Source organism: Pistacia vera, unplaced genomic scaffold, assembly GCF_008641045.1.
Source record: "Pistacia vera cultivar Batoury unplaced genomic scaffold, PisVer_v2 Contig206, whole genome shotgun sequence".
NCBI classification, from domain to species: domain Eukaryota; kingdom Viridiplantae; phylum Streptophyta; class Magnoliopsida; order Sapindales; family Anacardiaceae; genus Pistacia; species Pistacia vera.
Genome location: NW_022196009.1, coordinates 386463 through 458551, shown reverse-complemented (window position 1 = coordinate 458551; position 72089 = coordinate 386463). Strand labels below are relative to the sequence as shown.

The following is a 72089-nucleotide window of genomic DNA, read 5'->3' as shown; positions in this document are numbered from 1 at the left end:
CCTTGGCCAGAGCCTTCGGCATACTTTGACACATGTTGGCTGGAGCCATGTGAAGGCATTGAATGGCTTGGGGAGTTCTCTCGACCTCCGCGGTGGTCAAAATTGATCCGCAAATGGTGGGTATTTCCCTCGCGATGATGGCCAAAACCATCATTCCGGCGATAGTGGGAATCTCCTTTCCGAGCACTTTTGTGGGGGTGCCCTTCCGATATGGCTTCAGACGGCTTACGATATGACATACTACCAAGTCGCAAAGATACATATATTCTCCCTGTTTCACGACCAGTGTTCATTGGCCCTTTAGAACCCTGTTTCACGACTAGTGTTCACTGGCCCTTTAGAACCTTTTGGCCCATTATCAACCACTTGATTTCCCTTGTTCTTACGTGTTGTAGTACCCATGGTATGAGCTTTTACCAATTTCCATGCTTTAGTGTGACTTACAGACATTTTTGGAGGTAGCACTGCCTTATCAGAATTGGGTGTCATGACATGATCCAAACGATCTAACCTTTGGTTAACTGTTTGGAAGGTGTTGTTGAATCTTTCCAGGTAATCCATTATAGCCAGATCTACTAAGAGGTCAAGGGGATGCCCACTGTAGTATTTTGGGGAATTGGAGATACTTTGGGAGGAGTCACTTCTTGTACTTGGGGGGTATCCTTGTTGTTGGTACTAGCACGCTTGGTTTCAAGACCTCGAGCCATGAGTTCGTAGATAGGACTAATTGATTAGAAATACTGGCTGAAGAGCTGATGTGAAATCCTACACTCCTTCTAGCGCCAAACTGTTGATACGTGATTTTGACACCAAAGATCTTGCACGTGCAAAGTGCTAAGCTGGCCTTAGAAATTACACGTGATTAATTGATTTTGGAGTTGGAATAAGGTTGTAAACACAAATGAGTACAAAGACTGAATAATAAATGAGACATAGAATTTTTATAGTGATTCAGATGCTTAAAGCGATTCTTACATCTACCGTTTCTTTTATATAAGTGAGTGTTACAAGAGGTCATGTATAGCAAATAGCAAGCAAAGGTACAATAATCTAAGTATTCAGAGACAATATCAAGTCAGTCTCTTTCTTGCAGGTTGTCTTTGCTATTGAATATTGTGAAAATCAGAGAATGATTGACCCCGAATTTGAGAGGGGGAGTCCTCTATTTATAGCTGTTGGATCTAAGGTAATGATTACGAATCTGCAAGTGGGTAGGCGTTGTGCAAGTCATTTCTTGCCTCCCATTGGTTGATAACTTAGTAAATATCCTTAAATTATCTAGGGCTTGGACAGGTGTGTGGTCCCCATTCACTTATAGATAAAACCTGAATCTGTTGGGTTGGTGACAACTGTATTCTCTCTGTCTTGTGGCGACGTGGTAGCTCTTGAATGGCACAAAGCCTTCCTGAACTTTGATTGGTGTTGTTAATGTAGCTTACGTCAACCCTGATTTTTTAGGCATAACAACTTGAGACTTTGCTGCAGGTAGGGGTGTTCAAAAAAATGCAAAAACTGAACCGAACCGCTAACCGAACCGAAAAACCGGTTAACCAAAAAAACGATTCGGTTACGGTTCGAAAAATTCAAAAAATCGAATTTTTGGTTCGGTTACCAGTTCGGGAGAAATTAGAAACGGTTAACCGAAAACCGGTTTTCTAAACCGGTTTTCAAATATATATATATTGTATATTAAATAAATAAATAATAACCTAAACTAAAATAAATCCCTAATTCACTCAATCTAAAATCCCAACCCAAATTTTTTTTCTTGGTTCCCAATGTATTGTCTATATTTACAATTTAATTTAGGACAAAATTAAAAAAAAAAGTTTTATTAAAAAAAAAAAGGGAAAACCAGTTAACCGCTTTTTTTAAAATGGTTAACCTATTTTTCGGTTAACCAAAAAACTGGTTTTTCCTAAAACCGGTTCGGTTTCGGTTCGGAAAAATTCCCAAACCGAAAATCCGGTTCGGTTTAGAAAAGCGTTGAACACCCCTAGCTGCAGGATCGATTTGTAAATCTTTATGGACTTAGCTTTTCTATTTGTGATTGAAGATAAATTAGAGTGTGAATAGAAATAAAGAAAAAGGATTGTTGAAAGATCTCAACTTTGTTTACTGAGTTTGATTCTATAAAGAAATTTCACCTTTTTTTTTTCTTCTTACATTTCTGGTTCTTTCTGATACGAAGTGAAGGAGAAGACTCTCTTTGTATCCTAAGCACAAAGATTAATAAGAAACTGACAGCTGGAACCAATGACATGCATGCACTACCCATTAACTTAATTCATGTTGTATAATTCAAGTTTACAACAGGGAACATGAGAGAATACCAAATATAACATTTTTATTTTCAATACATATAATATTTTTATATAACATTTATTATATAAAAACATTTTTATTTTCAATTAGAATAATACTATACATATAATATTTTTATATAATATTTATTATATAACATGATATGATAAAAGATGATTAACTAATTTTAAATTAAAAAAAACTTCCATCTAATCATTTTTTATCATTATAAATATTATATAAAATGTTCGATGTATAGTTTTATACTTTCAATTAATCTAACCACATTTCTGATAATTTTTTTTTTGTTTGTTTTTCCAGAAACTCTCTAATATCTTTTATAAACAAAGGGTATCCAGGAAACTCCTTAAAAATATAAGATCCATGAAATGCTTTCGGATACTCCACCAAATTCACTTTTTTTCCTGCTTTCTTCAACCCCTCATAGTACCTTCTTTGCCAATTTTTCAACATATCAAACCCTCCTGTCAAAAGCAAAGTTTCCGGAAACTCAACCTGAGAAATATCAGTAGATGATTTGTATCCAAACACATTAGCTGCCGGGTGGTCTCGATCTGACCCATCTGGAAAAAACATCTTCCAATACCAATCCGTGAAGTGCAATGTCATAATCGGAGCCTTACTATGGAGAAAATCCGCTTCTGTCCTCTCTTCTCCTCCAAAAAACGGTTGTATTGCTATGAGTCCAATGATTTTCAACTTAGAAAATGTAAGCTCTCCAGCTTTTACAGAAACGTGATGCGCTAAGTTCCCACCTGCGCTATCTCCAGCAAGAAAACACAATCCTGAATTAGCATTTATCGAAAGTCTATCAAAATTTTCATCCAAGAACTTCAAAGCTTCGAATCCGTCCTCGTATTGGCTTGGAAACTTATGCTCAGGCGCGAGACAATAGTTCACTGAGAAAATCACAGCCTGTAGTTCATTGGAAAGCCGTCGGCACCAGATGTCGTAGACAATGGAACTGGCGGAAAAGAACGCGAAGCCACCTCCATGGAAGTAAATGATTATTGGCAAGTTTCTTTTTTCTTCGTTATTAGTGGAGTGAGGTGTGTAGAGGCGGAACCAGAGATTGGTGGAGGAGTTGATGATGGTGTCGGAGGTTGAGACCCCTTTTCGTGGGGTTTTGGAGGGAGAGGTTTTGAGGTCGAAGAGGTTATGGAGACGGCGGTTCACGGTGCCATTTGAGCGGCGACAGGCCTTTGTGAGGAAGTAGTCAAGTGAAAAGAGCAAATGGAGCTTCAATGGGAGTTTAACTGATGACATTTTACTTCGTAGCTTCAATTCTAATTGTGTTTGGTTGTGTGCTTTTATATAAGTTGAAGGTTTTGCAAAATTTTGTCCATTTCTAACTATAATTCTAACGATGATTAGAATAATAACAGTAAAGAAGAAGCTAATTAACGTATGCATAAAATGTTTTAACTTCGTTTATTTCAAGGTTATCTTTCTCCTCAATATAATAAAGTCTCTAATGGAATGGAAGATCTTGATGTATACACTGAGCCATTTATATGTGTAATGAAATTTCTGTGATACATATATTTTCTAAAAATTATCAATTGTACCGATAATTATATAATAAATAAAACAAAATTTTTAAATTAAATATACATCGACAATATTTTATTTTATGAAACCAATACATAATGTGCAAGATTGGTGGCACCGTCCAACATTTGTGTCCAACGAAGCATTTTCTTTAATTTTTATTGCCATCTTTATAGGCCTGATGGTATGCACTATGCTTCTCTCTTGTCATTACAATTAAAGACAAAGTTATTAATTAGTTTCATGGTTACAGTTATTCTTTAATAGCTACCGTGCTTATGAAATGATGGTTGGAAAAGCTTTTATTTAGGCGATGAGTGTAGAAATTGAGTAATCTTTAAGCAGCTAATCTCCAAATTAACAAGAGTCAATGGAACCGAAGAGCCTTTGAATAATTTTGGGGTGAGAGTCCCATGCCAGTAGACATCATAATATGAAAAGCCACAACGTAAAAGCATGCACCTAAAAACGGGTATGCTTATTAATTTTGCACCTTCATACATGCCACAACAATTAAAAAGCTTCTCTACATGTATGAGTCATGCATGTGTATATGTTGAAAATTAACTAATTAGTCTCCAAGAGTGTCTTCTTTCATAAATTTAAAATATGGAAAATATAAAAAATGATTGATTTAAATTATATGTATTCAAAAAATAAAACCATGTCCAACATATTTATCTAAAAACAGTATTTTGAAAATAAGAAAATGTAAAAGTGTTAGACATGTTTGTCTTAAATTAATATATTTTTAACATAAACTATCACCTAAAAACAACCCTATGAAATGGAGCTTGATTTAATTAATTTTAAAGAATTGAAAGAAGATATGATATATATTATATGAGAAAATCACATTTGAGAGAGAAATTTAATCTTGCAGTCTCAAAGAGATAAAATGTGCTGGATTTTATTTGTTTTTATCCCGTGAAAACAAGAGAATAAAGAAAATTTGGATTTCAAAGGAGGTAGAATGTTTAATAATATATATTATTTAAAGAGAAAATTGCTTAGCGATCCATTTTAAATGGTCAAATTATAAAATAGCTCACTTACAAATTGAAAAGCAGGTAAGTCCTCTCCATAAATTTTCTACAATTTTGTCCCTAATTGACAAACTGCTAACACTTACCTAGTTTTTTTTTTTTTTTTTTGGGTAAACGTGATAATTTTATAGAAGATTCAAAGAATACAACCTAGGGAAAGGGGATCCCCTGCCACCAAAACCTTGGACAGGCCCAAGATTTGTAAACCATACAAAAACCCAAAAGATTCACAAGGATGTATAATCCCCTACGAACAAACCCCGAACAAAAAGATCAGGCATTTCAGGCCTAGGCAAAAATAAACACTGGACAAAGGCAACTACACTAGTAAAAGACGCCAAGCCAGGGAGAAACCACTACCACCGGCAATAAAAATGGGGCAGCCCACACCCTTTGTAGCCCACCAAATATAAATCCAGCTGCAGCGAGCTAAGACCCTCATTACCACTGTCCAAATCTCCAGGGGCAGCATCTCCACAACAGCTCCAAATTGGGAAGTCATTTCCAGACTGCAAATTAAAAGCCAACCGGCAGCAAAAAATCTCAGAAAGTCTGCACTCACTGTGGGACCACCTTCTTCTTCTCTTATCCGTTTCCCTTCATAAAATCCCGGTTTATGATTACATTTTTTTCTCACATTTCAGCCATTACAACAATCCGTTTGTGTTTTCAAACAACACAATTTATATCAAAGTACGTCATTTTCACCATCCCAATCACAAGAACTTAGAAAGGCAAGAGATGCAATTAAGTTGCTAGTGAATGCAATCAAGTTGCTAGAGAATGCCAGAGAAGAAGAGAGAAGAGAGAAGAGGAGAATAATTCTTTTCTGTATATTTTATTATAGCTTTGCAATCATTTATTTATACAGTAATCTATGAGTAAATAAAAGGAATGTAATCAAATATAGTAACTACACAATAATGAGTGGAAATAATCAATAACAGAAAATCAGCAATTAGCCTTGTTTACATTTAAGCATGTGCATGATATCTTTGATTGAGAGTAAATTCGGCATTCCATATCACATCACTTAAATCTAAAATGCCTCAAATCCAAAAATACAATTATATATGTAAGTTCAAACCGTAAAAATCAAATCAGAATCAAGCTTTCTTCTTCTTCCACTCGCGGATTCGAACCCCCGAAAACAGCGAATCCGCCATGTGTAGTATGATTAACAATACCATATTTTATAAATAAACTTTGAATGTCTTGACCCTTTAAACAATTATCCGTTTACACTACATTCTACGCACACATACCCGTAAAACAAATTTGAAAAAAAAAAAAAAAAAAAACTGTTGTAAATCAGACCCAAAAACATAAAGAATCATGCAGTAGTCCAGATTGTGCATTCAACTATAACAAGCATAAAAGAGAAAAACAAATACAGTAAAGAAAGATAAGAAGAGAGACACCAAATTTATAGTGGTTCGGTAATCTGAAAGATTACCTACATCCACTCTTCAAAGGCAACCAGAAAAGAACTTTACTATGAGTTTGAGAAACCTTACATAAGGATCGGCTCACCCCTTTTACACCAAGGCATCAACCCGATACAAACCCTCTGATTACACACCCGTATACCCAGATGCTCTCACCACTCATACATACCAAAGAGGCAGAAAATCAGTACAAATTTATACACAAGAAAAAGCTATAACAGAAAGGACAGCTCACACCTACCATCACCGTTGATTCCATGGACGGATCTTGGATTTCCAGCACAGCATCTCTAACTGTTTCTCTCTCTGTTAACCAATAGAGAAAAGGGAGAAATGAGCTGCGCACAAAACCTAATTCGATTTAGGTTTCTGGAACAAAGGGAAAAGACAGAACTGCCCCTCTTGTCTTAACAAATTACTTTGACCAGCCAACTCCAGTTTTGACTCCTACGTGTCATTTAAAAATGCCACATCACTACAAATCTCCACCTTGGCATTTGATCTTCTCCCTTTCTAGTTGCCCCTGAAAATTCTTCTTAATTCTCTTCGATATGCAGAAGGCTCTTGAAGAGCCTTAACTTGTCTAAGGTTACTGTCTTGGTGAACATGTCTGCTACATCACCTTTTGCTGCTGAAATTGAGTGTAGTAATCATCGAGCAAATCATCTGCATCATAAAATGCGTCTTTGAGCCTCTGAAGCCAAACTGTCACCTCATTATTCTTGTTGTTGTGCTGCTCCTCAGCATCGAGAAGTATCCCCTTGATAGTGCTCACAATGTCCTTGAGTTGGGTAATATCATCTTCAACACTCAATGCCAATCCGATTTCATGGACAGCCGATGATCCCAACTGCTCTATGATTTTCCCTGCAACGTTAAACAAAATTCCTTCTGCCATTTGTTCTTGGTTGCTATAATGCAAATTGATTTTAAGAGGTAGAATTAATTAATAAGAAGATAGCTGTAGAATTGAATATGAAAGTAAGTTAGTAAGACCAGTCTTATTTGATGATCATCTCTTAAATTATGTAAGAGATTGTTCAATTTAATTGAAGAAAATGGTATTAAGATGCTAATAAACATAAATCAACTTACCTTAGCACTGACAAATTAAGAATGAAGAGTTTGAGAGATCGTGTAAGAGCGTGATTGAATTGAGAGTTTGAGAAAGTTGGAGTGTAAGAGAATTTGAGAAAACAAGAAAGAGAAGGATGAAATTAAAGGAAAGTTGGCTCACACATAGACCTAGACGTAGACGTCTTTTTTCTTCAATTATTTTTATTTATTTTACAATTTTGTTTCAAGTAAAATCAACAACGAAAGATTATGATGAAGCCGTGTGGACTCCACTCCACCCCACCGTTTACGTTTACCATTTGAATGTTAAATAATAGTAGGGGACATTTCACATACAAAACAATTTGAAAACCATGAATAAAGAAGTGACGGTGGAGACATAGAGTGACAACAATGAATTTCTTTTTGACATAAGAAGAAGAAGAATGGTTTTCCCATGAGCGGACAAAAGTTACAAATTGTTCAATTAAGAGACATCTAATGGTTATTTGCCATTAACTTTAATAAAAAATGATAAAATGACTTAATGCTTATGTATTTATTTATTTATTTTTTGAAGTTAATTTAGTTCTCAAAATCTAAATTTAAAAAATATTAGAAACTGAAGAAAGATTAGAGCCATGCTTTAAGGAACATTAACAAACTAAAAAATTAAAAACTAAAGAAAAAATAAATTAAAAATTAAAGGAAAATAATTTTGGCTGTTAAATGACCATAATTTCCCTTGTCTATTTGATCAGCAATTACCACACGATGTTTCCGAATAATTTTGACAACTTCCCCTACTTGGGCCATAACATCTGCACATAGTACGTGTATAGCTCATCGTGAGTCATTTCTTTCACATTTTCATTTATTGTTTCCTAAATAGTAAATACCTTGTACGTGAAATGACCACAATGTCTCTTGACAATTTGATTGACTTTGAAATGGCAATGGTGCTACACATAAATCCTCAATCCACAACTTTCAAAATAAAATTTATTTGATTGAAAAAAAAAAAAAAGCATAAAATTTCACCAGAAATTAGAATAATACTGCAAGTACAAACTTTTTATACAAAATCATTTATACAAACATATGTGTTTTAATATGATTGGATAATTTTAAATTATAGATAAATTAAACAAATTAGAATAGATGATATGTCAAAAATGCACCTACTAGTTTGTAGGAAGTAGTTTGTATATGTACCTAGCATTACACCATAAATTATTTTTCTTCTTCCTTTTACCTTTTCTGTTCAGATTGTGAAACCCAATTCAAGCCAAATTAGTATTGTGTTGGGATATATGTTTTGAGATGTTTGTTAATAGTGATGAAAATGATTGAAACTCTCTCTATTAATTTCTCTCCAAGTTCTACCTACTTGGAATTATGCTTTGCTGGTATAAGTTAAGTGTGGTCCTAATTAATAATAATTATCATTAAACTCAACATGGTAAAGATCAAAATTAATGAATAATTTTAATATTTCAACTTCCATGTTTGAGTTGTAAAGCTATATATTTTATGTTGAAGATAAAGAATTGTGGTCAAACTGGGCTCTGAAGATTTTAACGTGTTGAAGGATCTGATCCCAAATTATTAAATGACCGTGTCATTGTGCCTTGAGATGATGCAGAGATCATACTCACCTAACACTATCTGTTTTAATGATCTTTCAGTAAGTGGACCTTTCTGACTTGGATCCTAGCATCATCCCGAAAAAATTAGGATTCTCGTTTGAAATGAGAAAATTTGATTGAATTTTTATCGTTTTGTATTAGATGACCTTCTATCAACATCATCTAAGAAGGTTTTGATCTTAATAAAATGTGAGCATGAACATTTGTGAGAGAGACGATACTTTTATCTCAAGGTTTGGATTGCACTAAATCTGATAGAAAAGATGACAGCAGAAGTGAAACTTACCAAAGTTCTGAGGAGCAAGTGATTAATGGAACATATAATAATAACATTAAATTTCATGATGTGAACTTTCCATTGAAACATGACAGGTGACAACAGCCAACATGGAGGAGGCAAGCTGCCTGCTTTGATTGCTTGAAATGCAATGAGGAAATCTGTATCTCTTTAGGAAAGTAAATTTAATTAAAGAGAGATACAATTATGAAGACAAATATAAATTGTATTAGGAATTAAAATAAAAATTGTATTAGGAATAATATTTCAAGCAGTACCTATAAAAGGAAATTAAAATCTAGAGAACCTAATAGTCAAAATTACAATTAGAAAGCGAGAAGCACCGAAGAAAGGATAGAGTGTGTTTGAAATTGTTGTAGTTTTAACTTTTAAGTTTAATCAACTTAAGAAATTATTAGCTTTGAAAATAATTTGGAATGTGGTTAGCAAAGACGTGAGAGACTGTCGGTTTGCAAATTGTAAGATTTTACTTTTATACGAGTTTTACTAAAAAATTTGAAGGTGGGCGGTGGACCAAGATTTTCATTATTAAAATGGTGAGTGAGACAAGACTTTTTAGTACTAAAATTTAGAATGGACCATATTTTTTAATATTTAAAAAAAAAAATTGGAAGTCAATGTTACTAAATCGATTTGGATCCCAATGTTTAGGTCACTCTGTAATCAAAGGAAAAGCTTAAATAATTCAGGTGGGGACCACCACTCCACATAACTTTGAGAGGTGTAAGACTTTACTCATGACTGAGTTTTAGAATGGGAAAGCAAATATGAAAAGGTGCATTAACGTCATTTTCACAACCAATTAAAAATCGATTTTCCTGGAAGTTTGTTGGCGTTTTCTGTGCAGTTTTCTGCGAGGATTTCATTCAAGAAGAGAGAAAAATCGGAGGATTTCCTTCTTTAAATCAGCAACACTTTGGGACTTTCGCACTTGAAAAACGATTAATTATACACAAAAATTAATAAAAATAATGAACAAAATAAACTACAATTATATTAAAAAAAAGTAATTAAATTACTTAAGGGAGGACAATTTCTCGTATGACTCTTTCAGTCATTCAATAGGATTGCACTGTTTCATTTTGAGAACTAGAATTCATAAAAAATAAATACATAAATAATTAATACTTAGACAGCAACCACAAACAATCAAACACCCAAATCCAAAATCAAACAACTGAGTCATTTCTAACTAAATAATAATTGATTCTCAACTCCAAAATCATTATTCATTTATTGATGAAGTAACACAAAAAACTTGTAGTTCTCATCTTTTTAGTAAAACCAAAAAACAAGAAATTTGATTTCTGCATATTCCCATGGAAAAAAAAAAAAAGTCAAAATCATGTATAGAAACCACAATAATTTCTTTAAAAAAGAAAAAGAACATTATTCATAAAACCATCTCAATTTGCTTTCAAATCATCTGAATCCTCACCCTTCTTGACGGCAAAGTACTAGTTACTACAACTTGTCCAGAACATCTTCCTACTTTTTTTCATAATCTTCAATGCAATTTTCCCACTATGTATAAAACTTTCTTTGCACTCACCACCCTTTATAAACAAGCAAAACCCACACGGCCACACCCTCCCACCTTCACCTTCAATTTCTTTTCCATTACAGATCATTCATTCTAAGTTTTAACTAACAAATACACATAACATTGTAAATTTGTAACAAGAAGAATAATTAAAAAAAAAAATTATAGGCAATCAAATATCTGAGCCATGGGCCAGGTCACCAACAAATACAAAGAAAAAAAGCCAAAGAGATGAGGTCACCCACCGGAAACAGACGACGACGTGGAGACTTGGTGAAGGAAGAAGAATGGTGACCGTGACTGGTGATTGTCGACGGTTAAGCAACAGATCTGAGAACTGAGAGTGAGAGACTCCGGCGTGACCACGTCACCGCGTGACTCCGACGTGAGAACTGACAAGTGAGACAGAGACTCTGAGAGTGATAAAGTGTGAGAGATGGACAGTTACTGAGGTTTGATGTGAGTGTTTGAGTACTGCCGCAAGTGCGAGTGTGCCTGAGATCTGAGTACTGCCGTACTGGAGCAGTGGAGCTGCCGTCTACCGAGCTGGAGAGTGGAGACTGGAGTAGACTGAGTAGTGAAGACTGAAGATTGAAGTAGTGAAGTGAGTGTCTGAAAAACTGAGACTGTGAGAGTGAAGTGAGTGTCTAAGAGATTGAGACTGAGTGACGAGTGAGACCGTGAGACTGTGAGTGTGAGAGTGTTAGATGGTGTTAGGGTTTGGGATTGCAAATGCAAAATAAAAACGTAAAAATTAAAATGCAATAATTTTTTTAAATTTTCGGTTCATAAAATTGGTTCCGGGTAACCAGTTTTCTGTTTTTCAAAAACTGAAACCGAACCGGATATCCGGTTTTTTTTATTATCCGAACCAAAACAAAAAAAAAAAAATCGAATTTTCGGTCTGGTTTTAGTCCGATTTCTCGGTCTGGTTCGGTTTCCGGGTTTTTTTTTCCACCCCTAGGAAAAACAATGCACAAGAAGTCATCACTAGATAAATTAATTCACTGCAAGACCAAAAGCAAAAATGAAACTTTATATATTAAGAAAATGGTATTGGAAACTGAAAATAATTCAAAATTAAGTATAAAAATTAAAAAGAGAAAGTGAAAATAATTAAAGATTAAAAGCTTTATGAAGTTGTCGGTTTATTTAATATAATAAGTATGTTTCATCTTTCAAATATTTTTATTTGAAAATAAAATATCTAAGATTATAAAACTAATAATTTTTTTTTTTGAAAATAGAGAAAACACCATGACTAGGGATATTTGATGACGCATTTTTATGTATGTCTCAAATTGATTGAGAATTCATTCCAGATTTAGTTTAATTATGACTTGCAAAGCAATAATACAATTATTAAATTCTAACATCCAACGATCAGCAAGACTTATTAATCGTGGGCCGTGAATGCATAATGATTACTCATTAATTAGTAGCCTTTTTATATAATATTATCTCTAGATATGAGATAAGTTAACTTATTTTTAATTTTTGATTAAATATTTGTTTGTATTGGAATTGGTACATGTACATTGATATATAGTGATGGTAGATAAACTCCATGCATATGGTCCATAACCACATCAATACTTCCTGATTGGACAAAACCTGTAAAGGTCAATGTTATTACATTAATTTGGGTCCCAGTGTACCATATGTTAAGATCACTTTCTTTCTTACGTGTCACCCTGTAATCAAAGGAAAAACTTAAATAAATATGGTGGGAACCACCACTGCACACAGCTTTGACAGATGTAAGACTTTAATCATGGCTTGCTTTTTTGTTTTAGAATGGGAAAGTAATCATGAAAAGGATCAAAATTAAAGAGAACTTTTCCCCCTTCACGCAATTGTAAAGAAATTTCCATCGATTTTCCTGGAAGTTTGCTTGCGTTTCCTCTGCAAGTTTCTACGCAGATTTCATTCAAGAAGCGTGAAAAATTGGAGAAATCATTCATAATAAGTAAGAAAGTTCAATGGTTTTTCATCGCTTCAACACCCTCAAAGCTGTAAGTTTAATTTCTTTTGAAATATATTCATCAATATTTTCCTTCATTGATCTTTTATCTACTAATTCTCTTATTTCTTAGTTAATATTTAGTTTCACATACTCTCGGGACCAATTGCATCTCATTATAAAACATTCAGATCTTGATCTATTTGTTTATTGGGTATTATTTTTCTTCTATTTTATGAAAGTACTGATGCATGTATGTTTTAAACAAACTGAACAAGTAGTCAAAATATTTGGTTGAAGATTCTTGATATTTATATTCTCGCAAGGTTTCTGAGGTTCGAGTATCAGATCTAAACTTCCAAGGCTGATTAATTGTAAGTGCCTCTGTTGTTTCATCGATTTGTTTTTTTTTTTCTTTTTGTTCTGAGTACTTGTTCATATATCTTTTAATTTTTAAATAGTTAAAATATGATATCATTTATTTTATAATTAGAAAATAATAATACAATAAACATTTTTTTTAATTGTTGCCTCTAAAAGATAGAAACATAGTGATCTAAGTATGATTTCTCTGATCACAAACTTTAAAAAAAAAAAAAAAAAAAACCGAAAATACAAATTGGTGGCTTTTATATAAAAAAAAAAAAAATTCATATAAAATATAAGATTGATTTTTTTTCTTTTTTCTTTTCTTTTCTAGAAATTGAAAATACATATAGATGGTCTGCCAAAAGTTGATTACATTTCCAATTAAATTTCCAGGTTGACGAAATTGCTTGCACATACATATCAACAAAACTTGTAGACTCATCATGCAAACAACCTCTTCATCAACATCTTCTTCCTATCGTTGGAAATATGATGTCTTTCTAAGCTTTAGAGGTGAAGACACGCGGAAGAGCTTCGTAGATCATTTGTATGCTACTTTCAATCAGAAAGGATTGCGTGTTTTTAAGGATGACAAAGAAGCTAAGAAAGGAAAACTCATATCACCACAGCTCGATCATGCAATTGAAGAATCAAGATTTGCAGTTATTGTTTTCTCAAAAAACTATGCTTCTTCCACATGGTGTTTAGATGAACTTGTTCAAATTGTTCATTGCAAGAATATAACAATTTTTCCAGTTTTCTATAACGTGGATCCTTCAGTGGTCAGAAAACAAACAGGAGAATTTGAAGAAGCTTTTGTCAAACATGAAAAAACTTTTAGAGAGGATATTGGAAAGGTGCGAACTTGGAGAAGTGCTTTGACAGAGGTGGCCAATCACTCTGGATTTCACTTAAATGATGGGTATGTGACACTTATTTCTTCTTCTTTATAGTGGAAAGCTTAGTTATCAAAATGATATTAAATGTGCTAGTCATGAGTGCTGATACTACAAATTAAGCATTGAACTTTTTATTCAAACAAAGTTTTATCTTTATCAGAAATTTAAAAGTATTCGTACAATGAAATATTTAATTAACAAATTCTTATGTTATATAGATAATATAACTACAATGGTGACTGAATGCTAAAACTAAACCTAATCAAAAAGGACAAAAATTAAAGTTTTATGTGTATAACCTATAGGCGTACTGTGTACGTAGATAATTTCTATGATATGCACTATTTATTCATTAGTATATTCATGACTAGCTAGTGTTGTAACCACAATTTTTTCTTGATCTTTTCCACTCTTCAGGTATGAGACACAATTTATTCAAGAAATTCTTAAGGAAATATCAAGCAAATTATGTTTTCCAAAATACACAAGTGTCGAGGGCCTAGTAGGCATAGATTCACGTTTAGAGAAACTAAAGAAATTTATAAGTCTTGAGTCACATGATGTCCGTATGATTGGGATTTTTGGAATGGGAGGAATAGGTAAGACAACAATTGCTACAGTTGCCTATCATGAGTTGTTTTCTGCTGAATTTGAAGGTCGCAGTTTTTTGGCTAATGTTAGAGAGATTTCCAAAAAAAAGGGTCTACTTTATTTACAAAAGATGCTTCTTTCCCAAATTCTAGATATGAAAAAAGATGACATAAACATAGACAATGTCTATGGTGGAATAAGCATGATAAGAAGTAGGTTGGAGCGTAAGAAGGTTCTTATTGTTTTAGATGATGTGAACCATCCAAGGCAATTAGAAAAATTAGCTGGCAAGCATGATTGGTTTGGTATGGGAAGTAGGATCATAATAACATCAAGAACCAAACATTTGTTGACATCCCATGGAGTAGATGGAGTTTACAAGGCTGAAGAATTAAATGATGATGAAGCCCTCCAATTCTTCATTTCAAAAGCCTTTAAGAGACATCAACCTTCAGAAAAATTTAGGGGGCTATGCAAATGTGTTGTACAATATGCTAGGGGTCTTCCATTAGCTCTTGAAGTTTTGGGCTGCTCTTTGTGTGGAAAAGAAGATCGTATATGGGAAGATGCATTGGAAAGACTAAAAGAATACGGTGACAAAGAAATATTGGACATACTTCAAATAAGCTTTGACGGGCTAGAATATTCAAAGAAAAAGATATTTCTTGATATAGCATGTTTCTTTAAAGGAATGGATAGAGATTATGTGACAAAAATTCTTAAAAGTTGTAATTTTTTTCCAGTTGAAGGAATTGATACTCTAATTGATAATTCGCTCATAATTATTTTAGATGATAATAAATTGTGGATGCATGATTTGTTACAACAAATGGGTCGACAAATTGTCTATCAAGAGTGTCCTGAACAGCCTGAAAAACGCAGTAGATTGTGGAAAGAAGCAGACATTCGTCAAGTGTTGACAGAAGGCACAGTAAGCAATTCATTTTTTTTTTATAATCATGTGCACTTCTTCAATCATCATTCGCTTTAACTAGTTAAATATCTATATGAGGAGTGAGCTAGTGCATTGTTAGCACACCAGCTAGCCTCTCCAGATTACACATGCGTGTCTATTTTTTTATTTAATTTTCTGTATTAATTTGTTTACCAATTTATAGCCAATTGAACATATTAAAGTCTCTTGTTCCTCAAAACACTTCCATTTTTAAATTTATCGTTTTGTTTCAGGTTAATTTTTTTGTCAAATAGAATTCAAAGTTCCTTTTTTTTTTCTAATTTTTTTCCTTCTATAAAAAATCATTTTTACAAAATATCGTGAAAATTTATGAAATTTACGCAATAATAATTTCGTTAATAAAAATTGGTGTAAGTATATGTAAGATTAAGTGAGTTTGAAATTGAAGAACTATTTCATAAGATTGTGTGTTACTTATAAGAATTTTTGTGCAACCCAATTAAGTTTTATGTTATAATGTTAATGGCAGACCTATAAGTAGAGGAAAACTTTGGCCTCTTGTCTGTTCAAGTGGACTGCAAATTACACATATATGTTGAAGTAGCTAGCAATCATATCTATATAGTTCAATTCATGTGTTATTAATTCTTAATTTGTTTTCTCTCTCTCTTGTTTTTTTATTTTTTTTTTATATTATTTAAAGGGAACTGGAAAGGTTGAAGGCATGATGCTTAACTTTTCTACAGAAGAGATCCATTGTTGTGCTAAAGCATTTTCGAAAATGTTCAGTCTAAGATTACTCAAGATCTGCAATGTTCAACTTCCAGAAGGCCTTGATTACCTTCCCAACAACTTACGTTTACTTGATTGGAAAGGATATCCTTTAAAATCCTTACCACCAAATTTGCAATTGGACAAAATTATTGAGCTGAATCTGGAAGAAAGTCGCATTGAACAATTGCCGCAGGGAATCAAAGTAAGATTAATTTAATTACACGTTCCTATTTTAATTTGTATGGAATATTTTATGTTTTTTATTGGAAAATTAAGAAAAGCACATCTTTGTCTAACTTTTTTTCTTTTAACAGCCTTTCAACAATTTGGAATCCATCAATTTTATAGACTGTCAGTACTTAATCAAAATGCCAGATTTAGAATCGGCCCCAAATCTCAAGGATGTGAATCTTTTGGGATGTAAAATGTTGCGTGAGATTCACCCGTCTTTGTTGGTTCACAAAAAGATTACTTATTTGAATATGATGAGGTGTACAAGTCTTACAACTCTCCCAAACCAGATTCATATGGAATCTTTAACAGAACTTTTATTAGGTTATTGCTGCAATTTGAAGATGTTTCCAGAGATTGTAGGAAGTATGGACAATCTGCGTGACCTTCATTTACTTGGAACTGCTATCAAAGTACTACCAAAGTCCATTGAACTTTTAAGTGGACTTGAATATTTTATTATGGACAACTGCAAAAATCTTGTAAGTCTTCCTAATACTATAAATGGTTTGACATCTCTTCATGCATTATATCTTTCTGGATGCTCCAAACTTGATAATTTGCCAGAGACTTTGTGGCAAGTTGAAAGTCTAAAAAGCCTTAGAGTACGTGGAACTGCGATAAGACGGCCAATGGTGCCCCTTTTTCTTAAGATGAATCTTCAAGATTTAGATTTTAGTGGATGCAAGGGACCGCCATCAAAATCTTGGTCTTCAGTCTTCTTCAAGACTTTTAGATTGCCCACTTTGTCAGATTTTTGCAGATCTTTAGAAAGATTGATTTTGAGTGACTGCAATATGGAGGAACAAGCGATTCCTAATGAATTTTTCGGTAGCTTTTCTTCATTACGGACGTTAAACCTAAGCAAAAACAATTTTGTTTTACTACCGGGAAGCATCAATCATCTTTCTGAGCTTGAGTCTCTTGACTTGAACGGTTGTACGAGACTTGGATCTCTACCAGAACTTCCATCCAACATAAAATCTATTAACATAAATGGTTGTGTTGCACTGGAAACAACATCAAATGCATTAAGGCTATGCGATTCCAAGCTCTCAGAATTTTTTTGTATAAACTGCTTGAAATTGATTCGGTGCAACATTAATCTAGCATCTTCAATGGCCAGAGAATACCTTAAGGTCAGTGTAATTCTCCTTCTCTCTCTTCATCTTTTGAGTTAAACATTATTGTATGATTTTTCTTTCTTTTTTTGAGTGTAGGCAACGTATCATCGTCAGACGATGCTCGTGGATGAACTTACCATGGTTTTTCCTGGAAGTGAAATTCCAGAGTGGTTCCAACATAAGAGTGAGTCTTCTTCAATTAAAATAGAAAGGCCTCCAGATTCTTATGATAACAAGATGGTGGGATGTGCTGCCTGTTGTGTTTTCGATTTCCATGAGCATCATAGTCGAGATGAGGATGAAGAAATGGATATAACTCACCTTTATTGCCTTCCGATCGGTGAAAAACGTGAAACTATTCATATTGGTTTTGATGGGTATCGGGGCAAGACAGTGTCAGACCATCTTTGGCTAATCTATTTTCCTCAAGGACTCTTTCAAGATTTTGTTGAGCTTTCATTTGGATCAGATACTCCAGCATTGGTGGTGAAGAGGTGTGGGATCCATCCAGTATACGAGAAAGAACTGAAAGAGTTGAAGCCAAGGACCAACAAACCCAGTAGCTCTGGTTTTGGGAATTCATATGAGTTGGATGAAGATTTTCTCGGATCAACGGCGGCTGTTGACTGTGATGGGTCAGAAGATGAACCAATCTCAAAGATAACAACATCTGCAAATTTCATATATGGCGAATCGAGCTCAAGGTAAATCATTCTCATATTGCTCTTGAACTTTGATCAATTTTTTTTTTTTTTACAATTTGATACTGAATCATTGTTTTTCCATTCTCATATAAATTTTGATGTGAAAAAGGTCTCGAGTGAACGAGAAAGAAATAGAAGAGTATTTTGATGATGAAGATGAACCACCATCTAAAAGATTAAAAGAATTTTAATCCTTCAGCTTCAGAATCTTCTAAAACCTACATCTTATACAGTGCCGTTTTACAAATATATTGGTTAGTCCATATCTCTATTTCTGATTCAATTCTATCTTATTTTTCTCTAATTTGAATGTTCTATGCCAGATTGATGTAGAATGTATAAATCTCTAATTCTATATTTTAATAAATCTCTAGGCAGTTTTATCAAGTAGCTGGAATTAGATGTATAATCTATTTATTTTTGTTTGGATGGAAAGACAGTGCCCAGATCCAATCTTCTCAGAAATTAAGAACATGAGACAAACCAAGGAATAACGAACAGAAAGTGAACTTGAAGTTTGTGACCTATTGCCTCGAATTGTTGCTAATGATGAAAATACGCTGGTTTATTTTAAGAGACTTAAAGGGTGTGAAGTAGGGGATTTGTGTGTGAGGTGTTAAGGGACAGATAGATGATTGAAGAATTCTATGAGGAATAGAATAAAAGGGGAGATATTCTGGAAAAAGTAAAGGAAAGGGAAAAGGGAGGTTGTTGGCCCGCAAATTGCAGCAGGCTACGTTTATCTTTATCATGTCTGGTTCATCTTTTATTTTTCGTTTGTTCTTGTTGATTGAACGTTTAACATCAATACAAATATCTATTTTTTGATCATCTCTTGGGTTGTGTATGTTTGCTGGTTTGTTCATGGTTGATAGCTGCTGTTTGGTTGTGTGTTTGTGATTCTGGAGTGGTTTCCTATCAGTTACCGATCCTTTATGGGTGTATATGTCGGAATGAAGCTTCTTGAGGCAGGAGATGATTCTAGTGACTTGAAGTTAATTGGTCATATATTTAATTGTAGGTCAGCTTTAAGATTGGATGCATATCAGACTTCCTTATGCCAAATGTATATTACTATCTTTTTAAAATAATGGAAGGAACATAAGTATGACATAGTATTAGGAAAGTGTGATAAAATGCCTTCTTCTTTGAAAGAGGTTTGCGTTGAGGTGAGCCTTTTAAGAGATGTTGGATGCAATGCCTGAAAGAAAAAATTTGTAATTGTGTAAATACGAATATCTTATGAAAAGAAAATTCATAGCCATTTTAATGAAAGCAATATATATTCCTATAAATTGAATTTTCAGCTTGCCAATTTAATAAGCGCTATGCAGTTTTTCTTTAGGTAAGTTTCTTCAAGATTAGGTCTGTCTTATGTTTTAAGGATTTCCAAATATTGATAGCGATGGTGAAGGGTTAATGGCTTATAATAATGGGTTATAAGCAACTGGCATGTATTTGTTTTTGGGCTCCATTCATCAATTCTATGCAGTTTTTGGGCTCAAATTCCGATGTCCATGATTCTTGTTTTGGTGGCTGGCCCTCTTGCACAGCTTTTGCTGTGATTTTTTGTTTGTTCTCTCCAGACCCTCGTTGCTTTTTATATGCTCTTCTTCTCTTTGGTGTTTTTCTGGTGTTTTATTCGCTGGGTTTTTCCAACGAATTTGACTATTTTGTGTATGCTCTTGACTTTCCATCAAAACCATGGCAAATATTTCACCAGAGCTCACCATCAAAATATTCTCAAAGCTACCCAGCTCTCTTCTCCGATTCCGTTGTTTATCCAAGTAATGCCTAGCTTTAATCGCCGACCCTCATTTTATCAAGATACACACTCAACTCAACCACAAAGACAGACTCCTCGTTTGTGCTTCAGGCTCTCTCCTCTTGGTCCACCTCGAAACATGTCATGATCACGATAACAAATTTATTGCAAAGGAGCTTCAGCTTCTAATAAGATTGAAGTAAAAACATCCCATAAACCTTATTTCAACATATGATTCTAGTAATGGTTTGGCTTGTTTGCTTGGAATTCTTCCTCAAAAATCTGATGATTTCCCTTTCTTTATTGTATGCAATCCATCCACAAGAGAGTCCAAGACAATTTCAAACTTTCAAGAACAAGACCATTGTGAATATTTATTTGGATTTGGTTATCAACTCTCCACATCTTCTCTTTGAGAAACAATTCTTGGAAAAGCATTAAAAAGAATACCCCTATCCATTTTCCTACTAAAGTTTCAAGCCTATGGATCTCTCTAAATGGAGCTATCTATTGGATGTTAAAATCTTCATCTTTGGTTGTTGTGTGAGTGGTAGTTTTGGAAGTGGTATTCATCAGATTCTCGCAAACCTTGACTGGTCCACTGGACCAAGCTCTACACATTCCTCTTGAGCATCTGCTTCCAATTCTGAACGTAAATTTTCATCAGCCCTCATTTCTGCAAGGGAGAACATATAACGAAGAACTACAGTAGCCAGAATTGTCACCTTTGCATCATCAAGGCCACCCCAGCAAACATCTTCTCTTCAACCTTCATCTTCTTTTTCTTCTCGTTGTCTACTTGCTTGGATACAAAGCTATCCCCTTTCTGCTCAAACTTAGCTTGGGTGACCGCATAGGGATCTTTCCACCTGGACGAAAAGGAGCTCCATCCAAAATGAATAGCCAAAGCAACTGATGGTTCTTTAAGATATGTTACAAGAGCATCACCCTTCTTTCTCCCAGTCTCTTTATCCACATAGATTTTCCCATCTACAAGAACACATATCACCATTAGAGAGCCAGGAAAATATGGTGGGTAATCATAAAAGAATGTGATAAGATGTTCCTTTTCCAAGGTCTTGTACGCATACCCTTTTTATGACTAGATTTACTGCTAGAGTCAGTGGTGGATCCAGGATTTTTGTCCAGGAGGGGCCTTCGCGGCTCCATCATTGTTTGTTAAACAACTAGTAAAAACTTCAAAAAATCATGAAACCTTAAGTAAAGAAAATAATACAATATCAAGAATCTGAGAAAAAAGAATGCAATAATGCAATACTTTCCTATTTGAATAAATTCATGAGAAGCAAAATTTTGAGTAAATGTGTTAAGTAAACCTTGAGCAAAACCTTCTTTTAGAATTTTTTTTTTTTTTTTTTTTTTTTTTTTTTTGGCTTCCAAAGATTATAAAATAAATTTTTCATACTTTTGACCAGACCTAACATAAACTAAAGTCAACCAAAACTTAAATCAAGTCAACATTGCGTTGACTTTATATATGAATTAATAAAAAAAAAAAAGAATTTTCTTGATATAAACATAGATAGTAACTCAAATTTCTTTATTTATTTTGAGTAACAGAACAATGACGTTTGAAATATAGGAAAGTGGTAGGTGAAAAGTAAAGAATAACTTTTAAAATATAGTTAAAGTTTTAATTTGGGAAAACAAGTTCATTCTTAGATACAAAACACAAAATAAACTCACAAGATCCATGTCTTTCCCCTCAAATTAGAATAAAAAACCTCCAAAAAAAAAAAAAGTATGATTTAATCCTAAAATAAACTAAATTGAAATGAGCAATATACATACCTAAAACTGATAAAACAGAAAACAGAGCTAATTATGACATCTTGAGTAGTGAAAGCTTCAACAATTTCAGTTTTAAAAGTTTTAAGATTGAATAGCATGATGAAGAGAATGAGAGAATGAGAGAGTAAAGAATTTTAGGGATAAAATCATAAAAAACAAGTGGAACCGAAAGAAGAGTGGAAAGAGTTTTAAACTTTTAATATGATATGAGCTTGGAATATATATATATTAATAATAAGTTTTTTGTGGGCCTAGATATATGTATAATAATTCTCATTTTTTAAAAATCTGGGATAAACCTAGGCATATATGTTTATAGCAATTTTTGTAGGTCTTTATATTAATAATTTTTAAAAAAAAAAAAACTTGAGGGTAGGCCTGGGCCTATCCTCAAAGGGGCTGAATCCGCCCTTGGCTAGAGTTGTTCCTTCCATAGGCCAGCTTGTGTGTCCTTTCAGCATCTAACTGAGCTCTGTACTCTCACATCATTCTATTGGTATCCGCTTCTAGTTCACCCTTTCTTACTTCATCTTCCTAAAACATCAAGTACAAATATATGTGACAAACATGTAATTTCGTAAATTTACAAAAATTAATGCAAGCACCAAAACCAGTAACTTGCACATATTCAAAAAGAACGCATTAAGAAAATGTTGTAATTAAACATGAATATATTGAACTAAACAATGTTACATAAACATAAAAGAATCAGATAGGGCCATTGAAGCGACAAAGTTTGGGTGAAATATATTATTAAGATTGAATGGTTAACTTTATTTTATTTGCCTCTTAACAGCCACATACTATCAGCCTAGTTTTATTATATTCAGGAATATGCAAACACAAGTTTTTTCCCTTGGTATAACTTCAAACCCAGAAGTGCAGAAATAAAAAAAATCCATTATATTTTCCTATCACATAGTCATAGAAGCACAAAGCAAACATTTTGAGATTTTGATACAACACGCGAAGTGCTGGTGTTTAACAAGAGGCGTGGGAAGAAGCACCAGGGGATCAATAGCGTTAAAGGAAGCAGCTAAAGTGTGAATTGAAGGTAGAGGGACAGGTGGCGAAAGATAACTGGTGGAGGGATAAATTCTGTGAGGAGAAGAAATGAATAAAGGGAGCAGCAGAGGAGGAAATAATTATCGAAAGAGAAGTTAGGAAAAGGGGAGGTAGCTGGCCCTCGAAGTCCAGCATATCTGTTTCTATTTTGTTCTATTGTTGGTTCCTCTTATTTTCATTGTTCCATTGGTGACTAACTAAATTCAGTAGATCTGGTATTGAGATAAAAACCATACTGGTGTAATGCTGATGTTATCAATGAAATACGCTTATTCTGTTATTCTGGAATTCTTAATGTTGCAATAAACTGCTGTTGTTTCTGTTATGAGTTGTGTGTGTGTGAAGGACTGAGAATTCTGGGTAGGTTCGCAACAGATTTCTTTCAATTAATGCTAGTTTGCAAGTACTCTACTAAGCTGAAGTCAGGGTTGCAAAAGCGAAAGCTCCATTGTTATTATTCTATTCTAAATAAACTTTCACTATTATTAATACTGGCTTGCTTCTCAATAGAGACAGATAATTACATTAAACTTTACACATATTTATAGCTGTGCATGGTTAAAATTGCAAGTTTCTGCCAAGTTTGAGTTACATTGAATGAGAAGGACAATTATAGCTATGCGCAACAGCTCACCTTTTGCTTCTTTTACAATTCTTCCCAGGTAATTGTATGAGAAGTTTTAATGCTGGCCAAACGAGAAGCATGCCACCATGGTGAATGAAAAGACCCATCCACCTGCAAGGGCCCCATCAGAAATATTCCAGGAAAAGATAATCATCCATAGTACAGTTACAGAATTGAATGAAATTTTCTAAATGCATGTCAAGAAACCTTGTACATGCTTATCTCTAGAAGATGATTTAAGATTTACATCTGCACAAACCAATGTATCCCAACTAATTATTGTTAATGTGTTAAAACCTATCAACCTATATAAATTCTCATCGCTAACAGATAGTTTTGTCATTCAATTTTCCAAAACATGGGTCAAAATTCATTGTCAACATAAATCGAAAAATTAAAACATACATAAAAGGTGTAAAATCTCTCAAAACATGGGTTCTCCTTTAAATAAGCATAAAGTTCTTTCCTTTTTTTCCCCCTATTTGAACAAACTTTAACAAGCAAATTACGATAGATCTAGAACATTACCCGTCACGGGTTGTATATTACTAAAATACAAAACCGAATCAGCATTACATACAATGTATACTTCCTCACTAATTTCAGAAAAAGATGTTAAAAATATCATGTCGAAACAACAGTACCATGATTTCCCTTTTAAAAGTCTATAAATTTATTTACACAATCTCAATAGTCAATACCCTTTTAATAGTTTTATCAATATAACAATTATGTCGCTGCATGGCCTTGTAAGCTTTGGCCTTTGCCCATTCTGAGAGAGACCCAGGTGACGAAGTGCAAGAAAATTTGTGGGAAAGTTGGAAACCCAGATAGAAAACGAAGGAAAATTTAAGAATTAAGCTGTTAACGGTCGAAATCCCATCAGAATTGAGAGGAAATATAGGGATTGTAATGTTTCTGTGAGAAAGAAGTTTAGAGATTGAAATTGAAAGAGATTAAACTTTTGAAGATGAGAGATCTCAAATCTTTGGCTCGGGAATTATGGGTTTGGTCTGTTGGTAATTTTCAATTAATTTTTAAAAAGAACAATTTTTAAAATAATCACCTAATTAAATGGTATCAATAAACCATTTATTACTTTATCTAACACTAAAAACATAAAAATTCCGAATTATGAAAATTTGTTCTTTTTATTATTCGCCCCATAATAACAATAATAGTTCAACTTTGAAATCATGGTTAAATAAAATAAAAATAGAATGCATTGGTGGCCTCGTTTGAGTAATTTTTTGATCATTTAAGAGGAAAAAGCTAGTCTCAAAGCTCAAAGCTCCTCTTATGCTTCTAGACCTTGTATGGGTGCATTCTTTATATAGAAATTAAGATTCTAATTGAGTTTGTAAAATATAAAAAACAGTTAAGGCAATTAGACAATCTCACAAGCATACAACATCAAAATTTAATAAACTCATGCTAAACCCAAAGGTATAATATGTACTAATTAATTAATATGTATTTTTCTTTAAATGAATTAATTTTTTTAAGAAGAGATGTCAATCATATTAATAGAATTGAGAAATGCTAAGCCATGACTACCAAAGAAAATAAGTCTAAGGTGAACTGATCAAAGGAATACAAACTTCATAGGAAGCGTATTTAAAGGAAAGCTAGAAAATACGGATTTTAAATATGATTTAATAATGGGATCAATAAGAACGTTGGACTTATCTATTGGTAAAAAAAGTTTATTTAATGGATAAGCGTTTTTTAGCTTTTTAAGTATGGTGAAGTAAGAGATTGTTCAATTAATTGAGAAAATGGTATTAAAATGCTGATAGAAATCAATAAAATTACCTTAGAGTTTGAAAGATTTGGTAAAAGAATTTGAGAAAGAGAATTTGAGAGAAGAAGGAAGAGAAAAAGAAGAAGAATCAAACAAAGAAAAAGAATCAAATAATTAAACAAAGACAAGGATCCAATATGTGCTAATAATTCTAATGACAAACTTTTTATACGTTTTCAAAAAGATCAAAGAGTCTATTTAATTGATTTTATTTTATTCACTTTAAGTTAATTACATTCTTGAATTATAAATCCAAATGTCAAGCAATTATTGATGTTTGTCAAATTATATACAGTAAATTTCAAGTAATTCAATAATAAATAATTATTATTGTTATTATTACAACAAAAGAATGAGAAGAAATAACGAAATTACCATTAAAGCCCACCCAGAAAACTTTAAAGCCCAGTACAACACGAAGAGCCCATGACGGTCCATCTTCAAAGCCCGCCAGAGAACAAACAAGACAGGGCCAAAGAACCACATCTCAGCCCCTGTGCTGGTCCATTTTGTAAACATCCATCCTCGAACTAAGCCCATTGAAGCAGGCCGAAATGCACAGGGAATTGTGTAAATGGAGCAGTACATTGGTTGTTGCAAACTATATTCTCCATTGCTGCGTTCGATTGGAGGAAGAGAAGTTCAAAACCTTTGCGGTTCCTGAAGTTTTCAATAATAAGTTCGATTATTCGCTTTGAGTTTTGGGAGATTGTCTTGTGTTATATGGATCAAAACCTTACAATTTTTGGGTTATGAAGAAATATGGAGGGGAAGAATCTTGGACTAAAATTTCGATAGCCATTCCATTCAATTATATGCAGCCATTATGTTACCTCAAGAAGGACGGTGGGAAGATGTTGCTGCTTTTGGATCAAAAGAAATTGGTAATCTACTCTGAGGAATTTGGTACTTGTCAGGATTTAAAATTGGCATTCCCTCAAGGGTTATTTATTCTTCGGATGTGTTTGTGGAGAGCCTTATCTCACCCAATTTCAACAATGGTTTATTTCTTTAGAAATGTAATTTGAGAAGAATTCTTGTCAGGTTGTGTCCTTAGTCTGGATTTATTTGTTCTGTGGATTTTGTTAATAGGGTCAACCAGGAAAGAACTGTTGGCTGAAATTATGTAACTACCGCATATTTGTTGCCTTGATGTTTGATGAAATGATTGAAAGAGGGTTTGCATTTGAGAGATGAGCCCATTGTGAGGTATTTGATTAAATGCCTGAAAGAAAAAATTTGTAATTGTGTACTTCTAATGTGGTGGTGTTATTCGCATATGAATATCTTATGAAATGAAAATCCATAGCCATTTTAATGAAAGCAATATATATTCCTATAAATTGAATTTTTAGCTTGGGCTCAAATCAGTGAAAGAAGTGAGCCTGTTCTTGGTGTGTACAGTTATAGCAAAGCATGGTTCGTTGGTCTGCTCAAAGGTGGCTTAGTTGCCAATTTCACAAGCGTTATGGAGTTTTTCTTTAGGTAAGTTTCTTCAAAATTAAGTCTTTGTCTTATATTTTAAGGTGATGATGAAGGGTTAATAGCTTATAATAATGGGTTATAAGCAACTGGCATGTATTTATCTGCCACCAAACCATTGTCCATTCATCAAGTCTATGCACTTTTAAGCATCATTTCTATCCTTAAATTTGACCAAAACAACACCCTGTGGGTGATTCTGATGGACCCAGGGTAGCTAAGTGGTATAAACGAAGAACTAGGGGAGGGTAGAAAGGGTAAATGGCCGAGTTGATATGCGGCATGAGGCATGAGGAGTGTGAGTAGTTAGAATCTGGAGTGTCAGGAATAAAAGAGGGACGTGAGAGGAGTGAGGGGATATCTTGAAATTGAGAGAGAATGGTTTTGGGAGGTGCTAACGCTCGAAGATCAGTTGTTCTTGAATATTCTAGGAAAATTTCTATTCTGTTCATATGACCTATTTTCTCTATTTCTTTCACTGTTTCATTGAATTGCTGATTATTTTTGGTTGTGGATTGGTTAACTGGTGATTGTTGTGAGTTGCTGGTTGTTGTGTGAGTGGTAGTTTTTGGAGTGGTAATCATCAGATTCTCGCAAACCTTGACTGGTCCACTGGACCAACACATTCCTCTTGAACATCTGCTTCCAATTCTGAACGTAAATTTAAGTATAACGAAGGACTACAGTAGCCAGAATTGTCACCTTTGCATCATCAAGGCCACCCCAGCCAAACATCTTCTCTTCAACCTTCAACCTTCAGCTTCTTTTTCTTCTTGTTGTCTACTTGCTTGGATACAAAGCTATCCCCTTTATGCTCAAACTTAGCTTGGGTGACTGCATAGGGATCTTTCCACCTGGACGAAAAGGAACTCCTTCCAAAATGAATCGCCAAAGCAACTGATGGTTCCTTAAGATATGTTACAAGAGCATCACCCTTCTTTCTTCCAGTCTCTTTATCCACGTAGATTTTCCTATCTACAACAACACATAACACCATTAGAGAGCCAGGAAAATATGCTGGGTAATCATAAAAGATTGAGATAAGATGTTCCTTTTCCAAGATCTTGTATGCATACCCTTTTTATGACTACATTTACTGCTAGAGTGGTTCCTTCCATGGGCCAGCTTGCGTGTCCTTTCATCATCTAACTTTGCTCTGTACTCTCGCATCATTCTATTGGTATCTGCTTCTTGTTCACCCTTTCTTATTTCATCTTCTGATGAGTACCTCTGACCTCAAAACTCCCCTTTTCACGCTCAACACAGAACTCAACCAATAGAACAGCCGCAACTCTAAAAATACACAATAATTCCAACCACAAGCAATAACAAGTAATAAGCCAACCAATCAAATAACTGAAGAAAAAGACAATATGCATTAATATATTCAGAATCAGTAAAAGGATATCCAGAACAAAAGAACAATTCAGAAACAAAGAAAGAGCATACTGGACTTCGAAGGCCAGTACCTCCTAGACCCTTTTTACCCAAAATTCGTAGAAAAATTCATGGAAAAGAATTGACTGGCATGTGATTTCCCATAAATCTTTTTTCGAATACAGGACTTTTCTCAATTGCGCTATCCACTGGTTGATTCCAGTCTCTCGAGAAATTGTTTCATTTGATTTGGTCGAAGAGAAGTTCAAAACCTTTTCTCTTCCTAGTTCTTTTCGATTTTATAGCATTCAAGGCATTGATGATTAGGATGGCTGTTTTTGCTGCCTAATGAATATAGAGAGTGGAAAAGATTATGAAATTTGGGTTATGAAAGAATATAGGATGATGGATTCTTGGACTAGAATTTGGATATCAGAAAATCCACTTAATGGTGGGAACCTTTTGTGTTTATCATTATGTTTTTCGAACAAGAAATTGAATAGAAGTTTGGGAATTTTATTGAAGGGTGATTATAGAAACCCTGTTTTGTGCTATCAAGAAATTAACGGAACTTGGAACGAGGTTGAGGCTGATGGCCTTCCACCTCATGGGTGGTTTACTAGTGTGAATGTGTTTACAGTGCATTGGTGGGATTCTTCTCCCTCTCAAATTATCTGTATTCTCCATCACCAGCGATGGGCTATTCCTAATTACTGATTTAGTTGATACATGTTGGCTCTTTGCTTCAGCTTGTAACTTTAGGATCATGCATTTTGCTTTAACTTTAACATCCTTTTATCATATAGTTAATCCTGTGATAGAGATTTCTTTGAGGCGTATGGCTTAAAATGTCCCATCCCCCCTCCCCTTTCTAGGTGTCATGTTTTCTCTCTTTCTTTTGAACTTTTTCCCCCTGTTTTGCCAAGGTTCTTAAAGAGAGAGAGAAAAAAAAAATCAGTGAAGCTATCAATAATTCTTGGTTTCATAAGTTAGATTGTGACGAGATAGGGCGTAGAAGAATAATGAGAATTATATTCTGGCTTCCAAGGGAAAAGGTAGATTTTGCTATCAAGAAATTGATGGAAAATGGTAGCTAAATGTTATGGTTGATGGTCTTTAAGATGATAATTGTCGTGATGTAAACAATTAATGGAGAATATGATAACAATTCAAAATGAAAAGATTTCCAATTTATATTCCTGGACATGGTGATCTCCTTTGCCTTTATCCCTCGACTAGAGAGCCCTCCAAGGAACTACGAAACTTAAATATAACAGATGCAACTGACATTACTCATCCCGATCTCTTTATAGGAACCTGGGACAATCCTGTAAAATGGGGACTAGTTGATTATGTGGGGCTGACACTCCCAACTTTAGATGTGCATAACCATGTCCATGATACCATTTTTCTTTTTCTTTTCATATACATTATTTAGGCCAACTTCAGTAAATCAAGAACTAATATACGCAAATCCTGCAATATATGGTATGAGGAGTGCATGTTGATGTGTTAGAATAAAAAGGACTAAACTGCCAACTGTCAGAAGATGTGGGTTTTCTTATAGTATTACTGAAATGTTGTCGTTTTAGTAATGCTCACTCTTCTTCTTCAGCTGAATCGTGTTACTCTCTTCAGTCTTCATCAGTTCTCTTTCTCACTGTAAACTGTCTCTTGTAAGCTCATTGTATAAAAGGGGCTTTTGATTGTAACACAAATCAGTTAATGAAGTACACATATTCAGTTTGATTAGTTTTTCTCTCGATTATTCTCTGAGTTTTACATGGTATCAGAGCCAAGACTAGCGTCAAATGGCCAAAACACCAAGTTCCTCTTCCTCAATCTTGCCTAATCGCATTGAGGAAATGCTTAGAGAATCACTCAATCGCTCCAACTCTGCACTTGCTTCTAGTCTGCAAGTAATCAACCCTAAACTCACGCACGACAACTACCGATTTTGGAGTTCGCAGGTTTTGTTTGCTATCGGCTCTCATGAGCTTGAAGATCACCTTCTCGGTAAAATTGCTTGCCCTCCACCTTTAATTCTTGCCGAATCATCAGTTGATAATGATCCAAATGAGCTCAAGGAAGATGTTAGGGTTAGATCTGATAAAATCAATCCAGACTTTGTTATGTGGAAACGTACAGATAAGTTTGTAGTTAGTTGGTTACTAGCTTCTATATCAGAGAGTATGTTTAGTAATGTGTCAAAATGTAGATATTCAACTGAGATCTGGAGAATTTTGGAGAATGAATTTGTTAATGATTCAAAAGCTAGTGCTTTACATCTTAAGAATTTGTTGCAAACCACACAAAAATGTAATCTAAGCATTGGAGATTACATTAAGAAAATGAAGGAGATAAGTGAGAGTTTGTCAGCTAGTGGCTTAATCATCTCAGATGAGGATTTACTACAGTATGTTCTTGACGGTTTAGGACCAGAATATGATCCTGTAGTTGTAACTCTTACCTCTAGATTGGAGTCAAAGATTGATTCAGTTACACTTCAAGAAGCACAGTTTCTGCTTCAAAAGTATGAAATTCGATTGGAAAAGTTCAACTCTATTGACCTATATAACAATTCTGCTCATTTAGCTGTCACAAATGTGTCTGGAAGTGCAGGAAACAATTCAAACTCATCACCAAACTAAACAGTAGACAGGTCCCTAACCTCACCCTTGTTTAACAACAATGTTCCTTCTCTTAATTCCCTTAGCAATCCACATTATCATCAGACCTATCCAACACCATCTGACACCTATTCAGTTGGTTCACACAATCAAGTTTTTCAACAGCCTACTAATCAAATGTTTCTATCTAGACCTCCTAGTTATGTGCCATATGGAAGAGGCAGAGGTCGTGGTTTTAACAAAAACAAGCTTATCTGTCAAGTGTGCAACAAGACAGGGCATTTAGCAATACAATGTTATCACAGGTTTAATGCTGCCTACAATGGAGTTGTGCAGTATGGTTCCTCATAATTTGTTGGTTTTCCTGAATCAACTGGTTCACATTCTCAGCAGTTTCAAAACTTTAATCAACATCAGCTTGCTTCTGGTTCTGGTTCCAAGCAACTGTCTCAGTTTGGTTCTTCCTTTGGAGTTGCTGGCCACATGAATGTTCCCCCAAGTTCAGGGAACATTCCTATATCCCCTGGCTCTGACGATACTGCTGGTTCTCCCAGTGTCTTTGGTTTGCCAAGCCAACAACCAACAAGTACCAATCAGGCTTTTCTAGTAGCCTCAAACTATGCTCCTACTGTACACTATGGTCCACACCTACAAAACTCCCAATCAGCCACACATTTCACCCCTACTGATCCTATATGGTACATGGATTCTGGAGCTACTGATCATGTAGCTTCAGATTTGAGTCATCTACAAGTCAGCAAGGATTATTGTGGTCGAAATCAACTTCAAGTGGGCAATGGTGAACATCTTGACATCTCCATACTGGTAACACTTTATTACCTAGCCATTTCCATTCTAAATGTTTGCATCTCAAAAACATATTATGTGTCCCTAAAATTACCAAAAACTTACTTAGTATTTCAAAGTTTACAAAAGACAATAATGTGATTGTTAAGTTTAATGCTAACTGTTACATTGTTAAGGATCAAACAACCGGGGAAATGTTACTGCAAGGGGATCTTAAAGAAGGCCTATATCAACTGAATATTCCCTACACCAAATCTGTTTGTTCTGCACAATCCTCACAGTCTTACAGTCAAAATTTTAGTCAGAATAGTCAAACTTTTAGTCAGAATAATTGTGTTTCACATTGCAATAATGTAGTCAAAAATACTAAGTCTTCTTACTGTCCCAATAATACTTGTAATCAGCATGGTCCAGATACTAGCATTCCTTTCAGTCCAAAACTTACTTAAGAGCATTGCAAACTTGACTCTAATGCTTTGTCTTCTGTGTTAAGTCCTTGTAGTTCTGTAATATGCAATGGTCTAATAAATAAAGAAAATGTTGATGTGGCTATAAATGATGATTTTGCTGATGCTCATACTGTTCCTACTGTACATACAAATTCTGATGTGCATTTAGATAACATTGATGTGCTTGTTGATGTTTATACTGCTTCTGCTGTGTCTACAAATTCTGATGTGCATTTAGATAACATTGATGTGCTTGCTGATGTTTATACTGCTTCTGCTGTGTCTACAATTCCTGATGTGCATTATGATACTGCTGTGCCTAATCTTCTTGATATGTCTCAAAATGATAGTCTCATTAAAAATGATAGTTTTATTGATAGCACTACTGTACATACTGCCTTAGCTCTTCCTAGCACTAAAAATCTGTGTTTCACTATTAATAAAAGTGCTCAGGATCATATGATTTGCCACAGAAGACTAGGGCACCCACATTCCACCATCTTACATAAAATCTTATCCAACCTAACTAACTCAAAGTCTGTCACAATTACACAAACTTCCTCTTTATTCTGTGATGCATGTCAACTAGGCAAACTTCACAATGCAAGTTTCCCTCCTTCTTCTTCTCATGCCACTACACCATTAGAATTAGTCCATAGTGACGTATGGGGTCCAGCCCCTTTACCTTCTTCTAAAGGTTTTAGGTATTACATACAGTTTCTTGATGATTACAGCAGATACACTTGGCTGTTTCCCCTTAGAACTAAAGCTGAAGTTAAGTCTATTTTTATTGAATTTCATCATCTTGCTGAGAGACAATTTGGTTACAAATTAAAATGTCTACGATCTGATCAAGGAGGGGAATTCATAGCACTACATACATATCTCACAAACTTAGGCATCCAGTTTAGACATTCATGCTCTCATATCCACCAACAAAATGGTAGAAGTGAAAGAAAACATAGGCACATAGTTGAAACAGGACTAACCTTGCTTGCTCAAGCTTCAATGCCTCTTCATTTTTTGTGGTTATCTTTTGAAACTACTGTTTATGTTATTAATAGAATGCCTACCTCTCTTTTAAATAATATCTCACCTTACCAAATGTTATTTAAAATATCTCCTGTCTATGAAGGCTTAAAGGTCTTTGGATGCTCTTGTTTTCCTTACCTTAGAGTTTTTAATCACCATAAATTCAGTTTTCATAGTACCAAATGTGTCTTTGTTGGATATAGTCTTGTACATAAGGGTTACAAGTGTCTACAACCCAATGGTAAAATTGTTATTTCACCCAGTGTTAAATTCAATGAATTAGAGTTTCCTTTCTCCCTTAAGAATTTTTGTTCTGAGTCTGTTCCTCAATCTGATTCTGAATCTAGTTTTGAGTCCTCTCAACGTCAGCCTTTAACTAATACATCTCTACCTTTTCCATTCACATCTATACCTTCTTCTGAGTCTCCACAAAGGCCTTCTAAAGATCCTTTTGCTGTAACAAATCCCTCAGGTAAGTCTGATTCTTTAACTGCAGCAGCTGGTGCTAACTCAACAAAATCACATATTACACATAACACTTCTCTACCTACACATAACACTTCTTTACCTATTTTTGGTTCAACACAGTTTACATCATTAGCCACAGATTCACATCAACCTGCTTACCCGAAAACCTCAGTAAGTTCTCTTACTGAGGTTTCATCAAACCAATCATTACCAGCTTTAACATTGAAGTTGATTTCACATCACACCAACCTCCATCTTTAACTAAGTCATCATCATCAAATACCTCTACACACCAGCCTACATCTTTAATTAAGTCATCATCATCAAATACCTTCACCCATCAGCCTCCAGATTCAAACAATTTCACACATCAGCCTACTGGTTCAAACAGTTCGACACTCCAACCTACAAATTCAAACAATTCTATTGATTCAGCCTCTCATCTACCTGTCATCTCTACATGTCCTGGTTTACCTTCATGCTCACTTGAGGTTGATTTCACATCACTAAATAATTCTACTGATTGTATGATTTTCAAACCATCTACCTCAACCTCAAATACACACACCATGATTACAAGATCCAAAGCAGTAGCAGCTCCTTTCAACACAGTGTATCCCACAGCCCTTAATTCAGAAATCACTGCTGTTGTTCCTGAACCAAACACTGTGTTTGAAGCCCTTCATAGTGTTGCATGGAAAGGGGCAATGCAAAGTGAATTTGATGCATTAATGAAAAATGACACATGGATCCTTGTCCCTTCTCTTCCTGATAAAAATATTGTAGGCAACAAGTGGGTTTTTAGAACAAAATGCAATGCTGATGGTTCCTTGCAAAAGTACAAAGCTAGACTTGTTGCTAAGGGTTTTCAACAAACTCCTGGCCTAGATTACTTTGAAACCTTCAGCTCAGTTATCAAGCCATCTACCATTAGGATAATCCTTATCTTAGCTATCACAAATGGGTGGGACATTCAGCAAGTAGATGTAAATAATACCTTCTTGAATGGAACCTTAAATGAAGAAGTTTACATGAGTCAACATGTTGGTTTTGAGGATCCTACTAGGCCTTCCTATGTTTGCAAGTTAAATAAGGCTTTGTATGGACTTAAACAAGCTCCAAGAGCTTGGTTTGATAAGTTGAAGGCTGCCTTATATCACAAAGGGTTCCAAAATTCAGTTTCTGATTCTAACATGATTGTGCTTTGTCACAACTCATTTTTCACCTATGTACTTGTTTATGTGGATGATATTCTGATTACTAGATCAGATAAGTGTTTAATCACTCAACTCATGAAAGACCTTAATGATGAGTTCTCTCTTAAGACTCTTGGCTCTTTACAATATTTTTTGGGGTTAGAGGCAACTAGAACAGCAACTGATATTCATTTGAAGCAAAGCAAATATGTTTCAGATCTACTGTCTAAAACCAAAATGCTGGACTGTCATGCCTGCTCTACACCCATGGCTGTGGACACAAAACTTTGCTCTACTGATAGTGAACTCTTTGCTGACCCAAGCCTTTATCGCAGCACCATAGAAGCCCTTCAATACTTAACTCTTACAAGACCAGACATTAGTTTCCCTGTCAATAAACTGAGTCAGTTCTTGCAAGCCCCTACAAAACTTCAGTGGCAGGCTTGCAAGAGAATATTAAGGTATATTAAGGGAACACAACACTATGGGTTACATTTTAAACCAGCCAGCACTTTAAAAGTTGAGTGTTATGCTGATGCTGATTGGGGTAGCAATCTAGAGGATTGACGGTCTACAAGTGGCTATTGTGTTTACATAGGGTCAAACTTGATCCAATGGAGTTCTAGAAAACAAAAGGTTGTAGCTCTTTCTTCTACAGAGGCTGAGTATAGAGCTTTAGCCCATACAACCACAAAAATTGCATGGCTTCAGAGTTTGTTCACTAAGTTGGGTTTACAAGTTAATGTCACTCCTGTTATTTGGTGTGACAATGTGAGTACTGGGGCCTTGGCAGCTAATCTGGTGTTTCATGCACGAACCAAACACATAAAGATTGATGCTCACTATATTAAAGAGCAAGTTCTTGCAAAAAAACTGCTCATATGTCCCTTCCAAGCTTCAAATAGCTGATCTCTTAACAAAAGCACTATCAGTTGCTTAGTTTACAAAACTCAGAAAAAAGCTGAATGTTGTAAGCCAAGAAAACATATAACTGAAGTTACAGATGCAATTTTTCTGCTGTTTGTGTTTCTACTGCAGTTTACAGATTGCAACAGATCAAATTTTTTGTGGACTGACAGTTTGCAGATTTGTGTTGAAGAACTTGTGTTGCAGCATTGCTAAAATTATAGCACTTGTTAAAAATTTGCAGATTTGTGTGGTAGTGGTAGTTGCAGATATTGAAAAAAAAATGCAGTTTGCAGAATTGTGTGGAATGCAGTTGTGTGGCAGTTTGCAGAATTGTGTGGAATGCAGTTTATAGTTTTGTGTTGAGTTGTTGCAGATTTGTGTGAACTGCTGCAGATTTGTGTGTATGCAGATTTGTGTAAACTGCTGCAGATTTGTGTGAACTGCTTCAGATTTGTGTGGAATGTAGTTTACAGTTTGCGTTGAGTTGCTGCAAAATTGTGTGGAATGCAGTTGTGTGGCAGTTTGCATAATTGTGTGGAATGCAGTTTACAGTTTGTGTTAAGTTGCTGCAGATTTGTGTGAACTGCTGCAGATTTGTGTGAACTGCTGCAGATTTGTGTGTATGCAGATTTGTGTGAACTACTGCAGATTTGTGTGAACTGCTGCAGATTTGTGTGAACTGCTATAGATTTGTAAGAACTGTGTGCACTATTAAATTGTGAAGTTTGGTTGCAAATTTGAGTTGTGTTGGAAGTGTTAAGAGTTGGTTTTGTTATTCTGAAGAGTTAAGTTTGTGCAATTCTGAAGATTCTGAAGAGTTAAGTTTGTACAGCTCTGGAAGAAGAGTTAAGTTTCTACTGCAGCAGTTTGCAAGATTTGAATGGTGTTGAGTAGCAAAAAGTAGCAGAATTGTGAATGGTGTTGAGTAGCAGAATTGTGTGGAAGTTTCAGCTACTGCAGTTTTGATTTCAGTTTGCAGTTTTTGAATAGAGTTGAGTAGTAAAGTTGTGTTGAAATTTCAGCCACTAAAATTGTTGAAGTTTAAGGGGGAATATCAATGTACGGGCAAAATAAATTGGTAACATACTCAAAGCACACTCAGTCCAGCTCAAGGGGGAATGTTAGAATAAAAAGGACTAAACTGCTAACTGTCAAAAGATGTGGGTTTTCTTAGTAATATTACTGAAACGTTGTTTTAGTAATACTCACTCTTCTTCTTCAGCTGAATCGTGTTACTTTCTTCAGTCTTCATCAGTTCTCTTTCTTACTGTAAACTGTCTCTTGTAAGCTCACTGTATAAAAGGGGCTTTTGATTGTAACACAAATAAGTTAATGAAGTACACATATTCAGTTTGATTAGTTTTTCTCACAATTATTCTCTGAGTTTTACATGATGTACTCAAACAGGTAGTTTTCTCTGAAAGGGAATTTGATTTGAGAACACAAGAAGTTCGATCAGAAAGCATAGAGCTTGATCTGAGAACATAAGAAGTTAACAATCTTAGTGATTTGAGTGCCCAGAAGCACGATCTAGGCACTCGAAAGCGCAATTTAGGTGCTCGGAAACATGATCTAGCCACTTGAAAGTACGATATAGGTGCTCAGAAGCACGATCTGGTCACTTGAAAGCACAATCTTTGTGCTTGGAAACACGATCTGGCCACTCAGAAGCGCAATCTAGGTGCTCGGAAGCACAATGTGGTCATTCGGAAGGATGATCTGGGTGCTCGAAAGCACGATCTGGCCACTTGGAAGTGCGATCTAGGTGATTTGAATGCGTGATCTCAATGATCTTGAACGCGTGATCTGAGTGCTTTGAGAGCTCGAGAGCTTGGGAGCTAGAGCGCTTGGGAGCTTGAGAGTTCGATCTGATATGAGAGATCTGAGTGCATGATCTAAGAGATTTGACGCACGCGATTTGAGTGATTTGGCCATGCGATCTGAGCAAGCTGGCCATGCAATCTAAGCGAGCTGGCCACGTAATCTGACAGATCTGATGCTTGCGATCTAACTGCGCAATCTGAGAGGCCTGATGCGTGCGATCTAAGCGATCTGGCCATGCAATCTGACAGATCTAATGTGCACGATCTGAGAGCTCTAATCCGAAACAGGCTTCAGTATTTTGATGATAACTTAAGCTATAGACCTCAGATTTTGATGATTCTTGGACCATCAAAAAGCTAAATTGAAGGGCTAAAATTATTATGTTTGTGGCTTGTTTAGATTCAGATTTTATCCTGCTCATATTTCCACATCAGATAATGTGATTCCAGAAAAAGAAGTGAAATTTGCCGAAGAAGTCGGAAGTTGTTGAAAAAGTTGAGATTGCTTGAAAAACATTGAAAGCTAATGTGATTGTGATGTCGCATATGCCAAGTGCTAAGAGAGTCTTAGAAATTACATATGATATGATTGTGAGAGTTGAGATGATATATGTTTGAAGAAACATAAATAAAAGATTGGCAAGAGAGATTTTTATAGTGGTTCGGATACTTAAAGCGAATCCTACATCCATTGTTATTTTATTATTCTCTAACTTTTTTTTTTTTTATATTGCCTGCAAGGCATACAAAAAATGGCATAATGTTTTGTTTACAGAGAAAAATAATGGTTGAAACTTACATTTGTGCCCAACTCTTATATGTCCAATCTCTATTTTTTCATGAAGAGAGATGCTTGTTTGTACATTTGAGGTCAATGTAATGAGTGTTTTTGTAAATTGTCTTGACACGTGGGATCACTCTTTAATCCTTATCCTTTATTTGGATAAAATTGGGACATGTGTTATATAATATCCTTTTAAGGCGGTTTGGTTTCTGATAACTAACACAACTTTCCTTTTAAGTACTTGTTGAGCTCTAATAGCTGGTGTTGACATAATATGTATTTTTGGCAAAACACATGTGATCCACAACCATATTAGCTAAAAGATATTGCTTCTTGGAAGAAGTTATTTTATAAGTCACAAAAAAATTGGTGCTTTAATTAAGGAGAAAGGTGATTTCCAGGAAAATAAAGAAATAAACATACTTCCATGACAACAGGACTCGTTTGATGTTGCGTCCACAGTGGTGTAGTGGAACGGCCTCGAGATTTAGATGAGATGAGGTCAACTGGGTGGTCGTCATCCATGGAGCCGAAAATCTGTAACTTTCTTCCTTATGTGTGACTCTGTAATCAAAGGAAAAGCTTAAATAATTCATGTGGGAACCACCACTCAACACAGATTTGACAGATGTAAGACTTTAATCATGACTTGGTTTTAGACTTTAAAGGAGCAAAATTAAAAAGAGAATTATTCCCCTTCACGCAATTGTCAAGAAATTTCTAATCTCCTACCTTTATTATTGTTTCGCAATCAAAGCACCTTTTGGTAGGTCTGACAAAACAATAAAGCAAGAGGCCTATCTTCAACGTTAGAGATGGCAATAGGTCCGATATTTTTGGGTATCTGATCCAACCCAGCCTAAAAGGAATGGGTTTTACCCAAGGTTAGTGGGCTTGGACTTGGGTCTGGGCTTGATTTTAAGGTCCGACCTCAGGTACGGACCAGACATGGGTATATCTTTAGGCCCGATCTGGCCCGGCCCGTCCCGAAAATTTTAGTATTAATTTTACTAATTTACCCTTATACTATATATTTAATTACAATATTATCCTATATATATATATTATTTTTTTTTTTTCCAAACCCTAACCTCAATTTTCATCCCATATTAAAGGTTTAACATGTTAAAATTGCCTTTAAATGAGTTAGATGAGTTTGGTTCAACTTATTAAAGTGGATTTCACCATAACATATTATGCACAGCTGAAAAGTTAGTATAATCAACTATTATAGAGTTTTAATTGCTCACTTATTGCTTAAATTATTTGTAGAAATAACTTCAATTAATATTTAAAAACCATTTCTAAAATTAAAAATATAAAAAAATTTGAAATTTATTAATATTTAAAAATAAACATTATTAAAAAAGGCGAGCTTGGGCCGGGCCTGCGGTTATAAAAAACCCGTCGGGCTGGGCTTGGGCTTTGCCTATCATACCCGTAGCGGGCTCGGGCCAGGCTTGGGCCTGTGTCATGAGGTCGGGCTTGGGCCTGGGCCAAGGGGTACCCGGTCCTGGCCCGGCCCATTGCCATCACTATTCAACGTACACGGCTGACAACGGAATCATATTAAAATTAAGTCCAAATCAGTTAAATTATAGTATATATCATTGTATAATAAAATAATAAGATATTAATAGCGAAATTAATTAATAACTATAGGGTGCATTTGGTTTATTATTTCTATCCATATTCTTAATTCTATTCTCTAAATAATATTTGACATATTATTCTAAAAATATTATCCTATTTTTTTAATTACTTTTAGACCATATAAGGATATTAATTTCATTAAATATCCCCTGAAAAGAAGTTTAAAAACTAACAAAAACACCCCTGTTGACCTATACTTACCAGATTTTGGCAACCACCGTCGGTGGTAGCTGGAATCTGCCACAACGGTGAATTACCGACCGAAACTGGCTGGTAATTCACCAATCTAGTCTTTTCCAACCAGATCCACGATGGATCTGGCCGAAAAAGGTCAGATTTGGAAATGGCCGTCGTAAATCTTGGCCATCGTTGACCAACAACGACAACAGTTTCTTTGGTTGTCGACCAAAGATGGCCTTCTTTGGCCTTTTTCGGCCATGACGACCACATATTGTCGTAGATCTGGCATTTTCCGACCAGATCCGCCAGAGCGATGCCATACTGGCCAGATCCGGCTGGTATGTGTCGTTACACATTTTTCCAGCCAGATTTCGACTGTGGTGGCTGGAATCTGGCACTGCGGGTGGTGAGGGTCTTTTTGTCATTTTACAATATTTTTATATATTGGGGTATTTATTAAATTAGCAAACTTAAGGGGTTTTTTTATAAATTTTTAAATTTTACCTCGTAATACTCCCATATTCAATTATCCAATACTATCCCTAAAATCCTATCCAAAATAATAAACCAAACGCACCCATAATATTCATGAAAATATGAATATTAAAATTAGTTAGCGGCATGAGACAAGTGTGGCACCACATATATTAAAACATTTTCTTTTTCATCCATTTATATATTGGAGGTTAATGTAATTAATATTTTTGTAAACTGTTTTGATACATGGGAATCACTCTTTAATTTTTATCCTTTATTTTGATAAAGTTAAGACATGTCCTATATAGTATTCCTTTGAGGCAGATTGAGTTTTGATAATTAATAGCACTGTACCCTCAAAATATTTATTAGACTCTAGTTGGTAGAATTGATATCAGTGTGTATTTTTTATATAAGCAAGTGATATACAACCACATTAGCTAAAGATATTGCTTCTAGGAAGAAGTTATTTTGTACGTAAAAAAACAATTGGTGCTTTGATTCAATACTTCCTGATTGGAGAAAGGGGATTTCCAGGAAAATGAAGAAATGAAAATGCATGTGACAACAGTGGTTACTGGGGACTTGACTTATCAACAAGCGTCGTAGGCAGGACTCGTTTGATGAGATGAGGTCAATTGAGTGGTCGTCATCTATGGAGCCAAAATTCCTGGAGTAAATTCACACGAGAAAACCTGTAAAGGTCAATGTTACTACATCAATTTGGGTCGCTGTGTGCCCTGTGTTACATCACTCTGATAACAGAGGAAAAGAATGGGAAAGCAAATATGAGAAGGCACAATAACGTCATTTTCACATTCAATGTTCAAGAAATTTCTAATCCTCCAACTTTATTATTGTTTTGCAATTTTTTTCGTAGGTTTGATTAAGAAATAAAGCAAGAGATATGACATTTTGTTACAGTTGTCTATGACCTTTCTCTAACGTACATGGCTCAACAAAGGAATTACATTGAAATTAAATCGAAATCAATTAGATTCTAATACTCCTTATTGTATAGTAAAATAGTGAAATTAATTAATTATTCTCCCCTCATGCAATTGTCATGAAATTTCCACCGATTTTCTTGGAAGGTTGCTGCTGTTTTCTCTACAATTTTCTACGCAGATTTCATTCAAAAAGAGAGAGAAATCATTCATAAAATATAAGTAAGAAAGTTTAATGGTTTTCCATCGACTTCAACACCCTCAAAGCTGTAAGTATAATTTCTTTTGAAATATATTCATCAATATTTTCCTTCATTGATCTTTTATCTACTATTTGTCTTATTTCTTAGTTCATATCTGGCTTCACATACTTTCTACAGACCAATTGCATGTTACTGTAAAACATTAAGATCCGGATACATTTGTTTATTGGGTAACATACTTAAGACTTTGTATATCTATTATTTTTCTTTTCTTGTCTTTTTATTTTATGAAAGTACTTATGCATCTATGTTTTAAACAGGCTAAATAAGTAGTCAAAATATTTGGTTGAAGATTCTTGATATTTATAGTCTCTCAAGGTTTCTAAAGTTCGAGTATCAAATTGAACTTCCAAGGTTGATTGATTGTAAGTGCCTCCGTTGTTTCCTGGATTTGTTTCTTTTTTTCTTTTTGTTCGAATACTTATTCACATATCTTTTAATTTTTAGTTAGTCAAAATATGACATCATTTTTTTTTATAATTAGAAAATAATAATACAATAAATAATTTTTTTTTTTAAATTGTTGTCTCTAAAAGATAGAAACATATTGATCTAAGTATAATTTCTTTGATCACAAACTAAAAAAAGAAAAAACGAAAAAACAAATTGGTGGGTTTTTTAAAAAAAAAATTCATATAAAATATAATATATATTTTTTTCTTTTCTAGAAATTGAAAATATATATAGATGGTCTGGAAGAAGTTGATTACATTTCCAATTAAATTTTCAGGTTCTAACAGAGGACGAAATTGCTCGCATATACAATATCAACAAAACTTGTAAACTCATCATGCAAACAACCTCTTCATCAACATCTTCTTCTGATTGTTGGAAATATGATGTCTTTCTAAGCTTTAGAGGTGTAGACACGCGGAAGAGCTTCATAGATCATTTGTATGCTGCTTTCAAACAGAAAGGATTGCGTGTTTTTAAGGATGACAAAGAAGCTTGTTAGTATATATTAGTGTATGCCCTAGAAACCATTCGTGTTGTCGGTTTCAGAGTATTTTGTCTTGTATCTATATATATCATAAATAATAGAAGAAAGAGTTCTTCAATTCATATATGTAAATTGCTTCCTTTATTCAGTCATACATTTAAAATAAAGTATGTATATGAATTGTCCAGATGATTCATTTAATAGGTAAATGAATTATCGAAAAAGGTTCCCTGCGGAAGCAATATAAATTTGGGCAACTATATTGTAATTAAAAAAAAAAAATTGAGTTAATTTTTTATATTATTTAAAAAAAAGTAGGAAAAAAAAAAATCAAATAAAATATATTCTATAGATTCATGAATTATAATGAATTAAAAATTATAGAAAACCATAATATCAATTTTAAAAATTAAATTAAAAATTTTTGAAAGTTTAAAAGAGTTATAAGTTTTACTTGTAAAAATTAGAAAATATTTTTTTTTTTTCAAATAGAATTCCAAAGTTCCTTTTTCAACTTTTCTTTATAAAAAATCATTTTTACTAAATATCATGAAAATTTGTGAAATTTCAAAATATAATTCGTTAATAAAAATTGTTGGTAAGCATAAGTGAGTGTGAATTGAAGAACTATTTTTATAAGATTGTGTGTGTACTTGTAGAATTTTGTGCAACCCAATTAAGTTTTATGTTAAATGTTAATGGCAGACCTATATAAATAAAGGAAAACTTCGTCTGTATTGTTCAAGGGGACTGAAAATTACACGTATTATTGAAGTAGCTAGCATTCATATCTATATAGTTCAACTAGATGTGCTATTATCTTGACTGCTTTCTCTTCTTGTTTTTTTTTTTTTTTCCTATTATTTAAAGGGAACTATATGGGAAGGCATGAGCTCAACTTCCTACAGAAGAGATCTATGTTGTGCTCAACCATTTTTGAAAATGACCAATCAAGAGTACTCCAGTCTGTAAGTCAACTTTCAGAAGACCTTGATTACATTTCCAACAACTTACGTTACTTGATTGGAGAGGATACCCTTTTAAACAACTTACCCAAATTTGAAATTGGACAAAATTGTTGTGTGAGAAATGGATGAAAGTCGCATTGAACAAATGCCGCAGGGAATCAAAGTAAGATTAATTCAATTAAACTTTCCTATTTTTTTTATGGAATATTTTTATGTTTTTTTATTGTTTAATAATATGGAAAATTAAGAAAAGTACATCTTTGTCTAACTTCTTTTCTTTTAAGGCTTTCAACAATTTGAATTCCATCAGTTTTAATTTCTGTAGTACTTAATCAAAATACCAGATTTAATATCAGTCCAAATCTCAAGGAAGTGCATCTTTTTGCATGTTACATGTTGCGTGAGGTTCACCATCTTGTTGGTTCACAAAAAGATTACTTTGTTGAAGAGAATAGTTGTGTAAGTCTACAAGTCTTCCAGACCGGATTCATATGGAATCTCATGTGAACTCCGATCTATCTAGTTGCTGGAAATTGGAGAAGTTTCCAGATATGTAGGAAGTATGGATTGTCTAAGTTGCCTTTCTTATACATACACGCTATTAAAGTACTGCCAAAGTCAATTGAACGTTGAGGGACTTAAAGAATTTTCGTTGGATCACTGCGAAAATCTTGTGAGTCTTCCAGTCACTATAAATGGTTTGAGTGGACTGAACGATTTAGTCTTTCTGGATGCTCCAAAGTTGATAACTTGCCAATGGCGTCCTTTTTCTTATGAAGAACTTACAGAGTTAGATTTTGTGGTGCAGAGGACCGCCATCAAAATCTTCGTCCTCAGACTTCTTCAAGACTTTTAGATTGCCCACTTGTCAGATTGCATCTCTTAGAAAGATTGATCCTGAGTGACTGCAATATGAGGAAGAAGCGATTCCTAATGACTTTTCGGTCGCTTTTCTTCATTAGGGAGTTAAACCTAAGCAAAACAATTTTGTTTCACTACTGGAGCATCAATCATCTTTCCGAGTTGTGTTTCTTGACTTGAGCCGTTGCAAGAGACTTCGATCTTACCAAAACTTCCGTCCAAAATAAAATATGTTATCGTAGATGGTTGTGTTGCACTGGAAAAAACATCAAATGCATTAGGTTATGCAATCCAAGCTGGTATGTTTTCATGGAAAACTAGCTTGAAATTGAACCGCGCAAACAATCTAGCATCTTCAATGCACAGAGAATCCATTAAGGTCAGTGTATTTCTCTTTTCTCTCTTCATCTTTTGAGTAACATTATTGTATGATTTTTCTTCTTTTTTTGAGTGCAGGCAACGTATCTCGTCCGGCCGAGTGTATGGATGAAATTACCATGGTTTTTCCTGGAAGTGAAATTCCAGAGTGGTTCCAACATAAGAGTGAGGCTTCTTCAATAAATAGAAAAGCCTCCCGATTCTTATGATAACAAGACGTGGGATGTGCTGTCTGCTGTGTTTTCGTTTTGCATGAGCATCAGAGTGAAGATGAGGATGAAGAAGTGGATAGGTAGCTTTGCTGCCGTAAGATCAATGACAATAGTGTGAACTATTCATATTGGTTTGACAAGTATCGGGGCAAGAGCAAGAAAGTTGTCAGACCATCTTTGTCTACTATATTTTCCTCAAAGTCGCTTTCAAGATTTTGTTCAGCTTTCATTTAAATCATATACCGAGCATGGTGGTGAAGAGGTGTGGGATCCACCAGTATACGAGAAAGAACTTAAAGATGAGCCAAGGGCCAACAAATCCAGTAGCTCTAGTTTGGGAAGTCATATGAGTTGGATGAAGCTTTTATCGGATCAAAGGTGGATGTTGACTGTGTTGGGTCAGGAGACGAACCAATCTCCAAGATAATAACATCTCCAAATTTCATAGGCGAATCGAGCTCAAGGTAAATCTTTAATGTCTGGTTTTAATGATCTCAAAGAATATTGCTCTTGAACTCTCATTAACTTTTACAATTTATACTTAATTATATGTTTTTTCATTCTCATATAAATTTGATGTGAAAAAGGTATGAGGTAAATGAGAAAGAAATAGAAGAGTATTCTGATGATGAAGATGAACCACTGTCTAAAAGATTAAAAGAATTATAATCCTTCAGCTTCAGAATCTTCATAAGCCATACATCTTATACAGTGCCGTTTTGCGATATATGGTAAGTCCATATCTATTTCTGACCAATTCTATCTTATTTTTTCTAATTTTAATGTTCTATGCCAGATTGATGTAGAATGTATAAATCTCTAATTCTATATTTTAATAAATCCCAGACATTTTATAAGTTGCTGGATTGAAGATGTATAATGTTATTTTGTGTTGGATGAAAGACAGTGCCCAGATCGAATCTTCTCAGAAATTGAGGAAATGAGACAAACAAGGAATAATGAACAGAAGTGAACTTGAAGTTTGTGAACTATTGCCTTGTGTTACTGATAGTGATGAAATACGCTGGTCATTATAAGAGATTAAGGTGTGAAGTAGGGGATTTTTGGGCAGTAGGCAGGAAGGTTCTTGTGTGTGGGTGTTAAGGGTAGAAGATGATTAGAGAATTTGTTACGGGGAATAGAATAAAAGAGGAGACAATGGACTGTGGGGCAAAATGGAGTTGTTGGCCCTCGAAGTGCAGCAGGCACGTTTATCTTTATCATGTCTAGTTCATCTTTTATTTTCGTTTGTTCTGTTGATTGAGCTGATGAAGTTGTCGTTTAACATCAATACAAATATCTATTTTTGATCATCTTCCGGGTTGTGTATGTTTGCTGGTTGTGTGAAGATGATTCCAGTGACTGAATTAATTGGTCATATATTTAATTGTAGCTCAGCTTTCAAAATAGTCTTTTTTTATTATTTTAAGGATTTCCAAATATGGTAGTGATGGTGAAGGGTTATAGCTTATAATAATGGGTTATAGCAATTGGCATGTATTTGTCTACCATCAAACCATTGTCCATTCATCATTCTATGCATTTTGTGCATCCTTGTTTTTGGGCTCAAATTCCGGTGTCATTATTCTTGTTTTGGTGACTGGTCCACTGGACCAACCTACACATTCCTCTTCAACATGCCTCAATTCTGAACGTAAATTTTCATCAGCCCTCATTCTGCAAGGGAGAACATATAACGAAGAACTAGAGCAGCCAGAACTGTCACCTTTGCATCATCAGGCCACCCCAGCGAACACTCTTCTCTAACCTTCAGCTTCTTTTTCTTCTTGTTGCCTACTTGCTCGGATACAAAGCTATCCCTTTCTGCTCAAACTTAGCTGGGTGACTGCATAGGGATCTTTCCACCTGGACAAAAGGACTCTTCCAAATGAATAGCCAAAGCAACTATGGTTCCTGAGATATGTTACAAGAACATCACCCATTTTTCTCCCAGTCTTATCCATAGATTTTCCCATCTACAAGACACATATCACCATTAGAGAGCCAGGGAAATATGGTGTGTAATCAAAAGAATGAGATAAGGTTCCTTTTCCAAGGTCTTGTACGCATACCCTTTTTATGACTAGATTTAAGCTGTTCCTTTTCCAAGGTCTTGTACGCATACCCTTTTTATGACTAGATTTAACTGCTAGAGTTGTTCCTTCATAGGCCAGCTTGTGTGCCCTTTCAGCATCTAAAGAGCTCTGTACTCTCACATCATTTTATTGGTATCTGCTTCTAGTTCACCCTTTCTTATTCATCTTCCTAAAACATCAAGTACAATATAGTGACAAACATGTAATTTCGTAAATTTGCAAAAGTTAATGCAAGCACCAAAACCAGTAACTTGCACATATTCAAAAGGAACGCATAAGAAAATGTTGTAATTAAACATGAATATATGAAGGAAACAATGTTAACAGACATAAAAGAATCAGATAGGGCCATTGAAGCGACAAACTTTGGGTGAATATATTATTAAGATTGAATATAACTTTATTTTATTTGTCTCTAACAGGTCACATACCATAGCCCAGTTTATCATATTCAGGAAATGAAACACAATCTTTTCCCTTGGTATAACTTCCAACCCAGAAGTGCAGAAATAGAAAAAGTCCATTATATTTTCCTATCACATAGTAGAAGCACAAGCAAACATTTTGAGATTTCTTTCAATTAATGCTGTTTGCAAGTACTCTACTAAGCTGAAGTCAGGGTTGCAAAGACGAACATAAGCTCCATTGTTATTCTTTAATCTAAAAAACTTTCACTATTATTAATACTGGCTTGCCTCTCAGTAGAGACAGATAATTACATTAAACTTTACACACTATTATAGCTGTGCATGGTTAAAATTGCAAGTTTCTGCCAAATTTGAGTTACATTGAATGAGAAGAACAATTATAGCTATGGCGACAGCTCACCTTTTGCTTCTTTTAGAATTCTTCCCAGGTAATTGTATGAGAGTTTTAAGGCTGGCCAAAGGAGCCGCACGCCACCATGGTGAATGAAAAGACCCATCCACCTGCGAGGGCCCTATCAGAAATATTCCAGGAAAAGATAACATCCATAGTACAGTTACAGAATTGAATAAAATTTTCTAAATGCATGTCAAGAAACCTGTACATGCATATCTCTAGAAGATGATTTAAGATTCACATCCGCACAAACAATGTATCACAACTAATTATTTAGTTAATGTGTTAAAACCTATCAACCTATATAAATTCTCATCGCTGACAGATTGTTTGTCATTCAATTTTCAAAAAAGGGGTCAAATTCACTGTCAACATAAATCGAAAAATTAAAAACATAATAAAAGGCGTAAAATCTCTCAAAACATGAGTTCCCTTTAATAAGCATAAGTTCTTCTCTTTTTTTTTTTTTTCCCTATTTGAACAAACCTAAGAAGCAAATTACAATAGATCTAAAACATTACCGTCACGGGTTGTATATTACTAAAATACAAAACTGAATCAGCATTACATACAATTCATACTTCCTCACTAATTTCACAAAAGATGTTAAAAATCATGTCGAATGTTACCCATAATCCAAACAACAGTACCATGATTCCTTTTAAAAGTCTATAATTATTTACACAATCTCAACACTTTTAATAGTTTTGTCAATATAACAATATATCACTGAGAAGCATATAATACTATTAATAAGAATAAAATAAACTAACAACACTAAGTAGAAGCAACAAATAATTCCAAATACCTTCTAAAAGCTCATCAATTTGGCAATTTTTACTTAACAGCACATGATAGTTACAAATTAACAAAACAATAAAAAAAAACTACTGAAGGATTATCAATTCTATACACGATCCAAAAACCCTTTTGAAAGTTCATCAAGTGGCAATTTTTGATAGAATAAATTAAAAATAATAATGAAAGTAATAACACTAAGCAGAAGCAACAAAAAATCAATAAATAATAACAATAATTAACAATTAAAAAAAAATTGGGTATGAAAGAGTAGTATGAAAGGGTACAAACCATGCCGTCCTCGATCTCTTCCGGCGCAGCTGAGCTGGGGCCGAGGCGAGCTCGCTGCATGGCCTTGTAGCTTGGTTTTTTCCCATTCTGAGAGAGACCAGGTGACGAAGTGCAAGAAAATTTGTGGGAAAGTTGGAAACCAGATAGAAAACGAAGGAAAATTTAAGAATTAAGCTGTTACGGTCGAAATCCCATCAAAATTGAGAGGAAATATAGGGATTGTAATGTTTCTGCGAGAAAGAAGTTTAGAGATTGAAATTGAAATAGATTGAACTTTTGAAGATGAGAGATCTCAAATTTTGGCTAAACCCAAGGCTATAATATGTACTAATTAATTATATGTATTTTTTCTTTAAATGAATTAATTTTTAAGAAAGAGATGTCGATCATATTAAATTGAATGGAGAAATGCTAAGCCATGACTACCAAAGAAATAGGAAGCGTATTTAATGGGAAAGCTAGAAAATACCGGATTTTAGATATGATTTAAATAATGGGGGTCAATAAGAAGGTAGACTTATCTATTGGTCAAAAAATTTATTTAATGATATAACGTTTTTTAAGCTTTTTTAAGTATGGTAAAGTAGAGATTGTTCAATTTAATCGAAGAAAATGGTATTAAGATGCTGGTAAATATAAATAAAATTACTTAGAGTTTGAAAGATTTGGTAAGAGAATTTGAGAAAGAGAATTTGAGAGAAGAAGGAAGAGAAAAAGAAGAAGAATCAAATAATTAAACAAAGACAAGGATCCAATATGTGCTAATAATTCTAATGACAAACTTTTTATACGTTTTCAAAAAGATCAAAGAGTCTATTTAATTGATTTTATTTATTCACTTTAAGTTAATTACATTCTTGAATTATAAATCCAAATGTCAAGCAATTATTGATGTTTGTCAAATTATATACAGTAAATTTCAAGTAATTCAATATAAATAATTATTATTGTTATTATTACAACAAAAGAATGAGAAGAAATAACGAAATTACCATAAGCCCACCAGAAAACTTTAAAGCAGTACAACACGAAGAGCCCATGACGGTCCATCTTCAAAGCCCGCCAGAGAACAAACAAGACAGGCCAAAGAACCACATCTCAGCCCCTGTGCTGGTCCATTTTGAAACATCCATCCTCGAACAGCCCATTGAACAGGCCGAAATGCACAGGGAAGTGTAAATGGAGCAGTACATTGGTTGTTGCAAACTATATTCTCCATTGCTGCGTTCGATTGGAGGAAGAGAAGTTCAAAACCTTTGGGTTCCTGAAGTTTTCAATAATAAGTTCGATTATTCGCTTGATTTGGGAGATGCTTGTGTTATATGGATCAAAACCTTACAATTTTTGGGTTATGAAGAAATATGGAGGGGAAGAATCTTGGATAAAATTTCGATAGCCATTCCATTCAATTATATGCAGCCATTATGTACCTCAAGAAGGACGGTGGGAAGATGTGCTGCTTTTGGATCAAAAGAAATTGGTAATCACTCTGAGGAATTGGTACTTGTCAGGATTTAAAATTGGCATTCCCTCAAGGGTTATTTATTCTTCGGATGTGTTGTGGAGAGCCTTATCTCACCCAATTTCAGCATGGTTTACTTCTTTGAAATGTAATTTGAGAAGAATTCTTGTCAGGTTGTGGTCCTTAGTCTGTTCTTATTGTTCTGTGGATTTGTTAATAGGGTCAACCCGGAAAGAACTGTTGGCTGAAATTATGTAACTACCGATATTGTTGCCTTGATGTTTGATGAAATGATTGAAAGAGGGTTTGCATTTGAGAGATGAGCCCATGTGAGGTATTTGATTAAATGCCTGAAAGAAAAAATTTGTAATTGTGTACTTCTAATGTGGTGGGTGTATTCGATATGAATATCTTATGAAATGAAAATCCATAGCCATTTTAATGAAAGCATATATATTCCTATAAGTAATTTTTAGCTTGGGCTCAAATCAGTGAAAGAAGTGAGCCTGTTCTTTGGTGTGTACAGTTATAGCAAAGCTGGTTCGTTGGTCTGCTCAAGGGCTTAGTTGCCAATTTCACAAGCGTTTGGAGTTTTTCTTTAGGTAAGTTTCTTCAAATTAAGTCTTGTCTTATATTTTAAGGTGATGATGAAGGGTTAATAGCTTATAATAATGGTGTATAAGCAACTGGCATGTATTTATCTGCCACCAAACCATTGTCCATTCATCAAGTCTATGCACTTTTAAGCATCATTTCTATCCTAAATTTGACCAAAACAACACCTGTGGGTGATTCTGATGGCCCAGGGTAGCTAAGTGGTATAAACGAAGAACTAGGGGAGGGTAGAAAGGGTAAATGCGAGTTGATATGCGGATGAGGCATGAGGAGTGTGAGTAGTTAGAATCTGGAGTGTCAGGAATAAAGAGGGACGTGAGAGGAGTGAGGGGATATCTTGAATTGAGAGAGAATGGTTTTGGGAGGTGCTAACGCTCGAAGATCAGTTGTTCTTGAATATTCTAGGAAATTTCTATTCTGTTCATATGACCTATTTTCTATTTCTTTCACTGTTCATTGAATTGCTGATTATTTTTGGTTGTGGATTGGTTAACTGGTGATTGTGTGAGTTGCGGTTGTTGTGTGAGTGGTAGTTTTTGGAGTGGTAATCATCAGATTCTCGCAACTTGACTGGTCCACTGGACCAACACATTCCTCTTGAACATCTGCTTCAATTCTGAACGTAAATTTAAGTATAACGAGGACTACAGTAGCCAGAATTGTCACTTGCACATCAAGGCCACCAGCCAAACACTTCTCTTCAACCTTCAACCTTCAGCCTCTTTTTCTTCTTGTTGTCTATATTGCTTGGATACAAAGCTATCCCTTTATGCTCAAACTTAGCTTGGGTGACTGATAGGGATCTTTCCACCTGGACGAAAAGGAACTCCTTCCAAAATGAATCCAAAGCAATGATGGTTCCTTAAGATATGTTACAAGAGCATCACCCTTCTTTTCCAGTCTCTTTATCCACGTAGATTTTCCTATCTACAACAACACATAACACCATTAGAGAGCCAGGAAAATATGCTGGGTAATCATAAAGATTGAGATAAGATGTTCCTTTTCCAAGATCTTGTATGCATACCCTTTTTATGACTACATTTACTGCTAGAGTGGTTCCTTCCATGGGCCAGCTTGCGTGTCTTTCTCATCTAACTTTGCTCTGTACTCTCGCATCATTCTATTGGTATCGCTTCTTGTTCACCCTTTCTTATTTCATCTTCTGATGAGTACCTCTGACCTCAAAACTCCCTTTTCACGCTCAACACAGAACTCAACCAATAGAACAGCCGCAACTCTAAAAATACACAATAATTCCACCACAGCAATAACAAGTAATAAGCCAACCAATCAAATAACTGAAGAAAAAGACAATATGCATATATATTCAGAATCAGTAAAAGGATATCCAGAACAAAAGAACAATCAGAAACAAAGAAAGAGCATACTGGACTTCGAAGGCCAGTACCTCCTAGACCCTTTTACCCAAAATTCGTAGAAAAATTCATGGAAAAGAATTGACTGGCATGTGATTTCCCAAATCTTTTTTCGAATACAGGACTTTTCTCAATTGCGCTATCCACTGGTTGATTCCAGTCTCTCGAGAAATTGTTTCATTTGATTTGGTCGAAGAGAAGTTCAAAACCTTTTCTCTCCTAGTTCTTTTCGATTTATAGCATTCAAGGCATTGATGATTAGGATGGCGTGTTTTTGCTGCCTAATGAATATAGAGAGTGGAAAAGATTATGAAATTTGGGTTATGAAAATATAGGATGATGGATTCTTGGACTAGAATTTGGATATCAGAAAATCACTTAATGGTGGGAACCTTGTGTTTATCATTATGTTTTTCGAACAAGAGAATAGAAGTTTGGGAATTTTATTGAAGGGTGATTATAGAAACCCTGTTTTGTGCTATCAAGAAATAACGGACTTGGAACGAGGTTGAGGCTGATGGCCTTCCACCTCAGGGGGTTACTAGTGTGAATGTGTTTCAGTGCATTGGTGGGATTCTTCTCCCTCTCAAATTATCTGTATTCTCCATCACCAGCGATGGGCTATTCCTAATTACTGATTTAGTTGATACATGTTGGCTCTTTGCTTAGCTTGTAACTTTAGGATCATGCATTTTGCTTAACTTTAACATCCTTTTAATATAGTTAATCCTGTGATAGAGATTTCTTTGAGGCGTATGGCTTAAAATGTCCCATCCCCCTCCTTTCTAGGTGTCATGTTTTCTCTCTTTCTTTTGAACTTTTTCCCCCTGTTTTGCAAGGTTCTTAAGAGAGAGAGAGAAAAAAAAATCAGTGAAGCTATCAATAATTCTGGTTTCAAAGTGATGTGACGAGATAGGGCGTGAAGAATAATGAGAATTATATTCTGGCTTCCAAGGGAAAAGGTAGATTTTGCTATCAAGAAATTGATGGAAAATGGTAGCTAAATGTTATGGTTGATGGTCTTTAAGATGATAATTGTCGTGATGTAAACAATTAATGGAGAATATGTAACAATTCAAAATGAAAAGATTTCCAATTTATATTCCTGGACATGGTGATCTCCTTTGCCTTTATCCCTCGACTAGAGAGCCCTCCAAGGAACTACGAAACTTAAATATATCAGATGCAACTGACATTACTCATCCCGATCTCTTTATAGGAACCTGGGACAATCTGTAAAATGGGGACTAGTTGATTATGTGGGGCTGACACTCCCAACTTTAGATGTGCAAACCATGTCCATGATACCATTTTTCTTTTTCTTTTCTATACATTATTTAGGCCAACTTCAGTAAATCAAGAACTATATACGCAAATCCTGCAATATATGGTATGAGGAGTGCATGTTGATGTGTTAGAATAAAAAGGACAAACTGCCAACTGTCAGAAGAGTGGGTTTTCTTAGTATTACTGAAATGTTGTCGTTTTAGTAATGCTCACTCTTCTTCTTCAGCTGAATCGTGTTACTCTCTTCAGTCTTCATCAGTTCTTTTCTCACTGTAAACTGTTCTTGTAAGCTCATTGTATAAAAGGGCTTTTGATTGTAACACATCAGTTAATGAAGTAACACATATTCAGTTTGATTAGTTTTTCTCTCGATTATTCTCTGAGTTTTACATGGTATCAGAGCCAAGACTAGCGTCAATGGCCAAACACCAAGTTCCTCTTCCTCAATCTTGCCTAATCGCATTGAGGAAATGCTTAGAGAATCACTCAACGCTCCAACTCTGCACTTGCTTCTGTCTGCAAGTAATCAACCCAAACTCACGCACGACAACTACCGATTTTGGAGTTCGCAGGTTTTGTTTGCTATCGGCTCTCATGAGCTTGAAGATCACCTTCTCGGTAAAATTGCTGCCCTCCACCTTTAATCTTGCCGAATCATCAGTTGATAATGATCCAAATGAGCTCAAGGAAGATGTTAGGGTTGATCTGTAAAATCAATCCAGACTTTGTTATGTGGAAACGTACAGATAAGTTTGTAGTTAGTTGGTTACTAGCTTCTATATCAGAGAGTATGTTTTAGTAGTGTCAAATGTAGATATTCAACTGAGATCTGGAGAATTTTGGAGAATGAATTTGTTAATGATTCAAAAGCTCGTGCTTACATCTTAAGAATTTGTTGCAAACCACACAAAAATGTAATCTAAGCATTGGAGATTACATTAAGAAAATGAAGGAGACAAGTGAGAGTCTGTCAGCTAGTGGCTTAATCATCTCAGATGAGGATTTACTACAGTATGTTCTTTACGGTTTAGGACCAGAATATGATCCTGTATGTGTAACTCTCCTTAGATTGGAGTCAAAGATTGATTCAGTTACACTTCAAGAAGCACAGTTTCTGCTTCATAAGTATGAAATTCGATTGAAAAGTTCAACTCTTTGACCTATATAACAATTCTGCTCATTTAGCTGTCACAAAGTGTCTGGAAGTGCAGGAAACAATTCAAACTCATCACCAAACTAAACAGTAGACAGGTCCCTAACCTCACCCTTGTTTAACAACATGTTCCTTCTCTAATTCCCTAGCAATCCACATATCATTAGACCTATCCAACACCATCTGACACCTATTCAGTTGGTTCACACAATCAAGTTTTTCAACAGCCTACTAATCAAATGTTTCTATCTAGACCTCCTAGTTATGTGCCATATGGAAGAGGCAGAGGTCGTGGTTTTAACAAAACAAGCTTATCTGTCAAGGTGTGCAACAAGACAGGGCATTTAGCAATACATGATACAGGTTTAATGTGCCTACAATGGAGTTGTGCAGTATGGTTCCTCATAATTTGTTGGTTTTCCTGAATCAACTGGTTCACATTCTCAGCAGTTTCAAAACTTTAATCACATCAGCTTGCTTGGTTCTGGTTCCAAGCAACTGTCTCAGTTGGTTCTTCCTTTGGAGTTGCTGGCCACATGAATGTTCCCCAAGTTCAGGGAACATTCCTATATCCCCTGGTCTGACGATACTGCGGTTCTCCCAGTGTCTTGGTTTGCCAAGCCAACAACCAACAAGTACCAATCAGCTTTTCTAGTAGCCTCAAACTAGCTCTACTGTACACTATGGTCCACACCTACAAAACTCCAATCAGCCACACATTTCACCCTACTGATCCTATATGGTACATGGTTCTGGAGCTATGATCATGTAGCTTACGATTTGAGTCATCTACAAGTCAGCAAGGATTATTGTGGTCGAAATCAACTTCAAGTGGGCAATGGTGAACATCTTGACATCTCCATACGGTAACACTTTATTACCTAGCCATTTCCATTCTAAATGTTTGCATCTCAAAAACTATTATGTGTCCCTAAAATTACCAAAAACTTACTTAGTATTTCAAAGTTACAAAAGACAATAATGTGATTGTTAAGTTTAATGCTAACTGTACTTGTTAAGGATCAAACAACCGGGGAAATGTTACTGCAAGGGGATCTAAGAAGGCCTATATCAACTGATATTCCTACACCAAATCTGTTTGTTTTGCATAATCCTCACAGTCTTACAGTCAAAATTTTAGTCAGAATAGTCAAACTTTTAGTCAGAAAATTGTGTTTCACATTGCACTAATGTAGTTAAAATACTAAGTCTCTTACTGTCCAATAATACTTGTAATCAGCATGGTCCAGATACTAGCATTCCTTTCAGTCCAAAACTTACTTAAGAGCATTGCAACTTGACTCTATGCTTGTCTTCTGTGTAAGTCCTTGTAGTTCTGTAATATGCAATGGTCTAATAAATAAAGAAAATGGGATGTGGCTATAAATGATGATTTTGTCTGATGCTCATACTGTTCCTACTGTACATACAAATTTATTGTGTGCATTTAGAAAATTGATGTGCTTGTTGATGTTTATACTGCTTCTGCTGTGTCTACAAATCTGATGTGCATTTAGATAACATGATGTGTGCTTGCTGATGTTTATACTGCTCTGCTGTGTCTACAATTCCTGATGTGCATTATGATACTGCTGTGCCTAATCTTCTTGATATGTCTCAAATGATAGTCTCATTAAAAATGATAGTTTTTTGATAGCACTACTGTACATACTGCCTTAGCTCTTCCTAGCACTAAAATCTGTGTTTCACTATTAATAAAAGTGCTCAGGATCATATGATTGCCACAGAAGACTAGGGCACCCACATTCCACCATCTTACATAAAATCTATCAACACTAACACTCAAAGTCTGTCACAATTACACAAACTTCCTCTTTTCTGTGAGCATGTCACTAGGCAAACTTCACATGCAAGTTTCCCTCTTCTTTCTATGCCACTACACCATTAGAATTAGTCCTAAGGCCTATGGGGTCCAGCCTTTACCTTCTTCTAAAGGTTTTAGGTATTACATACAGTTTCTTGATGATTACAGCAGATACACTTGGCTGTTCCCCTTAGAACTAAAGCTGAAGTTAAGTCTATTTTTATGAATTTCATCATCTTGTGAGAGCAATTTGGTTACAAATTAAAATGTCTACGATTGATCAAGGAGGGGAATTCATAGCACTACTACATATTCTCCACTACAACTTAGGCACCAGTTTAGACTTCATGCTCTCATATCCACCAACAAAATGGTAGAAGTGAAAGAAACATAGGCACATAGTTGAAAGGACTAACCTGCTTCCAAGCTTCAATGCCTCTTCATTTTTTGTGGTTATCTTTGAAACTACTGTTATGTTATTAATAGAATGCCTACCTCTCTTTTAAATAATACTCACCTACCAAATGTTATTTAAAATATCTCTGTCTATGAGCTTAAAGGTCTTTGGATGCTCTTGTTTTCCTTACCTTAGAGTTTTTAATCACCATAAATTCCGTTTTCATAGTACCAAATGTGTCTTGTTGGATAAGTCTTGTTCATAAGGGTTACAAGTGTCTACAACCCAATGGTAAATTGTTATTTCACCTAGTGTTAAATTCAATGAATTAGAGTTTCCTTTCTCCCTTAAGAATTTTTGTTCTGAGTCTGTTCCTCAATCTGATTCTGAATCTGTTTTGAGTCTCTCAACGTCAGCCTTTAACTATACATCTCTACCTTTTCCATTCACACTATACCTTCTTCTGAGTCTCCACAAAGGCCTTCTAAAGATCCTTTTGCTGTAACAAATCCCTCAGGTAAGTCTGATTCTTTAACTGCAGCAGCTGGTGCTAACTCAACAAATCACTATATACACATAACCTCTCTACCTAACAAACACTTCTACCTATTTTTGGTTCAACACAGTTTACATCATTAGCCACGATTCACATAACCTGCTTACCCGAAAACCTCAGTAAGTTCTCTACTGAGGTTCATCAAACCAATCATTACCAGCTTTAACATTGAAGTTGATTTCACATCACACCAACCTCCATCTTACTAAGTCATCATCATCAAATACCTCTACACACCAGCCTACATCTTTAATTAAGTATCATCATCAAATACCTTACCCCTCAGCCTCCAGATTCAAACAATTTCACACATCAGCTACTGGTTCAAACAGTTCGACACTCCAACCTACAAATTCAAACAATTCTATTGATTCAGCCTCTCATCTACCTGTCATCTCTACATGTCCTGGTTTACCTTCATGCTCACTTGAGGTTGATTTACATCAATAAATAATCTACTGATTGTATGATTTTCAAAACCATCTACCTAACTCAAATACACACACCATGATTACAAGATCCAAAGCAGTAGCAGCTCCTTTCAACACAGTGTTCCACAGCCCTTAATTCAGAAATCACTGCTGTTGTTCCTGAACCAACACTGTGTTTGAAGCCTTCATAGTGTTGCATGGAAAGGGGCAATGCAAAGTGAATTGATGCATTAATGAAAAATGACACATGGATCCTGTCCCTTCTCTTCTGATAAAAATATTGTAGGCAACAAGTGGTTTAGAAAAAGCAATGCTGATGGTTCTTGCAAAAGTACAAAGCTAGACTGTGTGCTAAGGGTTTTCAACAAACTCCTGGCCTAGATTACTTGAAACCTTCAGCTCAGTTATCAAGCCATCTACCATTAGGTAATCCTTATCTTAGCTTCACAAATGGGTGGGACATTCAGCAAGTAGATGTAAATAATACCTTCTTGAATGGAACCTTAAATGAAGAAGTTTACATGAGTCAACATGTGGTTTTGAGGATCCTACTAGGCCTTCCTATGTTTGCAAGTTAAATAAGGCTTTGTATGGACTTAAACAAGCTCCAAGCGATTGGTTTGATAAGTTGAAGGTGCCTTATATCACAAAGGGTTCCAAAATTCAGTTTCTGATTCTATCTTGTTTGTGCTTTGTCACAACTCATTTTTCACCTATGTACTTGTTATGTGGATGTATTCTGATTACTGGATCAGATAAGTGTTTAATCGTCAACTCCTGAAAGACCTTAATGATGAGTTCTCTCTTAAGACTCTTGGCTCTTTACATATTTTTTGGGGTTAGAGGCAACTAGAACAGCAACTGATATCATTTGAAGCAAAGCAAATATGTTTCAGATCTACTGTCTAAAAACAATGCTGGATGTCATGCCTGCTACACCATGGTGTGGACACAAAACTTTGCTCTACTGATAGTGACTCTTTGCTGACCCAAGCCTTTATCGCAGCACCATAGAAGCCCTTCAATACTTAACTCTTACAAGACCAGACTTAGTTTCCCTGTCAATAAACTGAGTCAGTTCTTGCAAGCCCCTAAAAACTTCAGTGGCAGGCTTGCAAGAGAATATAAGGTATATTAAGGGAACACAACACTATGGGTTACATTTTAAACCAGCAGCACTTTAAAAGTTGAGTGTTATGCTGATGCTGATTGGGGTAGCAATCTAGAGGATTGACGGTCTACAAGTGGCTATTGTGTTACATAGGGTCCAACTTGATCCAATGGAGTTCTAGAAAACAAAAGGTGTAGCTCTTTCTTCTACAGAGGCTGAGTATAGAGCTTTAGCCCATACAACCACAAAAATTGCATGGCTTCAGAGTTTGTTCCTAAGTGGGTTTACAAGTTAATGTCACTCTGTTATTTGGTGTGACAATGTGAGTACTGGGGCCTTGGCAGCTAATCTGGTGTTCAGCAACAACCAAACACATAAAGATTGATGCTCCCTATTAAAGAGCAAGTTCTTGCAAAAAAACTGCTCATATGTCCCTTCCAAGCTTCAAATAGCTGATCTCTTAACAAAAGCACTATCAGTTGCTTAGTTTACAAAACTCAGAAAAAGCTGAATGTTGTAAGCCAAGAAAACAATAACTGAAGTTACAGATGCAATTTTTGCTGTTTTGTGTTTCTACTGCAGTTTACAGATTGCAACAGATCAAATTTTTTGTGGACTGACGTTTGCAGATTTGTGTTGAAGAACTTGTGTTGCAGCTTGCTAAAATTATAGCACTTGTTAAAAATTTGCAGATTTGTGTGGTAGTGGTGTTGCAGTATTGAAAAAAAAAATGCAGTTTGCAGAATTGTGTGGAATGCAGTTGTGTGGCAGTTTGCAGAATTGTGGAAGCATCAGTTATAGTTTTGTGTTGAGTTGTTGCAGATTTGTGTGAACTGCTGCAGATTTGTGTGTATGCAGATTTGTGTAAACTGCTGCAGATTTGTGTGAACGCTTCAGATTTGTGTGGAATGTAGTTTACAGTTTGCGTTGAGTTGCTGCAAAATTGTGGGAATGCAGTGTGTGGCAGTTTGCATAATTGTGTGGAATGCAGTTACAGTTGTGTTAAGTTGCTGCAGATTTGTGGAACTGCTGCAGATTTGTGTGAACTGCTGCAGATTTGTGTGTATGCAGATTTGTGTGAACTACTGCAGATTTGTGTGAACTGCTGCGATTTGTGTGAACTGCTATAGATTTGTAAGAACTGTGTGCACTATTAAATTGTGAAGTTTGGTTGCAATTTGAGTTGTGTTGGAAGTTTAAGAGTTGGTTTGTTTTCTGAAGAGTTAAGTTTGTGCAATTCTGAAGATTCTGAGAGGTAAGTTTGTACAGCTCTGGAAGAAGAGTTAAGTTTCTACTGCAGCAGTTTGCAGATTTGAATGGTGTTGAGTAGCAAAAAGTAGCAGAATGTGAATGGTGTTGAGTAGCAGAATTGTGTGGAAGTTCAGCTACTGCAGTTTTGATTTCAGTTTGCAGTTTTTGAATAGAGTTGAGTATAGTAAGTTGTGTTGAAATTTCAGCCACTAAAATTGTTGAAGTTTAAGGGGGAATATCAATGTACGGGCAAAATAAATTGGTAACATACTCAAAGCACACTCAGTCCAGCTCAAGGGGGAATGTTAGAATAAAAGGACTAAACTGCAACTGTCAAAAGATGGGGGTTCTTAGTAATATTACTGAAACGTTGTTTTAGTAATACACCTCTCTTCTTCAGCTGAATCGTGGTACTTTCTTCAGTCTTCATCAGTTCTCTTTCTTACTGTAAACTGTCTCTTGTAAGCTCACTGTATAAAAGGGGCTTTTGTTGTACACAAAATAAGTTAATGAAGTACACATATTCAGTTTGATTAGTTTTTCTCACAATTATCTCTGAGTTTTACATGATGTACTCAAACAGGTAGTTTCTCTGAAAGGGAATTGATTTGAGAACACAAGAAGTTCGATCAGAAAGCATAGAGCTTGATCTGGAACATAAGTTAACAATCTTAGTGATTTGAGTGCCCAGAAGCACGATCTCGGCACTCGAAAGCGCAATTTAGGTGCTCGGAAACATGATTAGCCACTTGAAAGTACGATATAGGTGCTCAGAAGCACGATCTGGTCACTGAAAGCACAATCTTTGTGCTTGGAAACACGATTGGCCACTCAGAAGCGCAATCTAGGTGCTCGAAGCACAATGTGGTCATTCGGAGATGATCTGGGTGCTCGAAAGCACGATCTGGCCACTTGGAAGTGCGATCTAGGTGATTTGAATGCGTGATCTCAATGATCTTGAACGCGTGATCTGAGTGCTTTGAGAGCTCGAGAGCTTGGGAGCTAGAGCGCTTGGGGCTTGAGAGTTCGATCTGATATGAGAGATCTGAGTGCATGATCTAAGAGATTTGACGCACGCGATTTGAGTGATTTGGCCATGCGATCTGAGCAAGCTGGCCATGCAATCTAAGCGAGCTGGCCACGTAATCTGACAGATCTGATGCTTGCGATCTAACTGCGCAATCTGAGAGGCGATGCGTGCGATCTAAGCGATCTGGCCATGCATCTGACAGATCTAAGTGCACGATCTGAGAGCTCTAATCCGAAACAGCTTCAGTATTTTGATGATAACTTAAGCTATAGACCTCAGATTTGATGATTCTTGGACCTAAAAAGCTAAATTGAAGGGCTAAATTATTATGTTTGTGGCTTGTTTAGATTCAGATTTTATCCTGCTCATATTTCACATCAGATAATGTGATTCCAGAAAAAGAAGTGAAATTTGCGAAGAAGTCGGAAGTTGTTGAAAAAGTTGAGATTGCTTGAAAAACATTGAAAGCTAATGTGATTGTGATGTCGCATATGCCAAGTGCAAGAGGTCTTAGAAATACATATGAATGATTGTGAGAGTTGAGATATAGTTTGAGAGAAACATAAAAAAAGATTGGCAAGAGAGATTTATAGTGGTTCGGATACTAAAGCGAATCCTACATCCATTGTTATTTTATTTTCTCTAACTTTTTTTTTTTTATTGGCCTGCAAGGCATACAAAAAATGGCTATGTTTTGTTTACAAGAAAAATAATGGTTGAAACTTACATTGTGCCCAACTCTATATGTCCAATCTCTATTTTTTCATGAAGAGAGATGTCTTGTTTGTACATTTGAGGAATGTAATGAGTGTTTTTGTAAATTGTCTTGACACGTGGGATCACTCTTTAATCCTTATCCTTTATTTGGATAAAATTGGGACATGTGGTATATAATATCCTTTTAAGGCGGTTTGGTTTCTGAAACTAACACAAATTTCCTTTTAAGTACTTGTTGAGCTCTAATAGCTGGTGGTGACATAATATGTATTTTTGGCAAACACATGTGATCCCAACCATATTAGCTAAAAGAATTGCTTCTTGGAAGAAGTTATTTTATAAGTCACAAAAAATTGGTGCTTTAATTAAGGAGAAAGGTGATTTCCAGGAAAATAAAGAAAAAACATACTTCCATGACAACAGGACTCGTTTGAGTTGCGTCACAGTGGTGTAGTGGAACGGCCTCGAGATTTAGATGAGATGAGGTCAACTGGGTGGGGTCATCATGGAGCCGAAAACTCTGTAACTTTTTCCTTATGTTGGACTCTGTAATCAAAGGAAAAGCTAAATAATTCATGTGGGAACCACCACTCAACACAGATTTGACAGATGTAAGACTTTAACATGACTTGGTTTTAGACTTTAAAGGGCAAAATTAAAAGAGAATTATTCCCCTTCACGCAATTGTCAAGAAATTCTAATCTCCTACCTTTATTATTGTTTCGCAATCAAAGCACCTTTTGGTAGGTCTGACAAAACAATAAAGCAAGAGGCCTATCTTAACGTTAGAGATGGCAATAGGTCCGATATTTTTGGGTATCTGATCCAACCAGCCTAAAAGGAATGGGTTTACCCAAGGTTAGTGGCTTGGACTTGGGTCTGGGCTTGATTTAAGGTCCGACCTCAGGTACGGACCAGACATGGGTTATCTTAGGCCCGATCGGCCGGCCCGTCCGAATTTAGTATTAATTTACTAATTTACCCATACTATATATTTAATTACAATATTATCCTATATATATATATATTTTTTTTTTTTCCAAACCTAACCTCAATTTTCATCCCATATAAAGGTTTAACATGTAAAATTGCCTTAAATGAGTTAGATGAGTTGGTTCAACTTATTAAAGTGGATTTCACCATAACATTTATGACAGCTGAAAAGTTGTATAATCAACTATTTATGAGTTAATTGCTCACTTATTGCTAAATTTTTGTAGAAATAACTTCAATTAATATTTAAAAACCATTTCTAAAATAAAATATAAAAAAATTTGAATTTATTAATATTTAAAAATAAACATTATTAAAAAAGGCGAGTTGGGCCGGGCCTGCGGTTATAAAAACCCGTCGGGCTGGGCTTGGGCTTTGCCTATCATACCCGTAGCGGGCTGGGCCAGGCTTGGCGTGTCATGAGGTCGGGCTGGGCCTGGGCAAGGGGTACCCGGTCCTGGCCGGCCCTTGCCATCACTATTCAACGTACACGGCTGACAACGGAATCATATTAAATTAAGTCCAAATCAGTTAAATTATAGTTATCATTGTATAATAAAATAATAAGATATTAATAGCGAAATTAATATAACTATGGTGCATTTGGTTTATTTTCTATCCATATTCTAATTCTATTCTCTAATATATATGACATATTATTCAAAAATATTATCCTATTTTTTTAATTACTTTTAGACCATATAAGGATATTAATTTCATTAAATATCCCCTGAAAAGAAGTTAAAAACTAACAAAAACACCCCTGTTGACCTATACTTACCAGATTTTGGCAACCACCGTCGGTGGTAGCTGGAATCTGCCACAACGGTGAATTACCGACCGAAACGGGCTGGTAATTCACCAATCTAGTCTTTTCCAACCAGATCCACGATGGATCTGGCGAAAAAGGTCAGATTTGGAAATGGCCGTCGTAAATCTTGGCCATCGTTGACAACAACGACAACAGTTTCTTTGGTTGTCGACCAAAGATGGCCTTTTGGCCTTTTTCGGCATGACGAACACATATTGTCGTAGATCGGCATTTTCGACCCGATCCGCCAGAGCGATGCCATACTGGCCAGATCCGGCGGTATGTGTGTACACATTTTTCCAGCCAGATTTCGACTGTGGTGCTGAATCTGGCATTTTGCTCTTTTCTGGAAATTGAAAATACTTATAGATGGTCTACAAGAATTTAGATTATCTTTCCAATTAATTTTTTAGGTTTTGACAGAGGACGAAATTGCTTGCATATACAATATCAGCAAACTTGTAAAGTCATCATGCAAATAGCCTCTTCATCAACATCTTTTTCTTGTCGTCGGAAATATGATGTCTTTCTAAGCTTTAGAGGTGAAGACACGCGGAAGAGCTTCATAGATCATTTGTATACTGCTTTCAATCAGAAAGGATTGCGTGTTTTTAGGGATGACAAAGAACTTGAGAGAGGAAAACCCATTTCGCCAGAGCTCCTTCATGCAATTGAAGAATCAAGATCTGCGGTTGTTGTTTTCTCAAAAAACTATGCTTCTTCCACATGGTGTTTAGAGGAACTTGTTCAAATTTTTCATTGCAAGAATGTAAAAGTTTTTCCAGTTTTCTATAACGTGGATCCTTCAGTGGTTAGAAAACAAACAGGAGAATTTCAAGAAGCCTTTGTCAAACATGAAGAAACTTTTAGAGAGGATATTGGAAAGGTGCAAACTTGGAGAAATGCTTTGACAGAGGTGGCCAATCACTCTGGATTTGACTTAAAGGATGGGTATGTAACAATTATTTCTTCTTTTTTATAGGGGAAAGCTTAGTTATCAAAATGAATTTTGAAAATGATATTCATGACTTAATTGTTTAAATGCGCCAATTATGATTGTTTAAATGCTAAAAGTAAACCTAATCAAAAAGGAAAAATGAATGTTTCATGTGTATAAACCTATAAGTGTACCGTGTACGTAGATAATTTCTATGATACATACTATTTAGTCATTAGTATATTTATGACTAGCTAGTGTTGTAAGTTGTAACCACAAATTTTTCTTGATCTTTTCCACTTTTTAGGTATGAGTCACAATTTATTCAGGACATTCTGAAGGAAATATCAAGCAAATTATGTTTTTCAAAATACACAAGTGTCGAGGGCCTAGTAGGCATAGATACACGTTTGGAGAAACTAAGGAAACTTATCAGTCCTGAGTCACATGATGTTCGTATGATTGGGATTTGGGGAATGGGAGGAATAGGCAAGACAACAATTGCTACAATTGCCTATGAGTGGTTTTCTGATGAATATGACGGTAGTAGTTTTTTGACTAATGTTAGAGAAAATTCCAAAAAAGATGGTCTAGTTTCTTTACAAAAGATGCTTCTTTCCGAAATTCTAGATATGGAAATAAATGGCATCAACGTACACAATGATGTTGATGGAATAAGGATGATAAAAAGTAGATTGGGGTGTAAGAAGGTTTTTATTGTTATAGATGATGTGAACAATCCAGAGCAATTAGAAAAATTAGCTGGCAAGCATGATTGGTTTGGTAAGGGCAGTAGGATCATAATAACATCAAGAACCAAAAAATTGTTGACATCCCATGAAGTAGATGAAGTTTATGANGGCAGTAGGATCATAATAACATCAAGAACCAAAAAATTGTTGACATCCCATGAAGTAGATGAAGTTTATGAGGCTAAGAAATTAAATGATGTTGAAGCGCTCCAATTCTTCATTTCAAAAGCCTTTAAGAAAGATCAACCTTCAAAAAGTTTGAGGGAGCTGTCCGAATGTGTTGTAAAGTATGCTGGTGGTCTCCCATTAGCTCTTAAAGTTTTGGGTCACTCTTTGTGTGGAGAAGAAGTTGATATATGGAAAGATACATTAGCAAAACTAAAAGAATATGGTGACGAAAATATACTGGACATACTTCAAATAAGTTTTGATGGGCTAAAAGATTCAGAGAAAAAAATATTTCTTGATATAGCATGTTTTTTTAAAGGAATGGATAGGGATTATGTGACAAGAATTCTTGACAGTTGTGGTTTCTATCCAATTTCTGGAATCAAAACTCTGATTGATAAGTCGCTCATAAATATTTTCGATCGTAATAGATTGTGGATGCATGATTTGTTACAACAAATGGGTCAACAAATTGTCTATAAAGAGTGTCCCGAAGAGCTCGGAAAACGTAGTAGATTGTGGAAAGAAGCAGACATTCGTCATGTGTTGACAGAAGGCACAGTAAGCAATTCAATTTTGTTTTAATTAAGCATGTGCACTTTTTCAATTATCATTTGCTTTAACTGGTTAAATATATATATAGAGGTGTGAGCTAGTGCATTATTAGCACAACAGCTAGCCTCTCCAGATTACACATGCATGTGTAATTTTTTTTTTTTTTTCTGTATTTGTTGACCAATTTATAGTTCGGTTGAGCATATTAAAGTCACTTATTCCTCAAAAACACTTTTATTTCCAAAATTATAGTTTTGCTTCTAGTTAATTTTTTTCCCCTTAGTTTAGATACTTTCGATATACATGAGCACAGTGACAATGAGAATAGTACAATCTATAACTANATAACGTCGGCGTTCATTTAGCCGTCCTCCACCATCGCCGCTACCTCCATGTCGTCTATCGTCTCCATTTATGGTTCAGTGAAACTCACTCTACCACTATTGCCGGTTTTAACTTGTCCTCCACTGTCGCCGGTATCCGTTTCACTTGTAGTCATCGATGGTTTCCCGTTAATTTGCTCAAACTCCTTCAAAGGCAAGGAATGAAGAGGCAACAAACGAAAAGCCAAAAGACATTTCATTCTCTCGTTTTTTTCTTGGTAAAGTCAATTGTTGGGGACACGTGTCAAACTCCTTACATGAAATTATCACACTGTCCTTTAACAAACGGAAATCCTTAACAGAATAACTGTTTGCCCTTTCCAAACTTTTTGGGACCAATTTATCTTTAGGACAAATGTTGGATAGGTGTAAGTGTTCGGCCTAATTATATATTATCTTTCTCTTCCTTATATATAAAAGCAATTATGACATTAATTAAGTGACTGAATTATTAATATTCCTGTTGTTATACGTACTAATTAACTTAATAATACTCAATATAATTTTTTTAGTGCAAATTATTATAAAGTTTATATTTAATCAGGTATTCGAATTTAATATCTAGACCTGAAAAATTGCATTAACATATGATGCGAGCACTAACATGCATGTAGAAGAATTGCTCTATGTATATATGTGTATTGCATGAGGATCATTTACATAAAGCAATTCCTCGAATCCACATATATTGTATACATGATTTAGCTTTGTTCGATTAATTTTTTAACCTTACAATCTTGAGGCTGCTATTGCTAAACCATCTAAATTTATATATGTCCATAGTTGAGACATGAGAAATGTTTATATTGCCAAGTAGCAACACAATATATATAGGATGCAATTAAATGCCCAACGGGAGTTATTCAACATCCATCCAAATATGAGATGTTACCAGCTTATAATAAATATCAAGCATATTGGAATAATGTAAATTTTTTTCTTCTTTTTTTCTCTATATATGTAGGATGGTAATACACTTGACTTGATACTAATTATGATTTGATCTAAGGGTTGGTTAAGACCTTTGGCTTAATTCATAATAGAAAAATTCATTGAGAACCAAATCATAAAAGAAAAGCATTAATTAGACTGACTAAAGGAGAGATTTTCCTACTAAAAAAAATAACATATATGAATCATTAAAGTGATTCAGAGAACTCGAAAGAGAGAATAAGAACAAGGGAAGAAAGGTTCAGAAGGAGTACTGTACAAGTTTTTATTTTCCAGAATAATAATAACTGTTTGTTTTATACTACTTTCAGCACTTTACTAATAATGTTACATGCTTAGCACGTGACTACTCTCACACTTAGCTTGACTAGTTGACTCTTCTTCATTAAGCTGACTTAGACTGCACATACTAACTGACTTGGCTTGTTCTTCATTCATCTCTTTAATATCAATATTAGTCTCTGAAATGAAGAACAAATTAATGAGGTGATCTATTAGTCCCTGAAACAATTCCATATTTCTACATTTTCAGTATTATTATTATTATTTTTTTTTTTTTTTTTTTTAACCTTCACGGAATATTTGGAGAGACAGAGGATATATACCATTTTTTTAATGAACTTCATACTAATTATTTTTAGCCTTTGCTTAAAGTTTATGCTAACATTAAAAGCATCTCCATGCTTTTTCCGCCACCATTGTCGGCCACCGGCAATAGTCACCAGATTGACCCACGACTGGTGGGATCTGGCTAACCGTGTGCCAATTTGGCTATTTCCGGCCAGATCAAAGGCCGAAACTAGCCAAATCGCGATGGATTTGGTCGGAAACAATCAGAATAGATCGGCCTTTTGTGGCCATTTTTTACCAGATCCATAGCAATCTGGCTATTTTCGGTCTTCGATATAACTAGAAACAACCATATCAACGTGGATCTGGCTAGAAACAAGCAAATGGGCATGGATCTAGTCATTTTTTGCTAGATCCACAGTGATCTAGCTGTTTTCAGCCTTTGATCTGGCCGAAAATAGCGCCAACAGCGCACGGCCAACCTGATCTCGCTGGTCATGCGCCGTTTTGGTGACCGACGTCAGTGGCCAATGGTCTCTGGTAGTCTTGGGTGATTGGAGGTATTTTGTTAAAATTTAAACTTTGTTGTTGGCGGTGTTTTAGCTAAATTCTCAAATATAAGGGGTTAAAAAATTTTATTTAAATAATAATAATAATAATATAATGATATTCAAAAGGAAGGGCAATTCAGTAAAAGTCTCCGTTGATAACATTTTATTCTTTCCAACTAAACATCTTAATTATTCATACCCACTAATCTAACCAAACATATTGATATAACATTCTCCCGTAATCTTTAAGGTAATTTATCTCGGTGGTAATCCTATCTTTTAAGCAATAAAACATTCCTCAAACCAAACACACCCTTAAGGTATTTTCTTGTATAGCTAAGGCCATGCGATTAATATAAAGCGATTCCATAACATTTCAGTCTAGCCATTCATATAAAACGATTCCTTGACAAACTAGCAGTTTTATTTCAATAAAAGGAAATAGAAAACAATCATATTTAAGGCCCAGGATTACAGGATGATGCAATCTGTGGAATATATGACACGTAATGATATACTGGAAATGCTTATTTTTAAAACACTATAAAATTAAAAAATAATTAATTATGTGATATCTTGTTAATTTATAGACAAGTGAAGTTATCCTGAAACTCAGCCCTGAAAGGGCTATTATTCACCATCTATCCAAAAACCAATTGTTGTTTTTATCATAGTATCCTGCTTTGAGAATTATATGTTAAGTTTAATTTTTACAGTAGGACTAAATGTTTGTGATCTCTGAACATCAATAAAGCTACAGACATCAGGGCTTTTGCACCGAAAATGTGTACCGGCCTACGTGTTCCCTTGACTCATACCAGCAATCCAGACACGTGATTAAACAATAAATATTTTTCTAGTTAACGATTGTCCATCAAATATGGACGGTTGTTCACTTACATGGACTTCCGTCTATATTATATGGACGGAGTCCATTTTCTACGGACGGGCATCCCCATTTAAAGGACGCCCATCCATAAGTAAAATGGAATAATTTATTTTTTATAAAAATTAGGGACGGCCGTTCATCTGTTATGGACGGCCGTCCCTTTATTTTGGATGGACGTCCGCAAAATAATAGATGCCCGTCCTTAACCAAAATATGAAAAAAAAAAAAAAAAAAAAAACTTTGGGGATGACCGTCCATAAATTTTGGACGGCCGTCCCTTACGTTTGGACGGCTGTCCATTAGGAATGGGAATGGACGCCCGTCCATTATTTTGGTTTTTATACCGTGAGTGCGAGAAACCATGCACGTGAGGCTAAACTGTATGATATTCAGACGACGGTGCCTTTGAAAGAGCTGCATAAACTGTAATATCGTCCTTTGAAGCTTGGTGCCTAATACGAGCAACACAGTAAAATGCTTAAAATTCTTCAGGCGAAGTAACCATAATTACCATCACTATTCTTGGGAGCACACAGACAAATATACGGCAAAATAGAACTCACCCAGTAATATAACTACGAGTCAGAAGGTACTCATCAAGTTTCTTCAAACCAGAGGCTGAGTTAAGATCACCGAACACGACTGCCATCTCCAGCAACTGAGGTTTTTTCTAGAACTACAATCATAGAAATCAAAACTTAAGCATCCATTTCCTTTACTCGAACCATAAATTTTGAGAAACTAAACTTATAGCAACATTAAGCTATCTCCAACAGAAACTATCATTTTTAGTAGCTTTAAACACTGAAAACTTAGAAAAATTAACCCCAAAAAAAATAAACTTTTTAATCAGTAAAATTAATAAAGTGGTACAGAAGATCATAATAGCTCCAGTCTCTTTGATAACAAATAAACATACAGCAACCTTAACCAGAGGATAAATTATTATTCGAAGAAATCTTCTAATAACAAATAAACATACAGCAACCTTGATTTTTCATGCAAGTAAAACTAAACCATTGATTAACCGTACTCAAAAGCGCATTCATGAGACGGACTCCAGTCCATAAATATCCATGAATATCTTCAACTTCCCCAATTAGCTCTCTCACTTCATTAATCATTCATTTCTTCTCCCTTCAAATTTTTTATATATAATCCCTCGCTTCTCTTCATTTTGTCTCGTCAAACCCTGAACTGGAAGCTCTTAGTTGTATTAATGGCAGTTGTCAGGCAGCGCAGACAGTTGAATATGCAACTCCCTTTACCAGAATCCGACCGTTGCCCACGTTTCCCCTTACCTCTCCCTCCAGCTGCCGCCCCCTCCGGCAATTCTGCCACCGCGGCAGCCGCCATAACATGCTCAGACTTGGACAGGCTACAAGTCCTCGGCCACGGAAATGGTGGAACTGTCTACAAAGTCCATCATAAACGGACTGACAAGATATTTGCTTTATTGTTGTCCACGGCGAGAGCGAGAGCCAATGGAAATCCTCGGCCACGGAAATGGAGGAGTTCTGTAAGATGATGTTTCTTGATGCTTGCTTCCTCCTCTAGTTCATCTACTGCATTGTAAGAGAAGAACGAGAGGCTTTGAAGATGCATGCAATCAGGATGGCAAATTATCTGTTTAAATTTGCAGTTTAGAAACAAAGAAATTTCTCACCTTTCTGGCTGAGAGAATGATGTCGGATCAAGCAGTCAAGATTTGTCCATTTGTTATTTACATAATGGACGGGCGTCCATTAGTTACGAACGTCAGTCCAAACTTAAGGGACATCCGTCCACAATTTATGGATGGACGTCCAAATTTTTTATTTTATTTTTTAAACCAAATTAAGTTTGGACAGACGTCCATTTCTTACAGACACCCGTCCAAACTTAATGGATGGGCGTCTCATATTTGCGGGCGTC

The 72089-nt window shown here is 35.2% G+C and overlaps 3 protein-coding genes and 1 long non-coding RNA gene across 10 annotated transcripts; 2 read left to right on the top strand and 2 right to left on the bottom strand.

Moving 5' to 3' along the window:
* Positions 1–2577: 2577 nt before the first annotated feature.
* On the bottom strand, positions 2578–3591 carry LOC116128984 (probable carboxylesterase 18). The gene has a single exon (XM_031414726.1). The coding sequence runs from the start codon at positions 3589–3591 to the stop codon at positions 2578–2580; it is 1014 nt and encodes a 337-aa protein (XP_031270586.1).
* A 9136-nt stretch (positions 3592–12727) lies between these two features.
* On the top strand, positions 12728–19757 carry LOC116129026 (TMV resistance protein N-like). 5 transcript variants are annotated; one of them, XM_031414764.1, is made up of 9 exons: positions 12728–12931; positions 13161–13253; positions 13642–14170; positions 14565–15669; positions 16358–16630; positions 16743–17798; positions 17880–18487; positions 18597–18741; positions 19363–19757. In XM_031414764.1, the coding sequence occupies exons 3-8, from the start codon at positions 13692–13694 to the stop codon at positions 18676–18678; spliced, it is 3603 nt and encodes a 1200-aa protein (XP_031270624.1). In that variant the 5' UTR covers positions 12728–12931; positions 13161–13253; positions 13642–13691; the 3' UTR covers positions 18679–18741; positions 19363–19757. The 5 variants fall into 5 exon arrangements, with proteins under 5 accessions (XP_031270624.1, XP_031270622.1, XP_031270621.1 ...); XM_031414762.1 differs by lacking the exon at positions 19363–19757 and adding an exon at positions 18928–19318 and having other exon boundaries at positions 13206–13253; XM_031414761.1 differs by lacking the exon at positions 19363–19757 and adding an exon at positions 18928–19318.
* A 2721-nt stretch (positions 19758–22478) lies between these two features.
* LOC116128967 lies at positions 22479–49512 on the bottom strand. The gene is made up of 3 exons (XR_004127838.1): positions 49402–49512; positions 48319–48419; positions 22479–22598 (listed from the first exon to the last, which is right to left on the bottom strand). It is a non-coding gene; the product is annotated as an uncharacterized LOC116128967 (long non-coding RNA).
* A 15249-nt stretch (positions 49513–64761) lies between these two features.
* Positions 64762–67171, top strand: LOC116129038 (TMV resistance protein N-like). Of its 3 annotated transcripts, none has more exons than XM_031414782.1 (3): positions 64762–65370; positions 65664–66152; positions 66225–67171. In XM_031414782.1, exons 1-3 carry the CDS (start codon positions 64892–64894, stop codon positions 66859–66861), a joined length of 1605 nt encoding a protein of 534 aa, XP_031270642.1. In that variant the 5' UTR covers positions 64762–64891; the 3' UTR covers positions 66862–67171. The 3 variants fall into 3 exon arrangements, with proteins under 3 accessions (XP_031270642.1, XP_031270641.1, XP_031270640.1); XM_031414781.1 differs by having other exon boundaries at positions 65664–66164; positions 66237–67171; XM_031414780.1 differs by having other exon boundaries at positions 65664–66202; positions 66275–67171.
* The last annotated feature ends 4918 nt before the right edge of the window (positions 67172–72089 follow it).

What these genes read in the sequence shown, in the direction of transcription:
- LOC116128984 (XM_031414726.1), bottom strand. Translation starts at nt 3,591, where the DNA reads ATGTCATCAGTTAAACTCCCATTGAAGCTCCATTTGCTCTTTTCACTT.
- LOC116129038 (XM_031414782.1), top strand. Translation starts at nt 64,892, where the DNA reads ATGCAAATAGCCTCTTCATCAACATCTTTTTCTTGTCGTCGGAAATAT. An exon ending in GGATTTGACTTAAAGGATGG is followed by an intron (nt 65,371 to 65,663) that starts GTATGTAACAAT and finishes TCCACTTTTTAG; the next exon opens with GTATGAGTCACAATTTATTC.
- LOC116129026 (XM_031414764.1), top strand. Translation starts at nt 13,692, where the DNA reads ATGCAAACAACCTCTTCATCAACATCTTCTTCCTATCGTTGGAAATAT. An exon ending in GGATTTCACTTAAATGATGG is followed by an intron (nt 14,171 to 14,564) that starts GTATGTGACACT and finishes TCCACTCTTCAG; the next exon opens with GTATGAGACACAATTTATTC. An exon ending in AAGTGTTGACAGAAGGCACA is followed by an intron (nt 15,670 to 16,357) that starts GTAAGCAATTCA and finishes TATTATTTAAAG; the next exon opens with GGAACTGGAAAGGTTGAAGG.